At 42.1% G+C, this 72,089-nt stretch overlaps 2 protein-coding genes across 2 annotated transcripts; both read right to left on the minus strand.

Moving 5' to 3' along the window:
* Positions 1-29,505: 29,505 nt before the first annotated feature.
* On the minus strand, positions 29,506-30,096 carry LOC131696030 (uncharacterized). The gene has a single exon (XM_058984560.1). It carries the CDS (start codon positions 30,094-30,096, stop codon positions 29,506-29,508), a length of 591 nt encoding a protein of 196 aa, XP_058840543.1.
* Positions 30,097-31,046: 950 nt separating this feature from the next.
* Positions 31,047-31,478, minus strand: LOC131696031 (uncharacterized). Its single transcript, XM_058984561.1, has one exon. It carries the CDS (start codon positions 31,476-31,478, stop codon positions 31,047-31,049), a length of 432 nt encoding a protein of 143 aa, XP_058840544.1.
* Positions 31,479-72,089: the final 40,611 nt, after the last annotated feature.

The raw sequence follows: 72,089 nt of genomic DNA on the forward strand, positions 1-72,089 counted from the left end.
CATCTCATTGAGTAGGCTAGGTCCACCGCCGGAGACTAGATCGAGTAGATCGGGACAAAGCGGGGAGTCAAATGGCTCATAAAAACAGGCATCGGCTTCGGGATAAATGGCCTGTGTTAAGCCAAAGAGGACCAAGCGCCATTTTGAGATACTTTATCTAAAATCGCTCCAGCATCCAATGTAGCACCAGGAACTCTAATATCTGTTATGTTTTGGGAACCCAAATAGCAAACGAAAGCAAGCCAGTGTTCTTTAACTTTCTATGTAAATGATAAGTTATCGAAAAATTAATTTTGGTACGAAAAATACACGAAAAAAATTATGGCGCTTAGCTCGGTTTGGCTTAACGCAGGCCAAATGCACGACAGAGGAATTCACAATAGAGTTTAATTGGCGGGGAACTAATTAACTCACGAAACAGACATCGGTACGAGAGCAATTCTGCCGCGGAGGAACTCTCAGTCGAAGTAGGGTAGTTTTTTCGCCGGATAATATCCGAGTAGCAAAGTAGTATACTAGTAAAAAAACTTTATTTTTAAAAACGTCAACAAACATGTGACGCTACCAAAACGCGTGAAAGGTTAGCGCTAACAAGAAAAATAATGTGTAAGCAAAAATCACTCAAATGTGACGAAATATTCTTAGTGGTTAACCTATCTCTGTGGTTTATCTATTCTCACCCCCTCCTGTTAAGTTGTAGCAATTATCACTACACTTACATATATTATTTTAATTCGGATTTGTAAGAACATTAGTTATTCCATTTTTAATAAAGGTACAAACACATCATCTCCTATTATACCACAAAGAATTAAGATCAAATGCTATCTTGTAACTATTGATTTACTCGTGACTACAGGTGCATTCATTTTGAATCGCAATTTAGTTTTTAAAATAATTTCATTAGTTTTCTTCGCCTACTACAGAATAATTCCTGCGCAATTGTTACCCTGGTCTGTCATTGCTCGCATTCCTCAGCAAACAAATGTAATACAATCGGCATGCCGCAATCGGGTGCGGAGCTGATAGATGTTCTCAATAACATCAAAGCTACAGTCGGCGAGGTGATGTCTACTCTGCTTCGAATCGCAACCAGCTAGCTTGAGCAAAACTATTTCAATTTCAAAATACTCGAGAACGATGCGTGTTTCATCTTTTCTGAACTGGAGCCCGAAAAAGGAGAATAGAACTGAAAATCACTCTATCGGCTATTGGATTCTCTACTTCAAGGACCAAATCTATGCGTAAGATGGTGCAGTAGGTACTGGAATTTCGTGACCGCAGAGGTTGGTTTTTTGTAACTTACTCCATTGCATAGCTTTCCAGAGTGAAAAAACGTCCATTCTCGTTTGAAAAATGCTGGCACGCAGGATTGAAGGTTATTTCACTTTGATGCTGCCATCAACCACGGGGCATTCCAAGGGAACTTGTTCATTTAGCTCCAGAACAGAACCGAATAATGCAAGGAAGATTTTCTGTTCAGAAGCAAAAAATATACAATTTGATGGGTTGTTTCATTTTAGTGGACTTGGGAAGCGATAACAAGGGCGAACGAAGGCGAACGAGGCAGAAAATTGCCTTTACAGGGATGAAACATTTTTTCACCTCATTGAAAGGCTATCATGAATTGATTTGAATAGTGGTTTCAATGTCGGGTCCTGAATGCGCTGTTCTGAAACCACATACGATGTTTTTGCTGCATTAAAGTTTAGCCGTACAGAACGGTACTTGATTAAACAACCCAATAAATGAATTATAGTAATAAACTTGTTACAAGATTAGACTATAATTAACTGTATTACGAATAATACCATAACTTTATAAAAAACGTTCACTCGTTGATTTTTTTTCTGAATCTACACTGTTACTACCAGAATCTCAAATCACCACGCCGTTTTCCGCAAAAGGCGTCTATATGAAGCCCTTTTGATGTTGAGAGTAGACATGCTCTTCAAATTGCTAAGCATTTCTGCTCAGTGATCACGTGCGGACATCGGCATCATACACGTCACTTTCGTTATCGTCATCATCGGTTGGTTAAGCAGTTCTGCAGCCTGGTTGGTTCCCGAGAACTTCAGCCTAATCCTTGTTTGTTCGGATGAACAACGGAACTGGCAAAGAGGTTGCAAAACAACCAGTAAAGTCGCCTGTCGATGGCACGTACCTGTGCACATTCTCGTAACTGCGTAGGCATGCATCCGTCGGTCAGCGGCGATCGTGGCCAGAGTAAAAATTCCGGCGAATGCTTTTAATTCCAATATTAGACGGATGGATGAAAACCAATTTATTTCCAATTTACTCTCCCGGTTTCGATGGGGGAGGAGGCGAAACGACCACCATGTCATATCAAACAAGGGAGGATTTTTTCTGGCAGGATAACCCACGTTTTTGACGTTCGGCAGAAGCCCGGCCTGATTGGCGTGAACTTCATATTCCTGCTCTCTATGCTGTTGATTCAGGCACAGCGTAGGTCTAGCGCTTCGCACAGCTCGCAGCCTATTATTGTTATTATGAAAGTGATGGCTGAGAGATTTTTTTTGTAGTTTGCTTTGTCGATGTAGTATTTTGGTCGAAAAATGCAGGTAGACATTGATGGAACAGTTATTAATGCGCGGGTTTGGTATAAAGTGCGACAATGTTGACCAAGCTTGTGAGTAGTGTCGTTCAATAGGACAATAGGGTAACTAGAATGTCTACATAAAAAGGATCCGCGAAAGTGGGTATTCTGAATATGATCGGTTCGCTATACATAACGTATTCATTAGGGTTCCAGTTATTTTTGCCATGTTGGAATTTTGTTCGGTATTTAAATCAAGATATAAACTATTTCATCTTGTTCTTGAGCTTTACCAAGATTCAGATTTGTGAAATTCGCTTTGCTGCCATGTTAATGTGGACCAATTTCGCTCAAATTTTGCTCATGTCTTGATTGATTTTATGAATGACAATGGATACAATTTCAACATTACAAAAAAGCCCAAACGTTCATGATCAACTTCTTGTATCCGTGGAGCCAAATCCGAGTTACAACTTTTATAATATTCATAATCTTTTATAATCATATAATAACAGACAACTTTCTTCTTTATCGATTAATGCCAGATAATTAGCAAACTAATTTGGAAACAAATAATAATGGTAACAGTTTTGCTTCGTGGTTGTAATTGTTAGCAAATGATAAATGAAATAAAGGCACTGTCGGTCATTATATTTTGTTTCTTTTTTTCCTTTTTTAATTCAACTAATATGTAGTCACATTTTCTTTTTTATTTTTTAACGACAGTCAATTAGCTAGAGATTACTGGGTATGGAAAGTTATGAAAATTTAGAGCCATAGTACTCAAGTGAGATGTGGAGTATACATATCGGAAAACTAGAAGTGGAAGGGTCATTAGAAACAGGCTTAATATCCTACAGGATAATCTTTTGTCTTTTGTTGGTGGGGATCGGGCTTAGGCAGCATAACTACGAATCACTCAAGTCCACCAACATCCCTCCTGGTAAAAACAGACTTGTCCCTCTTTACCGTGAGAACCGACAAGTCACGTAAGATCACCACTTAACCACGCTGTCTTATGCACTCCTTAACAGTTCTGCTTATGTATTCTATAAGAAAGTCTTATGGGCACGATCCGATATATACAAAGAAGAATTTCATGAGAATTCCTTATGAAGTCCATATGACAAATGGAATGTCATAATTTTATCTTATGGATTCAGTACCAGCGAACGCGGTGTGTTTGGTAGAACTTTTTTTTCGAAAAAAATCGGCATCTGTAAAGCTTCAGTAGGTGCTAGAATGAGCTTTTCCTTTGAATTTGCAACCAAAAGTGAAATATTCGTTCGAAGGATTTTATTTGAAAGTGTTTTGTTTGAAAACTCAGGTTTTGCAAAGAAACAAGGGCACATTTTTGCCATTAGGTGGTACTATAGAAAAATATTACTAAAAGTGAGAATACGATGAACAATTTCGTTGTTTACAACTTTGTAGAAAACTCAAAACGATCTAAAATCGCACAAGAAAGTTTTTAAATTTTTATCTTATTTTTTTGCTTAGCACGGATCCTTCTGATAAGGAAGTCGAGTTCTAAAAACATTGCCATTTAAAATAAAAGGTTAGTAAACAGTGTGTTCAGAATAATCTGAGCGCTGACAAAGTCCCGCCCTTACGCGGACAAAGCATAATTCCAGATCCGGTTCTTGCGCACCAATGGTGTCTTATAAACAAGGACATACAGACAAGAGGAGGTAAAATTCGTACGAAATTGGTACTTTATTTTGTAAAAAAGCTAGTTAGTTTAGCAAAAGTAGACAATTTGTTGTGTCACTTTTCTTTTTTCATTTCTTCGCTCATTCTAAAGGATAGCTGCTGTAATCATGAATTAACCTTCGTTTCCGTCAGCATCTTGTTTGCCTTTGATTTACATATTAATATTTGAACAAACTCGATTAGATATTTAATACTTTTTCTTGATTTCCATTGAGAATGCTGATTGACCGTTTCGAACTTAATATAATGATGATGGATAGAAAAATAATTCTATAAGATTTCGGCTCAAGTTTGTAATCTTTTTGTATAAATTTGAGAACTTCATCGGACGATATAGCTGAAAGGTTTTTCTTGTACTCAAATCACATTTTTATTTCAAAAGAAACAAATTTCACATAATCTAGGGAAAAGGTGTCAAAGTCATAGCCAAGTCATAATATTCTTTGAGAAGAAAAGCCGGAATCGCTATACGCCGAACAGAAATCGCAATAGTCACATTCTTTCGTTGATTGTGGATAAAAGAAGATATATTTTGCATTGAGTTTAGTATTCTGTATTATGACGTGTTGATTTACTAACGCTCGTGCTATAGATACTGCGAAATATCCAGACATTATACAGTATAAAAATGCAGGAAAACAAAAAAACCCGAAAAGTCCGGATTGTTAAACTTCGCTTACATATACTACATAACGTAGCGAATCTAATCATGCCCAGTTTTGTTTCACAAAGTTTCACAATTTTGAGAAATTTTGTAATGAAAAAGAGCATTTTTTAAAGAAAATTCGATTTTTATCCTGATACACATGTCATACATCATTAGAGTCTTCAGAAAAGTGATGTGTTTTGACGATATCTAAAATTTTCTAGTACATACCAATGTAGAAAAAATTAAGTTGTAGAAGAGAAAGTTAAAAAACTGATTTTAAGGTGCAACGTACATATTTCTTAAGAAAAAATATACAGATGGCAGATATGTTCATTAAAGTTGTTCAAAATAAATTGCTCTATAAGGTTCCGCGCAAAACAAAATTTTGTTTGCTGAGCTAAAAAATTAAATGACACTTGCACCTTAAAAAAAATTAAGATGCTTATCCTAAAAGATGTAGAATGTAGTCCTAGGAATCTTTCCTGAAGACATCAATGCATGAAAACATCTGTGAAACTCAAGAAAGACTTTTGACCGTCTTTTTCCAGGTTCGCCCCACTGTGCGTTGCAGCGATTTGACGAATCTTCATTCGGCAAGTGTGTTGTAGCTTTGTGAACTAGTTTCACTGTAAAACCTTAGTTTTCGAACAAAAAACTTTAAAATAAATAAGTTGCTCTAGTCCCCCCGACAGATTATATTGCTTTTGGTTGCAAATGAAAAAGAAAGGTCCATTATTTTATATTCGGAAGTTTTACAGATGGTAATTTTTTTAATAACGTTGTTTCACAAAGACACCGTGGCGAAGACGACAAACCAAGAGTACATCGTTTTGGATGAGCAGCTATTAGTTGATCTCTTGAACAAAGCACCCGAAATTTTGAATTTAAACGCAAATAGTCCAGGAAACAAATCTGGAAATCGAATAGTTATTGTCATGGAAAAAATGGGGGTTTATTACACATCTGTCCACGATTCCATTTCCTGTTGACGTTGATATTATATGGACCTGTGTCATGGATTAGTGACGACGAAATGTGAGTCTATCTATTTCATTTAATAGAAATAAACTGATTGTTTTTTACAGGAAATCGATCAACTAAATTTTGTGGAATAACGGAAATTCAAAAGACAACAAAAATCTAGTCAAAGGCATAGGCTGTGCAGAGTTTAGGAGTTTGGTAGAAAAAAATCTACTCTCTACCGCAAACGCTCAGAAAACGAGCGACCGAAGTATCGAGCTTAAAGTGTACTCCGCCGACAGTGAAAGCGCTGGGGACTTCACGGAAAGGAAGATTTTCCCAACGTGTCCATATCAAATCCGTCCAGTACTTGCGAAGATCAGCTTACCGAAGATCACGGTGAAGACGCTGGCGACTCGACGGGAAAAAAATTACTCCCCATCGTATGCACTCTTGCACCAACCGGCAGTAGTGAAGAACGGTTTAAAGAAAGCCACCAAGTCTGTTCGCTAGACAATTCCCTAGAGAAAACAACGCCCCACATAATTAACACTACGGATCCGACGGACAGATGCGGGGAACTGCAAGACGACAAGGTGTGTTGGAGATATGAAGCCGTCTAAATTTAGTAAAACGTTACGTCATTATTTCGTCCCTTCATAAGAGAAAGATATTTCATTAATGCTACTTTTATATAGGAAACAGGGCAAAATCATTTGGAACATACGATTGACGAAGCAGCTACAAGTCTAACCCCAACACATCTACGAACTTTGTTGAAGGTGTTAGATTACGGGAAAAAGATTCTGCAGTATTAAAAAAAAGAAAAACTACGGTCCAAGCGATTAGCGACCATAGCGACGTAATAATCCGAGTGTTTTCGAAAGAAAGCAACGTGAAAATATTGCAAAAACCTACCAGAAGTTTCTATTACCGTTTTGTTTGCCCCCGAAATTGAATTAGGTACCAACCCTAATTGCTATGCGGAAAGTTTCGAGATCAGTTATGGTTAGCATCTTACTCAGTTTTTCCTCAAGCTAAGCCGTATGCATAAAACCCAGTCGAAATCGAAAGGTGATCTGAATTGGGCTATCCGATGAAAAGACACTGAAATGAGACATTTCCGAAATACGATACTTATAATTTGTGTAGATGCAGTATTTTATGTAGTCCGCCAAACTCGACCGCTTACTACTCGTCCCAGAATATGAGCACATATTTCTTCTACTTGGGGATTGCTGACCCCGTTTTAAGGCTAATTGTTATGAAACACGTTGATGAAATAGGTCAGTGCCGGGTGATGGAAAATTTAATGTTAAAAAAAAGTTTTATTACCATACATCAATTGAATATCGCCGAGGTCAAATGTTTTGTGCATGTGTCAAAAAGTATAACTGATTTCATTGATGTGTGTGTACCTGGTTGGTTAATGTATATTTTCATTTCATAAAAATTCTATTGCTTCGACAATGCCCCTCGAGCTCACTGTTTGTGAGATTAGCTCAATACACGTTCATGTCCTGGCTGATTTCTCTTGCTTACAGTCAACTATGATGCAAGATGGCAAGTAAACGCACGCCGGGAGAAAACTATGTTGTAACTGGTAGCGTAATTCCATTACTACACTCACTTTGCACCAGGTCCAGACTTGGTGACAAGTGTCTGGATCCGAACCGAAGGTTAGGTGCAAACCGTACTTCCCATACATAATGGGAATAACTGCCTATGTTTGTACAATCGCTACCTTGTTGTTGACGTCCGGGATAGAAAAGAAATCTGCTTTTATCACCGACTGAGTGTGAGTCGATCTTCGATTACGAAATGTGTCGTGTAGATCGAAGCCCGTCTTTATCTACATTGTGTTCGTTTTGCTTTATTGCTTTAAGAATTTATGAAAAATGAGTGCTACGCAGAGAGGATTTGAATCAATGAGGTATATATAGGTATGGCAGAACACACGATTTGCTAGTGCTGGCAATCAAAAATATATAAACAATCAAAAAGCACAACGGGTCGACGTCATAGCACAGAGAACAGACATATAAGCTAGAACAAACTTTCCCGAAAAACCTGTGTAAACATTTAAATGAAAATACGTTGAAAATCACCATCGCATACAGGTTCGCATGCGTGAGTCACCATTGTATCCAAGTTTGCATACAAGTCCCGTATATCGATTGCTGGCCGATCGCAGCGCCGGCCAGTGGCAAGTTGCTACTTGGTGTTGTCATTTCAAAGCAACAGTTTAATTTCTTACACAAGATAAAAACTTTACTTGTGTATCAGTTCTCAGTGGTCATAGCGTTCACACGATTCAATGGGAGCGGAACGAACGGTATGACGAAAGCAAGCCGATTTATTCTGAGATCACTCACACCACTCATGTAAGTTTCATCTTACGAATACCAAAGTGCCATCTTCGCCATACCTGTATATAAAACATTGGATTTGAATGTTCTTATGACCGTTTAGTGAATTTTTTAACTGGGACTGTTTTAGTATTAAACGTAAAAGTATTACGTCCTAGTTTTGGGTGCAGAACTTCTCTCGCCGGCGAATTCTCTATCGGAGTGGACTAGGTCAAGGGAGTCGAGTCGTAAGGAAGTCGAAGGGCTCAGTGAATTAGACAGTCTGGAGTTTGCCGCCAAGATTGTTCTCGTAGTGGAAGAGCACTAATTATTTACCCACAGCTAGCTTTATGTCTTGCGACTTAGAAGTAATTGGGTGTTTTTTGGTAAAGTTAGCAAAAGTTTTAAAAGTAATGACTAACTAAGTAAAAACTATTGAATTTCAACAAAATGTTCAATATTTTCGAAAATACCAGTTATGCGTTAATAAATTGTGTATTTTGAGTATTGAAATAACTTCGCAGAATATATGCAAGCATAGGAATGATAATTGTAAATACAGGGTGCTTGGTTCATGATTAAGAATCTCTCGAGGGGTTATTGACTGTCACATTTGGAGAAAAAATCGTTCTACACATACCATCAAATCTCAACCGTTACAGAGTTATTGAACTTTTTGTGTAAAAAACTTATTTATCTTAAAATACCTCTAACTCGAAAAATATACCTCGCATTCTAAATCTTTTAGTACCATTGGAAAGGTGAGAAAATTTTCTATTGAATGGTGTTCTCATATCTTTCAATTACCTTTTAGTTGTAAAGTAGTTCAAAGTTGGTATTTTGATGATGTTTTTGTTATTTTCTCAAAATAATGAATTATGATTATAGCATTATCTATTATCCGAAAGATGGGTTTGAGGACGATTTATAATTTGTTCTTCAACATGATATTTCTATCTCTTCTCGTTTCCTTGTAATTTCATTTTTTCCTTTAATCGACCTGCAAGTACTTAAAAGACTTTAATCTAAAAATATGCTTTATATCGTTATTACCAGGGTTTCATTGGAAAGTTGAGAAAATTTCCTTTCGATGTATGTACAGATATTTATTATTTATTACATCTTCGATATATATCGTACAGATTACACTTAATGCTATTACTAGTGTCAATGTTAAAAATAATATCTTAATATCTTTTAGATAAGTGTACTAAATAACTTTTTACTAGTAAAATAACTCAAAATTAGCGTTTTGGAGAGTTTTGTAATTATTCTAATTATTCTAATTATTAATCAACTAAATTTTATCATCACTATTGTTCATTTGGTGCCCCTTAATATCTATTTTTACCATTTTTTTGTTAACCATTTTTGTTAACGACCTATTGAGTTAATTTGTCAACAGTTTTTTCGGCATTTAATTAGCAAGGGACTGGAAGGTGAAGTATATTTTTCAATATTTAGAGCCATAGTACTCAAGGGAGAGCAAGGTTTTGAAAGGAGAAAGTTTAGAAAAGCGTGGAAGGATCATATATGCAAGCTTAGAGCTCACCGGCGACTTAACCCTTTGTCTGCTGCCGTAGTGGTCAGGGTCTTTTGGCATTAGAAATGCGAATCACCTGAGTCTACGGCATGTCCGAACAAGCGTAAAGTAACTTGTTACTTCATGCTGTCGGAACCGACAAAAAGTTAAGTCACGGTAAACTTCCACACTAAGCATTTGCGACGTTGAAACTCATTGAATGAGCCAGTTTTGTTTGTTCCCTCACCAATTGCCTGCCTGAGTGATTTTATTTTATCGACTATTGTGACTGTCTCAGCGTGTGTGACAATATGGTCACATGTGTTGCTGATTTGCACGGTGTCGGCAGCTTTCACCCAACGCTGCAACGATGAATCCCCATCACGGTAAGTTCTATTTTTACCATTTTTTTGTTAACCATTTTTGTTAACGACCTATTGAGTTAATTTGTCAACAGTTTTTTCGGCATTTAATTAGCAAGGGACTGGAAGGTGAAGTATATTTTTCAATATTTAGAGCCATAGTACTCAAGGGAGAGCAAGGTGTTGAAAGGAGAAAGTTTAGAAAAGCGTGGAAGGATCATATATGCAAGCTTAGAGCTCACCGGCGACTTAACCCTTTGTCTGCTGCCGTAGTGGTCAGGGTCTTTTGGCATTAGAAATGCGAATCACCTGAGTCTACCTGATGGGGATTCATCGTTGCAGCGTTGGGTGAAAGCTGCCGACACCGTGCAAATCAGCAACACATGTGACCATATTGTCACACACGCTGAGACAGTCACAATAGTCGATAAAATAAAATCACTCAGGCAGGCAATTGGTGAGGGAACAAACAAAACTGGCTCATTCAATGAGTTTCAACGTCGCAAATGCTTAGTGTGGAAGTTTACCGTGACTTAACTTTTTGTCGGTTCCGACAGCATGAAGTAACAAGTTACTTTACGCTTGTTCGGACATGCCGTAGACTCAGGTGATTCGCATTTCTAATGCCAAAAGACCCTGACCACTACGGCAGCAGACAAAGGGTTAAGTCGCCGGTGAGCTCTAAGCTTGCATATATGATCCTTCCACGCTTTTCTAAACTTTCTCCTTTCAACACCTTGCTCTCCCTTGAGTACTATGGCTCTAAATATTGAAAAATATACTTCACCTTCCAGTCCCTTGCTAATTAAATGCCGAAAAAACTGTTGACAAATTAACTCAATAGGTCGTTAACAAAAATGGTTAACAAAAAAATGGTAAAAATAGAACTTACCGTGATGGGGATTCATCGTTGCAGCGTTGGGTGAAAGCTGCCGACACCGTGCAAATCAGCAACACATGTGACCATATTGTCACACACGCTGAGACAGTCACAATAGTCGATAAAATAAAATCACTCAGGCAGGCAATTGGTGAGGGAACAAACAAAACTGGCTCATTCAATGAGTTTCAACGTCGCAAATGCTTAGTGTGGAAGTTTACCGTGACTTAACTTTTTGTCGGTTCCGACAGCATGAAGTAACAAGTTACTTTACGCTTGTTCGGACATGCCGTAGACTCAGGTGATTCGCATTTCTAATGCCAAAAGACCCTGACCACTACGGCAGCAGACAAAGGGTTAAGTCGCCGGTGAGCTCTAAGCTTGCATATATGATCCTTCCACGCTTTTCTAAACTTTCTCCTTTCAACACCTTGCTCTCCCTTGAGTACTATGGCTCTAAATATTGAAAAATATACTTCACCTTCCAGTCCCTTGCTAATTAAACCCCTTAATATCCTCTACAACTTGTTATTTGACACTTTATCCCTAGCGCTTTTCATTTCGCTGCAATTTAAGTTAACACAGAACGACCTCGTCACAAATTTAGTGGGTTCGAAATCGTTGTTTTTGCATATGAAACGAAATGATAAAAATGATTTTGCTTCGAAACTAAAAGAGATAATTGAATGGAGCCAAAAAATAATTGTAGAACTTGCTGAGATGCATTAATTCCATGATAATAATGGTCCTGTTTCTTATTTAATGTTTTACGAAAATAACGAAAATGCTAATAATAACACTAACTTTAAACTAATTAACTTCTAAAAGAATACTAAATACACTTAACTGAAAGGAATTTATACCTTTTTCTATGCAAAATTTTCCTGGCTTTCGAATAAAAATAAGAAAAGGTACAATAATTGCCATAGTTTTCAATAAGAGCTAGTATAAGTGAATATGAGATAAAAATATCCAAGTTCAATAACCCAAACAAGGAACGAATTATGCAACTCTTCAAGACTAAAAATTTGAATTATTAAACTGGTGATGTTAACTATTAGGATTTTCGCGAAATGAACGAAAAATCGATCAAAATTGTTAAATTTTAAATAAATTACTGCGAAAAGCTTACTTAACCTCATTAGCTGAAACATTTGAGGACAGTTTACAATGTAAAATTTTCTCACCTATCCAAATCCTATCCTATCCAAATCCAATGGATCCAAAAGATTTGAAATACAAAGTATATTTTTTGAGTTAGAGCTATTTTAAGACAACTAAGTTTTTAACACAAAAAATTGAATAACTTGGTAGCGGTTGAGATTTGAAGGTATGTGTAGAACGATTTTTTTTTCTCCAAATATGATAGTCAATCATCCCTGGAGAGGTTCTTAACCATGAACTAAACACCCTGTATATTTAAAAATTGTTTTTGGAACTCATCCAAATATAACGAGTTATAACTTCTTAGGCATTAAAAGTAGATACTTCATGTATTCAGCAAAGACATTCGTGAAAGCAATCTTCAAAACTTTTTCAAAGGCGTTAGCTCATTTCTTTTAGCAGAAAAAAATTAGTTGGATAATCTCACTTATAGGATGATTAATAACGAAGATCATAGCAGAAAATGACAAACCTTGCCGTTTTTACCTTAATAATCAATCACCATTTGAAACAGTTTATATTTCAAAAATTTCCAAATTACTTTGAAACTACCTCGCGTAGCCATTGTTGTAATATAAAGTTATCCATTTTGGTAATTCAAACCTTTTTACGCAACATACCGAACTTGTCAGAATGCTATTTAAAAGTTATAGCAATGAATTGGCTCTAAAAAGATCATCCACAAACAACCAGCAATAATGCTGAAGATAGTAGAAATAAAGTATTTGTGTTTTCGGCAAAGTTGTTCGCAAAGGCTTGCTCTACAACTTTGCGGAAGACATAATTTTATTATACGCACTATCAAGAAAGTTGATACATATATCTCACTGTTAGGAGCATTAATAATTAAAATAACAACACCATATGAAAGTTCTTGTAATGTCTACAAAATCGTTCGAAGACGTCAATAAATCAAATTTAATGATTTAGGCGTAATTAATTGATCGCACGATTTTGGCAAAAAACACTGTGCTTACACGTCCTTTTTATGAATTGTTCAAAAATATTCAATTCGTGTCAATGTCATATGAATCAGTATTCTCCCCCGAAACTGAAAACAGTTCTGCGAGATTAAGGAATAAATGAGACGTTTTATTTTTTGAGGCTGTAATGTTTTAGAGCAATGTAGCACTTTGACCTTTTCTTAGACGCATGCCGGAGTATTTTAAAACATTCCGCCCGCTTTTGTTGTTATACTGTTTCTTCGGAATGAAGCGAAATGATTGATACAAATTGATTCACATTCCGACGATTTTGGTAATTAACGAAATAGTGTGGCATCATCCCTAATCTCTTCTTCGTTTTCAACTAACACCAAATTTAACTACCCCAGGGCCTTGGCGTAATTGGTCTTTGCTCCTCGTAACACTTACTGATAGTGACAGAGGTTTAATTGATTCATTACCGGCCATTCAGCAAAGCATCTCAGACTTCGATGCCTTCATCATCCGGTACTTCTAACGGCACCTTACCCAAGACTTATCTTGAATCTTTAATCAAAGAAGCAACCAACAACATTGCACTCGTAACTTCCGTAGGAATGTTTCGTGCGCTGCATATGGCCTGAACTGATGTCATACGGAAAGCGTATGGTTTCTTGGTCAGAAGATTGCTTCCTTTTCATTCCCGGTTGCGCAACACATCGCATTCCGGACAGAGTGTCTCGGGTCAAGAACTATGTTGGCATGTAGTAAATCATAATTTCAATTCACCCAGCTTAATAATGAATAATAATAATCTTTGTTGTGAGCCAACAGAAAACCAGCGGCAAGCAGTCAGTGCCTGCCGGCAGGATGCGGACTAGGATTTCAATCGTTTCACCTCTGGTCTGTGGACCAGGAAAGCAGCTGCCAGTTTCGGGCGCGGAAGGATGTAAATTCTTGCTAATATGGCTCTCTTGAGGAGCTTGAGCTTCACGTCTCACAGATTTTACGATGTGCCAAGTTTCTTGCAAGCGAAATTACAAGCCAGCACAGGACATGTTAAAATTCCCCGCTTTGAATGTAACACCCTGCTCCTGCCTTCTTTTGCCTTCATCACCCGTCCAAGCTGATGAAGATGTGTTGAATGTGATTCACGCTCTAGTTCGAAGATTTTGCGTCATTGTCTGTGTTAGAACTGTAGGTTCATACCTCAGATGTAAAAGAGAAGTCACCTAGGAGGGCTTGGCTTTTGAATTCTGTTTGATTGTGTTTGGGGTGAGGACTAGGATGTGCAGTGGCGTAATTGCTTTACCGCATGTAGAAGTTGACAAGCATCGACAGTCGAAGTTAAATTAGACAATTAGTGAGATCGACAGAATGGTTTGAGTACGCTTGTGATTACCGAGTTTCATGGTTTATGGAAAGTTTATATCGACTTACTAGAAGGTGAACCGAAAGAATCACTCAACTATTAAAAGATCCAGGAATCTCACTTTGTTAGTGTGTATATTAAAGAAAATTTGTTTGATGGCATTGACATATTTGAATATGTAATTATTTAATTTATTTTTATATTTCAATTATATTGAATTGAATGGATATTTCAGAAATGGTTTAATGTTATTTTATATATCATATATTTGGAACACGGAGTAGATCAGTAAAAATATTGTGGTGTGGAGAGAAAAGAGCTGCATCGAAAAAGCCGAAAGATTTATGCTAAACGACGGAAGTGCTCGGAAACGACTCCGAGTTCCAGGGAAGATTACCAATTGGAAGACAGTAACACCGAACAGTCGGCTAGGCGAGTCGTAACGCTGCAAAAAGGAGCTTCTGCAGAGGGCCTTATTCTGGAAACTGAATCTTTGTTTCGCAAGCTAATTCGTTGTTTGGAAGCTGATTCTTGTGTGGGAGCGGATAGCTTCTGGGAGGCGCGACGACCTGACCCGGCCGACGGAGCGCGCGGGAAGTGCAAAACCCGAGGGCATAATTAGTGCGAGTGTACGTAAGCTAGTATAAGGAAGAGACGGTTGATTGGGCCTAATAAGTAGCGTTCAGGAAGGAGAAAAGGAAGAGAAAGTGAAGCGGAAGGTAGAAACAGTAATAAAATGTTTGTAGAAACAGATTTGTTGATTTCTAGATTTGGGTAAACATTTCGCGCTACACATGTTCTTATTATAACATCGATCTTAATGAAACAATGAAGAGCTGGTAGAGTTTCATCTCAGCTTAAATCGATAATGGTTGTCATTGGAGATTTCCAGAACCAGAATATTTACTTCTACATCAGGAATAGCTGAGGGAAGCTACCTGGGATCATTGATGTTTCGGTTTTTCATCAATGATGTGTATGCAGTGCTGAGGACTCCTCACCAGTCCTCGTAGAAGACCTCAAAATATTCGGTCTCGTAAGCTCAATTGAGGGATTGCAGATTGCTCCAACATCTTGAAACGTTTGCTGTTTGTGGTTTAGCAAGAACCGCAGTTGTGTAAAGAAGTGATCGGTCATTGAAATCTCACGAAAAATATTCTCGCAGAGCTCGGCCCATTAGACCCCCAGAATTTCTTTAATGACTGCCGAAAAACTGGGGAATATTTTACCATGCACGTTAGAGAGATGAAACGAAAGGGAGTCCTGGTTTTGTACTCGTCTGATATGATGACCCTTCTTACGTCGGATATTCGATATCGTATTTCCTAGGTCAAGTATCCGATTTTTGATGTCAGAATCCAATGTCGGAGTTCCGACACCGAGCTGCCAATGTTGGATTTTCGTCGTCGGATTTCCGATACCCAATTTCCGATGCCTGATTTCAGATATCAGGTTCCTGGCGTCGAATTTCTCACGGAAACCCGTCGACGTTGGATTTCCGGTGTCGAATTTCTGACGGTGAACTAAAACGTTGTATTTCTGATGTCGAATTATAAACGCTGGATTTCCGACGTCGTATTTCCGCTGTTGGATTTCTATTGTCCGATTTCCGATGCAAGACTTCTGTCGAATTTCTGACATCGAGAATTCGATTACATTAGTCGGTTTCCGACTACCCACATCGGATTTCCGACATCGAATTTCCAATGTCATCGTATTTTTTAATATCGAATTCTCATGTCGGAATTCCAATTTCGAATTGCCGATATCGGATTTCCGCCGTATAATTTCCGACGACGGATTTCCGATGTCGGATTTCAGACATCGGATGTCCTACATCGCAATTCGTGGGTCGAACATCCGATTTCCGATGTTGGACTACTGATGTCGGATATCCGTTGTCGGTATTCCGATATCGGATTTCCGACGTCGGACTACCTATGTTGGATTTCCGTCATCGGAGTCCGACGTCGTATATCTAATGTCGAAATTCCGACATTGGATTTCCGATGTCGGGTTTCTGGTGTCAAATTTCCTACGCAAACAGTCGACAATGGATTTCAGATGTCGCATTTTCGATGTTAGATTTCTGACGTCTGATATTTCGGATGTTGGATTTCCGATGTCGAATTTCAGACATCGGATTGCACACATCGCAATTCGTAGGTCGAGCATCCGATTTTCGATGTTGGACTTGTGATGTCGGATATCCGTTGTCGAACTTCCGATGTCAGATTTCCGACGTCGGACTGCCTATGTTGGATTTCCGTCATCGGAGTCCGACGTCGTGTATCTAATGTCGAAATTCCGACATTGGATTTCCGATGTCGGGTTTCTGGTGTCAAATTTCCTACGTCGACGATGGATTTCAGATGTCGCATTTCCGATGTCAGAAATCTGATGTCTGATATTTTGTGTCGAATTTCTGACAGCGAGTATTCGAATTCATGAGTCGATTTCCGACGTTGGACTTCCCACGTCGGATTTCCGACGTCGAATTTCCGAATTCGGATTTCCGAATTTGGATTTCCAATGCCAAAGTATTTCTGACATCGAATTCCCCTGTCGGAATTCCGACATCGAATTTCGGATGTCGGATTTCCGTCGTATAATTCCGACGTCGGATTTCCGTCGTATAATTATCGATGTCGGATTTCCTATGTTGAAGTTCCGATGTCGAACATCCGATGTCTATCGGATTTCTGACGTCGCTTTTCTTTTGTCGGCTATCCGATAACGTATTTCCTAGGTCGAATATCCGGTTTCCGATGTCAGACTTCTGACGTCGGATATCCGTTGTCGGACTTTCGGTGTTAGCTTTCTGGTGTCGAATTTCCTACGGGATTCAGAGGACGAATATTCGATCTTGAATTTGCCATGTCGAATTATAGACGTCAGATTTCCGCCGTCTTATTTCCGATGTTGGATTTCTGACGTCGGATTTCCGACGTCAAATTTAGATATTCAACGCCAAATTTTCAACGTCGAAAATCCGATTTCGGGTGTCGGGTTCCGACGTCGCACCTCCCACGTCAAATTTACGTCGGATTTCCGATGTCAGATTTCTAATGTTGAATTTCTGACGCCAGATTCCCGATGGCGAATTTCCAACGACGGACTTCTGATGTAAAATTTCCAATGCCATATTTCCGACGTCGAGATTCTGACGTGGAATTTCTGAAGTTGTATTTCCGACTTCGAATTTCCGATGTCGGACTTCTGACATCGGATATTCGATGTCGGATTTTCAACGTCGAGTATACGATTTTTGGTGTAGGATTCCGACGTTGAACCTCCCACGTCAAATTTACGACGTCGGATTTCCGATGTCGGATTTCCAACGTCGCATTTCTTATGTCGGATTTCTGATGTCGGATTTCTATTGTCGAATTTCCGTCGTCGAATTTCTGACAACAGATTTCCGATGGCGAATTTTCAACGTCGGATTTCTTAAGAAAAATTTACAACCTCAGATATCCGACGTGGAATTGCTACTGTCGACTTTCTGACGTCGGGTGTTCGATATCGGATTTATGATGTTCCGACGAGGGATTTCCGATGTCGGTTTTTGACGTCGGATTTCCGATTTCGTATGTCCGACGTCGGGTTTCCAACGAAGGATTTCCGACGCCGGGTTTGCCATTTCTGACGTCGGATTTCCAATGTCGGATATCCAATGTCGAATTTCCGACTCGAATTTCTGAAGCCAGACTCCAATGGCGAATTTCTAACGTCGGATATCCGACTTCGAGTTTCCGAAGTTGAATTCCTGGCCTCGAATTTCCTACGGGTTTCCGACGTTGAATATTCGATGTTGGATTTCCGTTATAGAATTATAGCCATGGTATTTTCAATGTCGTATTTTCGATGTTGGATTCCTGAAGTTGAATTTCTGGTGTCGGATTTCCAATGTGATCGTGATGTCGGATAATCGATGTCGGATTTCCAACGTCGAGTATCCGATTGCGGCTGTCGGATTCTAATGTCCAATGTCGGATTTTTAATGAATTTCCAATGTCGTATTTCCGACGTCAGAACTCCGGCGTCGAAATTCCGACGTAAAATTTCCGACGACGCATTTCTGACTTTGAATTTCCGATGTCGGATTTCTAACGCCTCATGATGGATTTCCGGCGTCGAATTTTCTAAGGATTTCCGACGTCAAATTTAAGATGTCGGATTGCTATCGTCGGCTTTACAATGTTGAATTTTAGACGTTAGATTTTCTATGTCGTATTTCCAAAGAAGGCTTTTTGACGCCCGATTAACGACGTCGCAATTCTGTCGCCGTAGTCTGATGTCGTATTTAAGACGTCTGATTTTCCGACATCGGAAATCCATTGTCGAATTTCTGACGCCAGATTCTCGATGGCAAATTTCCAACGTCGGATTTTCGATGCAGAATTTCCGACTCAAAATTTTTGACTACGAATTTCCGTTGTCGAATTTGTGACATTGGATTTCCGGCATCCGTATTTTCGACATCGTATTTCCGGTCGGCTTACGTCGGATTTCCAACGTAAAGCATCCGATTTCGGGTATCGGATTCCGACGTAGGACTTCCTACGTTGAATTTCCGTCGTCGTATTTCCGATGTCGGATTTGCAACGAAAATTTTCTGAAGCCGGATTCCCTGGGTCGATTACCGATGTAGAATGTGGCGGATTTCCGATGTCGAATTTCTGGTGTCGGATTTCTGATAACGGATTTCCCACATCGAATTACCTACGGATCTCCTACGTCGACTTTGTGATGTCGGATTTTCTATGTTGAGTTTCCGATGTCGAATTTCCAACATATTTCACCATTGGGCACTATGATCTCCGCAGCAGCTATATTAATTAAAAAAAATAGTTGCTTCTTAATTTTTTTGTGTTAAAGGCTTGAAAATAAAAATATTTTACACATTTTTTAAAGATGCTCATAATTTAGTTTCTTTGCTCTTTCAAAATGCCCCCAGTTACAGTATGATAATTCCCAAAACAAAACGATAGTATGCCCCATAGCAATCGGTGAGTATTCCCCACAATAATAGGGTTATATGCCTTAATCGAATTATTGAAATTTTTCCCATGCTAGAAAAAGGTCATACATTGTATGAAACCTTGAATTAAAGGCTCAACTGGCTCAATGATTACTTTGTGGTTGTTCTGAAAATGGGGCATACCATACTTAGTGGGGCGTTTTGTTCGATGACGAGCTGTTGTGCAAACATGAATAATTAAAAAAGGCACATAGGTTGAAACCATTTCAAAAACTTGGATACGAATTTAAGTTGCTCGAAAGAGTTCTACCAAATTAGACTCTTCCCAAATGGTTGAAATTCATATAGAGAAATAGTGGGAACTTACGTATATTGTTGTTTTGTGGAATTTAAAAAAAAGTCAAACTAACTTAGTACGTGATTTCAGTCACTTTACATTTCAAATAATTCTGGGGTCCTAGGAATAGAAGTGGGGTGTATTATAGCCTTTTACACTACAGATATATATTTATATTTATTACGTGCTTCTATAAATACTGCTTTTTGTCTGCTGTATGAGTGAAAAAGTTTGAAATGCCTTTATTTTGTGCGTCATAGTTGATACAGCGCTCATACATCTATCGACTAGACACTGTTAAATGAGATAATTGAAGCCGAATAGCACAATAGATTTAATGAAAGTGCGACAGCTTGGATTTCCTAATCGCTACAGAATATGCGAATGGTGCAATCCATTTTCCACCGGTAATGATCAATTAGGTTAAGGGGTTACGTACTTTTTCATTTTTCAAAAAATTGAATAAAAATTTATTACTCTATCTGAATGTACAATTCATTGAGAATATTCTCCCAAATTTTCGAAAAGATCCGAGCAATTGATCGAAAGATACAGCGCTTCGAAGCGCGCTTATCTGCCAAGAGCAGTGGTAGCTTGAAATTTTAAACTCGATTATCTCAAAATGTCGTTATCCCAAAAATAATTTTTCACGATTTCCGAAAAACTGCTTAACCAATTTTCTTGATTTTTTTCAGTTCTTCATAATACATTTTTCTCGTTTTATGCTTAACTTTTTGTTTTATTGATAAGAAATTTTAATACATTTTTAGAGCTTGAAACTTCATTTTTTAGGAGAAACGTTCCCGTAGCAGAAAAAATTGTTATTTAATCAACTAATTGTTAAGGAACGAGGAATATTTCTATTCTAATGGATTTTTTTGAAGTTTCTGGATTTTAGTTGATCTGTTGGACTTTCATCGTAATCACCGTAAGTTTCCTAAAAAAAATAGATTTCGGGGAAAAAGTCATAGCTCCACAAATTCCCAATGTTTTTTAGACTTATACTTGTTTTTTCACTATCAAAATACTATAACTTTGATGTAAAAAATGATTGCTTTATGCCCTTATATAAATGCATTTTTTTCCCACAAAAAGGTATGTGTAACCTCTTAATTCCGTAATAATTGCAATAATTATAATTATCAACAATGCCCCCGTTATGCTGCAAATGATTCATGTTTGACTATGTAAGCTGGTGCTATGAAAAATCATGCATGAGGCTATGGAGAAATGCATGATACAAAGAATCCAAAACAGCTATAGAAGAAGAAGCAATGCATCCCAACGTTGAGTTTCCTACATAAATGAGAACTAGATACCTGACAGGCCCTCTTTGAACTCCGGAAACATTGTTTTTAAACAGGCTTCCAATCATACCATGCTTCCTCCCTGCCAAGCTAACTTGCTCTGAAAGCCACTCTGTCAAATATGAGTTTTTCGGTAATTTTAAGATCCATCAATTGTTCAAGACCAAAATGCTGCTGTTTCCCTAATTGAGCTGTTAAACAGCACTAATGGGAAAAATGAGTACGAATGAAAACTTATATCCTCTTTCACCGTTGCTATTAAAACCCTTCCGGATGAATGGATCATCTGTGAAGGAGAAGTTTCGTTTTCAACAGTTTCTCATATACACACACCTATACACTGGCACTACTTACCGCAGGAAAACTATTTCAGAAAATCTTTACGATGCACTTCAATCATCTGTCACCCAGAAGCATCCCGCCCGACCGTACTCCTCCAACAGGGCAAAAGTTCATACTCAAAGCCGAGCCATTATGTTTATTCAAAGTTTTCCAGATATGAGACCTGATGAGTTCAGCTCAAGGACGACCGGCAGTTATTTTTGCCAACAAACCTCTCACTTCCCCTGGTACCATAACACCCCCCCCCTTCCAGCCGGTAGTTGAACACCTTCGGTGAAAGTTTTCAGCTGTCCGTGTTTGTTATGCTGCAAGTATGATGCACTGGGCGGATCAGGAAAAGTTTTCATACAGGTATTCTAAACGAGGCGACGAAGAAGAAATAAGATTCCAGCTTTTCCTCCCACGTTACTACAACCTGGTTACGGTACGTTTATGCGAATAACTCTTTTCCGCTACCGGAAGCGGATGATGATGTGTGTGAATGTGTTTGTGTTAGTTATTCCAACATTCCCAACTTTCCGGAGTATGTCTATGGGGTATGTATAAAATGGATAGTTTTGAAACTTGGAAGTTTTAAGCTATTCAGCAGAACTGACGTGAAAGAACTCTTTATCAGGTTAGATGATTGGTGATTGGTTTGCATGCTTTTCAGCTTCAATAACTTTTGTAATCTTGCGAAACGCTATCATATCCCAGAAGTTGTTATTTATGTCTATATAATTATGATAGGTTCCAAATTATGCAATGTTTTTTTTATCGAGAGTAATAAGTAAGTTTCACTAGAAAGAGACTCGTAAAATTGGAGTGTTAAATTGACATTTCTGTTCGTATATTTATTCCACATCTAGTTTGGCATTTCAAGAGATGGAAAATAATAATCATGTAATACTATCAAAAACTTCGGAGTACATCGTGATTAAAGGGATTGCCACTCGAGGCTCGAGCACTCGCGCTGTTGTATTTGGTCCAACTCTTTGGGATTTTCCTTTATAATTATATTGCAAATACTTTTATCAATGCCAAACCACTTTGTATTCCTCAGATAATAAGGTGTTCAGGGCAAGATATAATCATTTTTGTACACTGACACACCTTCAAGTGCGACAGTAAAATTTGAGGAGATAAGGCGAATATTTATGAATATTAATGAATACCACCAACAGGTCACGGACCATTTTTTAAAAGCATTAGTTGCATCGATTTTGTTCTTATAGACAAAAATATATAGCGTGGAAAATACGCCAGCTAGCTCGGTCCAGGGGTAAGTTGGCGGTATGTATGGGTACGCCAGAAAATAAGCAATTAAATCACAGTTCGATTATTTCAGGGGTCCTTCTGGAATGTGTTGAATGTCTTTTCAATAAAACCGTATATTTACCGACAGCTGCCATCATATTTTAGTCTCAATACCCCGGCATTTTGACTTCGACGCGTACTTCATATTCAAAAGCAAATTTTCCGAATTGGTGTTACTTTTTTCCAGACATATGTATTCAGCAACTATTGATACAAGCATGGGGTACATTTTGCCCCGAGGGTGCGTTTTATCTCATCTTACCGTTCCTCCGCAATAAAGCACATTGAAGCACTATAGCTATAGGTTCCTCCTTTATTTCAACGCCTCTTCAAACATCGTCAATAGGTTGGCTGACTGGCTTGTCAACTGAAACTTTCGCCGGAAAGGACTTGATTATGACTTTTGAATGCTAGCAAGTGAAGCTCAAAGAGAATAGTGAAAGAGGCGAAGAGTGAAAATCAGTCAAAACGGCAACACTCCCTTTATGATGATTTCAACACTAGAATTTTGGCAACCGCTTCTACAGGCAGCACTTTAAATGACTCCTATTATATTTTGAAAACAAACCGTATGTCGATCGATGGATTTGTTTATCAAACGATGTGCATTTCGAAACAAAGAGATGAAATAATTCTAAAGCTTATTTTTACTCATACATATACTCTAGAATGCACCTTACAATCACGATTGAACTAAATTCTGACGAAAATTCAAATTTCTTTTTTGATAGAAGTACAATACTTATCTCCTCCAACTCAGGCATGAGTAATGTTTATTTACATTGCACGATTGGTCTGCCCAATAAGGTATTTTTGGCTTCACACTATTCGTCTCTTTCCCTATTCTCTTTGGTGAAGCTATTTGTGAGTAATGCCCACGCGAACGCCGATGGGTAGAGTAGCTTTACACAGTGCAAACACGGACCGAAGCCAGTCAACAAATTGGAAAAGTTTTCTGTTTCATTCCCCTCCGAAGACGTTGATTAGTTTGATAATTTTTTGAGACTGCCATCAACCATCAGTGAGTTGAAGTGTGTGGGTGTAGAGGTAAATAGTGGCCGCAAAGGAATAGTTTGCTGGAACAATGGGTGTGTGTGTGGCTGAGTCGTCGCATTATTCCAGGCAACTAAATAACAGCTGCACTAGAAAACGTTAAAAACGCGTTTGGATCAAGACCTTTCACCGACGACGTCGTGCCGGTTGATGATATGTACTGTTGCTTTCGCTCGAGAACGAGAATGAAAGTAACTAGAGTGCTTGCTTACGCATACCCACATCCACACCCATTTACCGACTTCCGACAGGTGGAGGTGGAATATTGAAATTTAAATGGGTGAAATTAAATGGAAATTTTATTGGAAAAGTTTTCTTGTTACTCGGGATATGCGATTCACGGTTCAGACGGTGCCCGAGTTAATTCGTGTTGAGAGGGCCTACACGAATTCAACTGAACACTTCCACTTACCTGGTTGAAGTTTAAATTTTATGAGACAGTGAATGTCAGCGAATAGTTGGTTTGAGCCTAACAGATTGCGTTTGATCAAAAATTAAACCGTTTCTTCGTTTCTCTGCAGTACATAATTTTTAGTTGCTATAAAATCCGATCGTAAAGTTTGCCATTTTCTAATAAAATATCATACCAGACGATCTATACTAGTGAAAGGGACAAGTGGATAGTTTGAGTAGATGAAACGCTCAATATAATTTTTGTAGTACATAGAGCTGGGTACTTGATGCGGCGCTGATACTGGTAGTGTCGGATTATCGCTGCAGTAGTTTATAGTATGCCTACCGACTAAACCTAAACTTCTTGTTCCTCACAATCTTCATTCTTCTGGAATACCGTTAGATATTGCTTTAGGAGGGATTGTGCTTTGTCCTTTTTATTTTGAGTTAATCGTGCGTTTTTCAATTGCTGTTGTTTCTTGCTTAGTGTTCAACCTTCGTGGTATAATTGACCTTTTCAGATCTGCTACATATCTCGTCGCCTGCCGAGACGCGAACCGATCCAGAGGTGCTAACCATAATTACTTACTTTTCTTAACAACTACCTTCGCAGGGTTTATTATTCTTCTTGGCGCTACTCGTTCCTATTTATCGGCCAGCTGGTATTGAGAGTTCCCCCTGTGGCGGAATTTCCGTTGCTACCGATGCCCGTTTTCGTTTTTGCCCGTCGATACAGAAAACGTTAGTCTATTCCGGAAATTTACATAAAATAATGCAACATTTTCCCAAATGTTCATTGTAAAATATAAAACAATTGGGTGAGTGACAGGGAATTTACAGGAGGCATCTCGAAAAAATACGGTGTACACCATAACCCAAAATCTCTTGGACCAATTGTTCTGAAATTTTGCGCAGTTCTTCTTCACATCATTACTCAGATACGAGAGTTTTAAGCATAAGAATGAGCAAGATGACTGTACAATTCGGTCGTTGCTACTCCATAGTTGACCAGAACAAGCGAAATTTCACTGAGGGAGCTTGGGATTCATTACATTCTGAATCTGCACGTTTCGAGATTCTACACTTTAAAATGCCAATAACTGTGTCGGTCAAACCTGTACAATCATCGGGGAACGAAAGGAATGTTAGTGTAACAAACTTTGTAATGGAGATCATGTATACATCTACATCACCACGTTTACCATGGCCAGGTTTTTGTTAGTAGGATGGGGTAAAGAGTTACACAAATCTGGATTCACCTTGATTAGTGATTCGATTAATGCAATTCTCAGAAGTATTATCATGCGTTTTTTGATCTGGGCTGCTGGCTGCCGAGAATTTATGATATAATTTATTGTTTGTGGAAATAATTTGGAAATGCTCGATTTGTAAAAAAGCAACTTAACAACGAGCTGCGGACAGCCAACAGTCGGAAGTATTGCTTATGTTTAAAAGACTGAAACGGCATGTGAACGATTTTATTGTTTCTTTGTGTATTTATTCCGAGGAATACGACATGTCAAGAACAATTCAGTATAATGAGAAGCGATTACCTTTGCTGTCTCAAGACATCTATCGAATAGATATGTTAATGTCCATGTAATTAAAGATTTCGGAGTACGAGTATTATTTATCGTGTATTAACTGTATTATTGTTATAATTAGAAATTAAATGATAATTATTTATTGCTTTCTTTCTCCGCGAAATTTTGAATTTTTACGCCTAATCGTATTTTAACTGGTATAAAGTAAGCACTACTGAAATCCCTGAAACGACTAATTTTGTAAATCGGATATACAATCGATGACATGCGTGGGGGTTTTTCATGCTATTTACTAGAACAAGATTTGGAGACAATAAGAAAGAAAAGAAACTGATTTAATTAAAAATAAAGGTATAGATAGTTTCGTCAAGCATGTGTAGGCTAGATATGTGCTCATACAATGGAGCAAATCCAAGTAATACAGAAGAAAAAAATTTGACATCACAATCAATAATATAGTGCATGTACTACTCCAAAGTACATGAAAGTATTCAATTGTATTGAACGATTGTTTTAATCGATTGATGATTTATTCGACTAAAATAAATCAAAGCATATGACAATAATACATTTGTTCTTCGTGCTGATATGACTACCGCACATTGATAGCTGGTTTTCGATTCTTCTCGCGAATTGTCAATTTTCAACCTTCATACAAGATTAAACAGTCATCATTCCACTCCGACGAAACCGTGCGTATTCCCAACGCACAACAAATATCCAGTGGATTAGTTCCCTAGTTGGTCAGATAAACACAACACAAACAAAGAAATTAGTTTGTTCAATCCAAAGAAACGTCAGACCGATTGGCATCACTCGGCTGACACGTGCTCCCTTACAATGCCATCAAATCAAAGAATATTTAAAATTACATGCGACCAGTGGTGCAAATTTTCATTTTCAAATGCCAACTTTCAGTTCAATCAAACCCAGCCACGATTCAAATTCAAAACCTCCCTCAATCATTCACTTTCAAGTTGGCGGGATTTTCATAACTGAACGTACGTCTTCATTTCAAATTAATGCTTTTTCATTCACCAACCAAAGCTGTCATCTGCTCTGTAGAAACCAGTTTTGGTTAAATGTTGACATGATTAACGTTTTCAAGCTTACATGAACAGTAAGAAGTATGTTCAGAGTACTTTTGCTTGAAAAATCTAGTCAATACCGCAGTAGAGAGATATTCACAGGGTCAGTGAAATTGAAAATGAATGGAAAATGATTGAGCAGGTCGACTGTTTGAATGAATGATTCAAACCAACAACAGCGAATTGAGCATAGTAGGGCATGATTTGAGATTTGTACCTCCTTCAAGTTCAAAATAACCTGTTGAAAATTTGCAGCGCTGCGACAAAATATGGGCAATTTTGAATATAATTAAATGAAGACTACTTAGTTGTTTGCAATAAAATAAGATAGGAAAAAATAGTTGCATAACCAATGTGGTTTATCTTCAAAAATAGCTCTGTTGATGGTGATAAAAGACGCAGACGGTGACAATCGCCTTTACTCAGGTAACTGCGAGAGCTTTTCACAAAAAATAGTATTATTATTTTTACATTAATATGTTAACCCATTTTTTAGTAAAAATCGCAGTTTTGGTTTCAAAAATTTAAAACATGAAAAAAATTAAAAGCTCCCGTAGAAACCTGGGAAGAACTGAGTAAATTTTCAGATGATAATCGATAATCGAGCTTTGCGACAACTTCAATATGACCATTTTGAACATAGGTAAAATGATACAGCTTCCAGTTCTCGTTAGTCCGTCAACGAACCGGTGCCAGTAACTACGTTTCATGGCTTTCAACAAACTTCTCATTCGCGCCTTTAACCGCGATCCATTATTCCGAAAGGTCTTATACGCGGTGGCCTTCTCCGTGTACTCATCTAAGAACTCTATTCCACCACAGGTTGGGAGACCGACCGCGAGAGTTCGCGTCTAGTACGCGCTTGGTCTGAGCTTGAATGGCGGTGTTGAGAATAAAACCAACCAACAATACGTATTCTTCCTCGAGAGGAAGCTCTTGTGTGGACTTGATTTTGTTGGATATCGCGGACGCGTAGCTCTTCCAATCAATTCCAATCAATAGGTTCAAGTGCATCGTATTTCGAATTATTTATTTGAATTTCGATTTTTGGGATGATGTTTCTGTAATTTCACTGTAGAACAGTGACCTCGTTTGATACATTAGACTTCGAATGATACAATCGCTGAAAGCAAGGGGCCATTTTGCATCAAGAATGTTGAACTGCGAGGAAAAAGATCATCAAAATACTATTAAGAGGGTTAGGAATATTTAAAGCTGTAAAAATTTGGTCCACAATGTCAGAGAAATATATTAATTCAGCGCTGGGTTGTTTCTTCGTCTAAGACATTGGAAGTGCTGGGATATCGTTTCCTGAGCTCAGGTTTTGGATACTGAGAGCTTCGAATTTGCACCCGTACGTTCTCGAGCTGTTATTTTTGGAGAACCTTGAAGATACACCTTTTGGCCTTTACAAGGAAGTTTATGAGATTCCTCCTTTTCTATTGCTTCTAGGCACAGCAGAAGATGTTCCCTGCTGGGGTTCATCACAGTCGCTTTCGTCAGTGTACAATATAGTATAGATGGTCGTAGGATTCGATGGCGTAACGCGCTTAGAGAGTCCCGGAAGGGAACTCCTAAGTTTCTCCTCACGCTGTTTGCACGCGGGACATGTTGGGAGATCATATGGATTTACCCCACAGTAGAGCCACTTTTCAATATTATTATATTCCAACTACATTTCCCAATACGAACCTTATTGCTACAATGGGATACTGCGTGTCACAGTTGCTTGTAATTAGTGCAGTTCATGACCCACGGCATAAAAAGGCGAACAGGTAGGTCAACCGATAAGAGTCTGAGTATGTCCTCTTTCCGTCAGCTGCGACTGATGCTTCCGGACGTTTGTAATCCGGTTTTTTCACTGGTTGAAGCATAGTGTCTTTGAAACAGCCATCCCCGTGTTCCAGCAGATCCTCGCAATTCATCCTCGAATCGTTGACCTTTACATGCAACCCGATTAGCTGGTACACATACTCTGCACTCCTTCGCAAAAGTCCCAAGGCCAGCAAATTTCATTTGCCGGCTTTAAGTTGAGACTCAACGTAGGGGTTAGGTATTTTTGCATAGAATGTATATGCAAAGTTTGAAAGAAATCGGTTAAGTAGTTTTTGAATGGCAGGTAACACCGCAAATCTTGTTTTATCAGACATTCCACAAAAAGCTTCGTCATCGCGTCGTTTGTCGATTTTTACATGGAAAAATTACGGCATGTTATTGAAATGATACACTACATACAAAAGTTTTGATTAATTGCGCTTCACGCAAAGTTATTATTATTATTATTATTATTATTATTATTATTATTATTATTATTATTATTATTATTATTATTATTATTATTATTATTATTATTATTATTATTATTATTATTATTATTATTATTATTATTATTATTATTATTATTATTATTATTATTATTATTATTATTATTATTATTATTATTATTATTATTATTATTATTATTATTATTATTATTATTATTATTATTATTATTATTATTATTATTATTATTATTATTATTATTATTATTATTATTATTATTATTATTATTATTATTATTATTATTATTATTATTATTATTATTATTATTATTATTGTTTATTGGGGATTTAACCTATAGGTCATTCGCCCATGAAATAAAGCGGGATTACAATTAATAAATGTTACATTTCATTTTGTTTGCGGAGGGTTTGCGTTATCCAGTTTATTGTTTAAATGCTGTTGTATAGGCCGGCGTCCTCTAGGAAGAGGAGGAGTGCCTCCTCTTGAACCGGGTCGTTGGATAGGGTGTCCCGTATCGGACCAGTCAGGCCGTACTGACGCCGTAGGTCCTCCAGTTCTCGGCAGTTGCACAGCAGGTGTTCGACGGTGAACCGGGTGTTGCAGGAGGCACATTCTGGGACGGGCTCGCTGGAGAGTATTTTTTGTTCCCTCTGGCTATGTCGATCGGTCCAGGTGTCGGCTGAGCCTTTGATTTTTTGGGTGTGATTTCGAGAACTCCGCCAGTGGTTGGTGAATCCGTTCTGCAAGCTGGTGTTGAATTCCCTGATGATGTCAATGGTTGGAGTCTCATTAGGTAGCCGGGTCCGGGCCCGTCTGCCGATGAGGGCTAATCGGTCGGCATCTGTGTTACCCTTGATGCCGCTGTGACCCGGAACCCAGCAGATGGTGACCAGTGGGTCTCGAAGTGTCTCGATGGCCTCAACGAAGGGATGTTTGGAGGTCCCGCTAGCGACGTCCCTCAGGACCGAGAGCGAGTCTGCAAATATGACCGTCGGTGTATCGGTGGGTCTTTTGATCATTCCCACTGCAATGGCGGCCGCTTCCGCCGAGAAAATCGAGCAGGAGGGAGGTAGGCGGAAGGAGAGCCTGTTCCCCAAGCCGCTGATCCCCGCTCCAACACCTTCGTTCGCTTTGGAACCTTCAGTAAAGATTTTAGTGTGATGTGAATATCTTCGGTTAGCTGTCTATATTTAACTAGTATGCTGCTGGGGTGGTCGCCAACTTTTATAGTGCGAGCAAGGCTGTCGTCGGTGTTGGGTCCGGGGTCGTACCAGGCCCGCGGTCTCACCCGGTGTAGACGAGCGATGGGTGGGAGGTCGTTGCTGGTGAACTCCTGGTGCAGGTTGAAGGCGGTGGTGAGAAGGGGGCACTCGTCGCCCGAAGTTTTCTCCAGGAAACTTAGTGCTCTTCTGAAGGCCACCCTGGCTGTTTCCCAGCGGCAGGGTAGTACTCCTGCCTCTACACAGGCAGCTTCGGCCGTGGTACTCGGTAGTAGACCGGAGGCTAGCCGCACCGTTCCGTGGTATAAGGGCCCGAGGATGTCGGAGAGTCCGTCTAGGTTCCGGCAAGTCATCTCGATCCCGTAGAAGATTCTGCTGTGGATAAGAGATCGTCCGACGTTCAGCGCTGCTCGGCGGTTGTTTTCGGGGTGGTGGGGCGCAAATGGTCCGGACTAATCGTTTTCTGCACTGGCAGTCTTTTTCAGTCACCGGAAGTGTGGTATCATTGTCAGTTTCCGGTCGAGGACGACCGGTTCCTTTCGGAACGGAATTACTGTACGGTTGAGGCGGATTGGACGAGCGTTGGCTGGGTGATATGTGCTGCAGCAGTGTGTAATGGCGCACTTGGTGGCGGCGATGTTGAATCCAGTGGCGAGTGCCCATCGGCCGACTGCGTTGACGGCGGCCTGCAGAGATAATCTTGTGCGCGGGATCGTCTTCCCGAGGGCCACCAATATGATGTCGTCCGCTTACACGAAGACATAGACGGCCCCGGGTAGCGCGGTGAAGAGCGAATTCATCCTCACTAAGAAGAGGGTCACGGCTAGTATCGACCCTTGAGGCACTCCGTTGGCCTCGCGGAATTTGTCGGAGAGTGTGCCGCCTATGCATACCCGAAAGCGGCTGTTGGTTAGGAAGTTTTGGATGAAGACGCCTAGGTTCCCTTGTATGTCCCATCGTTGGAGTTGTTGAAAGACGCCTTCCCGCCAGACTGTGTTGTAAGCTTTTGCTATGTCGAGTATAATAATATCGGCGTGGATGCCTTCGGACTTTGCTCTGTCTAATACCTCGCCGAGCGAGCCCAGGTGGGCTCCGGTGCCGAATCCCTTCCGGAAAGCGAATTGGCGTGGGTCGAGTAGATTCTCGTCTTCCAGCCACGTGGTCAGTCGCCGGTTGACCATCCTCTCCTGTGTCTTAGTGGTGCATGATAGCAGGCTGATTGGCCTGAAGTCGCTCGGGGCACGAGTACCCTGGCATTTTTTAGGAATGGGGACTACGTGGGCCAGTTTCCATTCCTCTGGGAAGGACCCGCGTTCCCAGATAGTGTTAAAAGAGTCTAGGAGGGCTTTTTTGCCTCCGGGCGGAAGATGCATAAGCATCGGGTAACCAAGCCTGTCAAGGCCGTCGGACTTTCCTCATGCGTTAGTGAGAGCGACGGCAAGTTCAGCTCCGGTAAAGGGTCTGTTGTAGGTGACTGTGGAGTCTGGTGTGAAGGTCGTAGGGGAGGCTTCGTGTCTGCTTTTTTTCTGAGCGAATGCGACTGGCAGGGCTTTGTCAGCGGACAACGATTCGAAGAGGCAGCCTATCTTATTCGCGATTTCCTCGGGATCAGTAATGGTGGTGTTGTTGACCGCTAAAGAGTAGCCATTTTGTCGACGTTTGCCACTGAGCGCGTTGACCCATCTCCACAGCTCCGTGGTAGAGGAGTCCGTGTGGATATCGTCCACGAAGTTCCTCCAGCTGGTTTCTTTAGCCGTTTGGATTGTTTTCCTCGCAGCGCTTCGGAGTGTTCTAAAATTGTTCGCTCTTTGGTCCCGAAGCGGGTGATTGGGCGGTGTTTTTGTAAGGTGCGGAGAGCTTTCCGGCGAGCATTGACGGCAGCGGCCACTTCTGGATTCCATCAGTGCACGGCACGTTGTGGTGGTACCCCACTTGTTCAGAGGATGGTTTCTTTCGCTGCGTTGACGATAGTTTCTAAGAGTTCGACCAGTAAGTACGTACGGTCTCGATCAAGGTGGGACTGTATGGCAGCGTCTTAGGCATCCCAGTCGACGTTTACGTATAGCCAACGTCTTCGTCGGGTGGTTTTAAGTTGGAGGCGATTTATGCGTAGCACGATGGGGAAGTGGTCACTCCCGGTGGTATCGTTGGACGTGGACCAGCCGCATATCCCAGCGATGGAACTAGAGGCGAAGGTGACGTCGGGGGCGGAGGAGGCGTTGCCACGGATGAACGTGGTACTACCGTCGTTTAGTATCACGGCGTCGATTTCCTCGATGAGTTTGACGATCTCGTTACCTCGATGGCAGCACTTGTTCGAGCCCCAGGCCGTATGGTGTGCGTTGAGATCCCCCATGACGATGAATGGGGCGGGGACCTGGTTGATCAGGCTGGTTAGTTAGATGGATGCAATGGAGCAGCTGATGGGGGTTGATATCCTCCTGGCGACCGCTATTAATTCCGTGTTGAGGGGGAGGTGCACCGACAGGAGTTCCACCTTGATGCCCAATTCGATGGTTTGGTGGTTGTTGTTTCCTCTGACCGTCTCCCATTCGTATCTGTTTCCGAACCATGGGGTGGGGTCAACGCCGGTGTGCGAGTGGGTTTCCTGAATGGCGAGACAAAGTGGTTCGGTGCCGGCGATTATATTCTGTAGGTCCCCTAGGTTGTTCCTTAGGCCGTTGATGTTCCACTGGACGGCTAGCGTGGAATATTCTGAGCCGGTGCTGTTGGTCATCGAGACGCTGTTGAGACTGCGTGGCGGGCTACCTGGAAATGATTCGGAGCCATACGACTGGTCTTGGTGGGAGTAGGGTGTGGTTAGACTTACCCGGTGGTGATCTGGGCCCCCTGCACCAGCAGTCGCCGAAGGCTCGTCAGTAAGGGCCGGTACGTCCGCGGACAGGGCTGGTGCAGGAGAAGAGGCTTTCTCCCTTGATAGAAAGTCATCGGTTTCGTGCGCTTTGTTTGTGTTGAGGGGGTAATTTTTGTTGCAGTTGTTGATGGGTGGTCTGGCGTACGTCTCTTCCAATGACCGCGGGAGGTAGAGCAAGGGGTCCGCAGGCGTTGTGTCGGTAGTTTTTGTGCGTTGCGTTGCGGATAGGTTTTGGTATCGTTTTCTGAAGCGTGTGGTCAGCCAAACGTCGGCAGTTCGATCATTCCTTGAAAAAGAGTTTGTGGCGCTGAATTGTTCTTGTTGGTTGGAATGGTGATATGAACTTACCCGGGATGTGTCCGGGCCTTCCGCACCAGCAGCCGCCGGGGGAGCATCGCTGCAAGGCGGAACGTCCCCGGTCAGGGCCGGCACGGGGAAGTGGGCGTCACGATTGGTGACTACTGGATTCCTGGATGGTCTAAAACGTACCGGATGCCAAGAGCAACCGGGAACCGGGCTGAGGTCTTGTCGTACTCGTTGCTGTTGGTGAGTAGGAGTTTCCCGGCTAAGAATTCTTCCCGGTGATCCGCCAGGTGCGGGGATATCGGGAGACCTGAACCGGTTCTCGTTGCAGTGGAGCTGTTCGCTTAGTTTTCCTGAAACTGGTGTCATTTTTGAGATCAGGCGGGGAGATCGCCTACTCTGGGGCCCGGCAAGATGCGAGGCGGTCGTGGTTCCCATCGTTTGGGATTGCTTTGGTGGTGGATTTTCTGGATTTCTGTCTGGTTGGCCTGAGATGGATGGTGAATGCGCAAATCGAATGCTAATGGGGATGTTAAAGGTACTTCCCTGTTGGTGATGCAATGGTCCTGTGTCGACAGCCGCCGGGGGTGCGTCGGACGTATCCGGAACTTCCCCGGTGAGGGTCGACACAGGCGGGCTTTGTTTTATGTTGCTGTTGAATTCGTTGTTTTTTATTGGCATCCCCAGTTGCTATGATCGTTGTAAGGCTAGTCGGACATTACGAAAGATGCTTGGGGCATGGAGTTTTGCGTCGTTTCGATGTCTGAAATGTTCAAATGTCCGGATAGTGAAGGGTTCTTGTTGCGGGAATTCGCTCGGGTTGTCCGTTATTGTTTCGGTGGTGCTGGCTCTGTTTTGTTTCCGATAGGGCTTTGGGATTTATCTCCATCGCCTGCTCGGCTACGATTTCTTTGCTGCTTTCGTTCGTCACGAAGTCGAGGGTCTCGCTGTTGTTTCGCGGCTACTACGTTACATTCGCTCGATATCGTGGTGGTCGGGTTTAGTTTGTTGACGTTTCCCTGCTCTACTTTCGGTGAAGTGTTAGCTCTGCTTACCTCGGTGAGTTGTTGCTTGGCAATTCTAAGCTGGCGAACAGCCTCCGCCAGGTATTTTTTTAGGTTTAATATCTCATCGTCCCGGTCTTTAATGATGGATACCTCTTCCATGTATTTGGGGCACTCTTTTGCTCTTGTTGAGTGCTCTCCGCTGCAGTTTATACACTTCGAGACTTGGGTGCATGGGTTATCTTTGGCTGATGGGTGGTTCAGGCTGCAGTTCAAGCAAGTTTCCTTGTTGGGGCACACCCTAGTGCCATGCCCAAATTTGCCACAGCGGTAGCACAGCATGGGGGATGGGTAGTATGGCCGGATGCTAGTGCGTACCAATCCGAGGTAAATGTAGTCGGGGAGGGTTGAGCCACTAAAAGATATCACCACCAGAGTAGTATTGCTCACTACTCCTTCGTGCAGCTTGGTGATCATACGCACTGCTGTGACTCCTTGACCTTTCAGCTCGTCAAGAAGTTCTTCGTTGCTCATGTCTTTAGTATCGATATCGTAAACGACACCATGAGTAATGTTGAGCGTGGGGTGAGAAACCACCTCAACTTTTTGCCCGTCGATCAGCTCGTTCAATATGCCTTTTTCGATGTCGTCCTTAAGACATAGCGGGTCCCTCTACCTTCTTTTGTGGCCGAAACCACCATTGTCGGATCGCATCCTAACACACGTTGTACCGATTTCAAAATCGTGAACGGGTTTCGTCAGTCGGGCATTGAAATCACCATCCAATGATTTTGCTCGCAGTAGCAGAGTCTGCTTGTCAATTATATCGCCAGAGTTTAAGTATCCTGGCAAAGTCCGACTCAAAGATGGGCCACTGCTCCCAGGGGGTGGGGAGAGGGGGAGGTTCCCCCATTAGGTGGGTTGTTTATGGGTTGTGGGCGGTGGGCGGAAGTTGGCTCTTTCAAAATGCACCCTCTACACTGCACTACACTACCGCCGGCACCTATGGAGCCGATTACACTATTTCGGTTTGAATTCGCGCGCGCAGTTCAAACAAATGCTCGTGGTGGAGGCGGACGGTTGACCACGGTTTGCACTTTTTGATTTGATGGAGACGCACTATCGCTCAACTCCTTCGGAGTCTGTGCTCCTGGTGTCGGTGGGAAAGTCGAACAACTATCGGCTCCGAGTGAGCTCACGCAAAGTTTAAAAAAATCGCAAAGAAAGTGTTTTTTTCACGCTGAAACCCTCCCCCCCCCCCTTAATGATTTTGTAAAACATTGCATTGACCAACATTCTGAGGATTTTTGGTCGAATTGGCCACAACCCAGGGTATTCCGGACACCTTGTCCCTCCGGCAAAGAAGTCACTTTTCGACCATATTTTTACAAAACAAGCAAGCATTTTGAAGGTTTCTGGTCAAATTGGACATACTTCGGAATATTCCGGAAACCTGGTTCCTCCGGTAAAAAGGGACGCCTTTCGACGGTCGTCTTCCGGTACTACAAACTTCATGAGTTTACAACACAAGCGCACCTCGGGGTATTCCGGGGACCTGAATCCTGCGGCAAAAAGGACATTTTTGTATCATTTCAAAAACCCGTCTTGCGACATGTAAAACTTGATGATTACCCAAGGCAAGCGCACTGGAGCTCATTTCGAGAGTTTTTGGTCGAATTGAGCATAACACGGACTATTCCGGGAACCTGGTTCCTTCGGCGAAGAGGCCATTTTTCGATCGGTTCTAAAACTCGTCTTACGGGGTGTTCACATTTTAGCAAAACAAGCGCACTGGAGAAGATTTTGAGTGCTTTTGGTCAAATTGGACACACTCGGGGATATTCTGGGAACCTGGTTCCTCCGGTAAAAAGCAACGGTTTTCGACTGGTTGCAAAACCCGTCGTACGACGCTTCAAACTTCATTATTTTGCAAAACAAGCACACTGGAGGACATTTTGAGAGTATTTGGACGAACTGGTAGCATTTCGGGGTATTCCGGGAACCTGGTCTTAATGCAAGTGTCTTCTTAGCTGTTGCACCATTTATGCTGTGCTATTTGTAATTAAATATTCCAAAGAAAAAACAAATTTAAATTTGATACTGACTCACACCCGTTTAGCGTTATAGCCAAGCAATGCATACACCAGATTGTAGCATGACATTGACAGCGCTAGTTCAACTTGATATAGTTTGACCAGAAATTCTTCCAGTCAATTATTCATCCCTGTCACTGCGAGCACCCTTAGAGGATGGCCACTTGTACCCAACAACCATCACAGATAAGTGGGGTCAGTGGTGCCTCATAGTTGAGTACTTTTTTCCTCGTCTTCCGCAAAATAATTAACTTTGAACTCAAATGAAAGTGAAGTTGAGCGAAATAGCAGTGCAAACAGAGCGCCCGTATCAATTTCCGGCTTTCGGTGCTGCAACCACTACCAACACTATCAAGCGGTAAGGGAAGGTTCTCTCGTCTTTCCGCCCTACCTTGTTCGTCGGTTGTTGGTTGCTTGCTTGCTTGGTTGGTTGGTTGGTTGGTCAGTTCAGTTGATGAATAGCTTCAAGCGGAAACCCAGCGAAACAGACTCTTAAACAGGATGGAAACAAACTTTGCTAAAGTTCGTTCGGGGCGATGACGTTGTTTGATTGGACCGTTTAGCAAATTTAAAATAGGAAAGCCACCAGTTCACCAGTGGGAAGGCTGGAGGAAGACACGTAGTAGAGCTCATCATTGTGTAGTGTATCTCCCTTCTGTGTGGCACGGCGTTTTTGTTTCTCGCATGAAAAAAGTTTTTTTTTACATCCGACAAGCTTCTTTCTGTGCGCAATGGTACGCTGTATGCGACACAGCCTTTGGGTGTGGACAGTTAGAGGTTTTGCACTTACCGCCCACGACTCGACAGGTCAGCACGATGTCATCGCCTTCCTCTTTGGGGCCCAGTTTCGAACTGTTGAGTTGCTGGCCCCACTGGTTCAGCACTACCGGATGCTCGGGTAGAACTGAAAATAAAAAAATAGAAATAGTATTGTTGAAATAGTTTTTGTAAGATTCGCTGTGTCTTGCTGGAATATGTTCTAGTATTTCTTAAGTGTCAGAATACACTGATAATGTTCCTTATTCCTTAATATATGCAGAGAAAATAACGAAGTGATAAAGTAGTAGCATTCGTGTAACAATTATTTCTAACTTTCCCTACATGATTTTTCTTATCGGAATAGATTCAGCACGTAATTTAAACTGCGCGTTACTTTATAAAGTACACGTTTTTCTCTGTCGCTACCATTCAAGACCACAATCCATCGTGACGCACCTTCAGATTTTCGGTCACACTTAAAGTGGTGAAAGTATTTCCATCACCTCCGGTATAATCTCTGCCTATGCGCTGCTAGAGTTGTAATGTTGATTTATCGTGTATCGTGCGCCCAGAGCGCCCAGAATCCGAACCGGCAAAGTTTGTTCGGGAAAAGAATCACTTAAAGTGTTCCGAAAACTTTTCATGGTCTCGAACCACGCTTACAAGCGACAAGAGACACTGCGAATAATGGAATGCAATTCTGTAATGGCAAACTGGGAAAGCTCCCCGCATAGACCGGAAGGAAACGGAGAGCAAGAAGTGCCGGCATCGTCAGTCTGATGCTAAACTATATCGGTATAGATGTACAATTTTGCTGTAGCGCTGCCTTCCATCAGCGTTGCATATCTGGCACACTGAAGAAGCAGGGCGTTCGTGGTAATTGTAGTTCTTTGAGTTTGACATTGTATTGTTGATGGTTATGAAGCGGAGTTGATGAGTTCAATATCGATTTCTCCGATATTTTGTAGCACCTGTTGCAATATCCAAACTTTAGGGTAACACACTGAAACGTGTAATGACGGTTGAGTGCCAAGTGGAGAGGAAAATACCCAAGGTGTCTTCGTTATTTGCTCAGCTTCGTGGCATTACAGTAATGGAGAAACAGAACTTGAGCTAGTTTCATCTCGGCTTTTATTGGCTATGTGGGATGGTGGCAGGAGTAGGAAAAACTCTGCTCAAGTTGGTTCTACGCACACAAAGAAGTTCGAGAATGCCAATGAATGAAACATTTTGATGAGCGACTTTTGTGTTATTTAAATTCTTTTTTGATATTATTTTTATTCCATTTTTTGCTGGATGGTGTCGTTCGTTGCAGGAAAGCTATAGAAGGGACTAGATTGATTTGTATTCTGTGGAATGGATGAATAATACAGTTTTCATTTACTTTCCAATGCAAATTTTGATGGCAACTGTATAAAACTGATCTTTCTTTCATTAAAATCATTTTATTTTCGTAGCTAAGAGTTATTGAAAACAACCGATACCCTATACAAGCGTTGTATTAAGTCTAGAATCTAGTTCCATGCTATTTCAAATTTTCAGCAAATTTGTGTAGAATTTCCACTTAACGGGCATTTCAACTGATTATCAATCGAAGTTCGTATTCGGACCACCGATAAAACATCGGAAAATCACTTTAATCAATATTTAATTTTCCACCCTAGCAGCGGCGGATGAATCCACTTGAAATATTACCTTGGACGAAGCGAGAAGGAGGTAATTGTAAAACTTTCAATAAAACTCATAAAAGTTGGTTCTCTCCTGTCTCAAGTGCCGACAGCAGAGGCTCACCTGAAGTTCTGTTGTACAAGATTTTCCCAAGTCAGTCACTGGTACGGTTGCTCTCATTCCCACGAGCTGCCACAAAAGTCGTAAACTTTAATTTATCTTCGTAATCATTCATTCATCCCACTTCCGTGTTGGACGCTTCAACCATGTACTAGTTCAACGACAGGAAGAACGAGCATCGACGGATTTCAAGTTGCGTCGCATGTCATATTTTGAACTAGATATTTCAATTAATTAATAAAAACTTATGGTAGAATTATGGTAGTTTCTGGATGAGCAGCAGCGTAGGTAGGCTATATTTTTTGTTATCTGGAATATTTATGTGCAAATTATCAATCATCAACATTAAAACAACAAATCGCAATTGTTGAACACAACACCGAGTTTCGTTTAGTTTTTCCGGCCAAAATGGGCAACGTTATCACGGTGTTCCTAAAACCGTTATTAACAAAAAATGACCATAAATTTGGCATACGGCATTCGAAAGCTACAGTATCCAAGCATCTACTCAGTGAATTTCAAAATGATCCATCGAGAGATTCGAGAGAAATTGCAATTTGAAGTTTTATGACACGTTTCATAAGGCTACCAGCAAACACCTACGGGTTTGGTCCTATCTCTATAAACAAAAAAATATTTGTCTACTTATTTAGTACATGGCATTCGAAAGATACAGTAATCAAGTGTATCCCTTGTAAGTTTGAAAATATTTCATTGACGGAATCGAAATTTATAACGGTTTGGATGTGGTATGCGGTCATAGATGGGTTTTCTACCAGACTTCAAGCGTGAATCTATGTTTGTCCATTGACTATTTAGATCGTTTATCGGGCCTAGGACTCTGGCGGTAATCGGAACCCTTTTCTGACCGGCATCGGTCTTGTATAGCAGTACGCGGTTTTGGAAGTAACTTTCCAGGATCCGGTACAGACCCACCGGTAGGCTAAGCCGGTGTAACGAGAGCGCGATGGCATCCCAGCTTGCGCTGTTGAATGCGTTCTTCACGTCAAGTGTCACTAACGCACAGTATCGAATACCTCGCCTTTTCCGTTGGATCGCTATCTCGGCAGTATTTATCACTGAGTTGAGAGCGTTCACTGTGGACTTACCCTTCCGAAAGCCAAACTGGTTGCTTGACAGACCGTCCGTACCTTCCGCGTACAGGGTTAGCCTGTTGAGGATGATCCTCTCAAGCAGTTTGCCAGTCGTGTCGATCAGACAGATTGGTCTGTACGCCGGTGGGTCGCCTGGCGGCTTCCCGGGCTTCGGCAACAGCATCAATTTCTGCCTTTTCCATCTATCGGGGAAACGGCACTCGTCAAGGCATCTCTGCATAGCTAGCCTGAACATGTTCGGGTTCGCTATGATCGCTGCCTTGGGAGCGTTGTTTGGAACTCCATTCGGCCCTGGAGCTTTGTTCATTGCTAGGGAATTAGCCACTGCGAGTAGTTCTTCATTCGTCACTGGAGCCACCATTTCGGCCGTACCCGCACTGTCTCGTAGTGCAGGTGGCCAGGGGCTTGTGGCTCGAGACGGGAAGAGTACTTCGATAATCGTTGCCAACCGGTCCGGAGACCGTTCTGGGGGTGAAGAGCCCGCTTTGGTCTTGGCCATCACAATCCTGTAGGCGTCACCCCACGGATTCGCGTTGGCACTCTCACACAGGTTGTCGAAACACGCTCTCTTACTGCTTTTAATGGCCTTGTTAAGGGCCAAAATCGCAGCTCGAAACACTTCACGGCGGTTCTCTCTTTCATCTTCGGTGCGAGCTCTTTGCATCCTACGTCTAGCTCTGAGGCAGGCTGACCGTAGAGCTGCAATCTCGGCACTCCACCAGTATACCGGGCATCTGCCGTTTCTTGGCAATGTTTTTCTCGGCATAGTGGCGTCGCACGCGCGTGGTAGAACAGCTATCAGCGCATCCCCGCTTAGACTGTCGGTGTTGGCCTCCAGTCCCAGGGCCGCGGTGAAAGCTTCGCTGTCGAAGTGATTGGGCTTCCACCCGCGTACCTGACAGGGATCTCCCGCCCTCGGATGCTGCACACCATAGTTGATCCTAAAGCGGATTTCTAAATTATCGCTATGGGTGTAGCCTTCGTCTACCCTCCATTCCATGTCTGGAGCCAGACTCGGGCTGGCAAATGTTACGTCAATCCACGCCTCCACTCCGTTTCTGCGGAATGTACTAGCGGAGCCATTATTAGCTAGCACAGTATCGAGTTTCGCAAGCGCCTCCATTAGCGCTTTTTTTTTTTTTTTTTTTTTACAATGGAGAAGACCTTTATGTCCTAGCCCAGTACACGTGCTAACGGTAGGGTCCAATCTACCACACGGGGTGCACTGGGGGCGTGTCGGACTCGAATGGTGACCAGCCATTAATACCGACTAAACTCCATTGGGCTCCGCCATCATTCCTCCCAGGAACTACCTCTCGGTATTACTTCTGGGGGGATGGCTGTACTAAGTGTACTCATTCACTCTCACTCGCGCGATCATACATCCTGTATGAGGCTTACTTGGGTGCTCTCTCAATCACACTTTGATTCGCTCTCAAACACTCCCACATGAGGCTGACTTTTGTGCTCACCTTTTACGTTCCATGCGAGGCTGACTTGTGTGCTCACCTTACTCATTCCTTGCTAGGCTTACTTTTGTGCTCGCCCTACCCATACATGTGAGGCTGAATTGGGTGCTCACCCTATCACCTGGTTCACTCTCAATCGTGCCACTCTATTGTACCTTTGTCACTCCCTCTGGCATCCCATGTGGGACATTTTTCTTAGGCCCCACTTCTGACATACCATGCGAGGCTGACTTTTGTGCTCACCTTTTTCATTCCTTGCTTGCTACCAACCTGTGAGGCTGACTTTTATGCTCACCCTTAACATGCAGTGTGAGACTGACTTGGATGCTCACCCTTTCACTCCTCTGCCACGCCATGAGGCATCGATAGCTTAGTTCCAACATACTACGCTACGACCCTCCCGTCTTGGCATGAGGCAGTCCACTTATACGCCTATACACTCACTCTTCTGTCTTGCTTCGGGGTGGCTGGGTTTACCCCTTACGCGGTTGCCATTCGCTGCGCCAACCTACCTCGGCATGAACAGACCATTCACTCTCTTATTTTGCGCTTGGCCTTTTTCGCTCCAGCTAACCAATCACTAGTTAGCCGTGCCCGCCGTCTGTTGCTCGGTTCGCCAGATTACCTGTAGCCTACTGGCAATCTGGATGGTAGCAGCCGAGACTGCGTTCCACTTCTCCACCGTTTGACACATCCGCTGGATAAGGGTATCCGGGGTTGTGTCCCAGCCACAGACGTCAAGCATTGCTCTTCTTTCGACGTCGAACCGATGACATACGAACAGTATGTGTTCGGCAGTTTCATCTACACCTGGGCAGTCCGGGCAGACTGGGACCTCCGCGTGCCCGAACCTGTGGAGGTACTGACGGAAACAGCCATGGCCTGACAGGAATTGTGTCAGGTGGAAGTGAACTTCCCCATGGGGTCTTCCCACCCAGCTCGATATGCTAGGTATCAGCCGGTGGGTCCACCTACCTTTCGAGGAGTTGTCCCACTCACGCTGCCATCTGGCGACCGAGGTCACCCTGGTGCGCTCGCGGGCTCCCCTATTTCCACGTAGCTCAAAGCACTCCTCATCTTCCCGAATGACCAGCCCGACTGGCATCATGCTCGCTATCACGCAGGATGCATCGTGTGATACCGTGCGGTAGGCAGATATCACTCTGAGGCACATCACGCGGTAGGTGCTCTCCAGTTTCTGTAGGTAACTGGTTACCCTCAGTGCTCTTGACCATGACGGGCCGCCGTACCTGAGGATAGATACGGCAACGCCTGCCAGTAACCTACGTCTACTGGCGCACACCTTTGAGCTGTTGGACATCATTCTCGATAGTGCCGCAACAGCAGTCGACGCTCTCTTGCACGTATAGTCGACATGGCTGCCGAAGGTCAGCTTGTCGTCTATAATGACTCCGAGAGACTTCAGACTTCGCTGTGAAGTGATCGCGACTTCTCCCACATGGATAACTGCATGTTGTGCCGACTTGCGGTTGTTGACGATAACTACCTCCGTCTTATGATGAGCGAGCTCCAGGCCTCTCGCGCTCATCCATTCCTCCACCGTGCTAATCGCGTGTTCTGCGGTTAGTTCTACCTCAGGAATTGACTCCCCGTAGACCTCCAAGGTTACGTCGTCGGCAAAGCCGACGATCTTGACCCCAGGAGGGAACTTCAGTCTCAGAACCCCGTCATACATGAGGTTCCATAGCACCGGGCCTAGGATCGAGCCCTGCGGGACTCCGGCGGTAATCGGAACCCTTTTCTGACCGGCATCGGTCTCGTATAGCAGTACGCGGTTTTGGAAGTAACTTTCCAGGATCCGGTACAGACCCACCGGTAGGCTAAGCCGGTGTAACGAGAGCGCGATGGCATCCCAGCTTGCGCTGTTGAATGCATTCTTCACGTCAAGTGTCACTAACGCACAGTATCGAATACCTCGCCTTTTTCGTTGGATCGCTATCTCGGCAGTATTTATCACTGAGTTGAGAGCGTCCACTGTGGACTTACCCTTCCGAAAGCCAAACTGGTTGCTTGACAGACCGTCCGTACCTTCCGCGTACGGGGTGAGCCTGTTGAGGATGATCCTCTCAAGCAGTTTGCCAGTCGTGTCTATCAGACAGATTGGTCTGTACGCCGATGGGTCGCCTGGCGGCTTCCCGGGCTTCGGCAACAGCACCAGTTTCTGCCTTTTCCATCTATCGGGGAAACGGCACTCGTCAAGGCATCTCTGCATAGCTAGCCTGAACATGTTCGGGTTCGCTATGATCGCTGCCTTGAGAGCGTTGTTCGGGACTCCATCCGGCCCTGGAGCTTTGTTCATTGCTAGGGATTTAGCCACTGCGAGTAGTTCTTCGTTCGTCACTGGATCCACCATTTCGACCGTGCCCGCACTGTCTCGTAGTGCAGGTGGCCAGGGGCTTGTGGCTCGAGACGGGAAGAGTACTTCGATAATCGTTGCCAACCGGTCCGGAGACCGTTCAGGGGGTGAGGAGCCCCCTTTGGTCTTGGCCATCACAATCCGGTAGGCGTCGCCCCACGGATTCGCGTTGGCACTCTCACACAGGTTGTCGAAACACGCTCTCTTGCTGCTTTTAATAGCCTTGTTAAGGGCCAATTTCGCAGCTCGAAACACTTCACGGCGGTTCTCTCTTGCATCCTCGGTGCGAGCTCTTTGCATCCTTCGTCTAGCTCTGAGGCAGGCTGACCGTAGAGCTGCAATCTCGGCACTCCACCAGTATACCGGGCATCTGCCGTTTCTTGGCAGTGTTTTTCTCGGCATAGTGGCGTCGCACGCGCGTGATAGAACAGCTACCAGCGCATCCCCGCTTAGACTGTCGGTGTTGGCCTCCAGTCCCAGGGCCGCGGTGAAAGCTTCGCTGTCGAAGTGATTGGACTTCCACCCGCTTACCTGACAGGGATCTCCCGCCCTCGGATGCTGCACACCATAGTTGATCTTAAAGCGGATTGCTAAATGATCACTATGGGTGTAGCCTTCGTCTACCCTCCATTCCATGCCTGGAGCCAGACTCGGGCTGGCAAAGGTCAAATCAATCCACGCCTCCACTCCGTTTCTACGGAATGTACTAGCGGAGCCATCATTAGCTAGCACAGTATCGAGTTTCGCAAACGCTTCCATTAGCGCTTGACCCCTGCTATTTGTACAGCGGCTGCCCCACTCCACTGCCCAAGCGTTGAAGTCTCCCGCTATTACTACCGGTTTCCGGCCCACGAGGTCCGACGAGAGCCTGTCGATCATCTGGTAGAACTGTTCTATTGGCCACCTTGGTGGGGCGTAGCAGCTGCAATAGAACACACCATTGATCTTGGCAATCGCCACACCCTCGGCGGAGGGGTGTATTACCTCTTGAACCGGGAACCTTCCCGTTGTACAGATTGCCACCATTCCAGACCCGTCCGACACCCAATTGCCGTTGCCGGCAGGGATGCTGTACGGGTCTGATAAGAGGGCGACATCTGTCCTCGACTCCGAGACCGACTGCCACAGCAGCTGTTGGGCTGCTGCACAATGGTTAAGATTTAGCTGTGTGACTCTCACGGCTTCTTCTTATTTAACTCGCCGAAGGGACACGAAGGTCCGCCCATAGCATGTTTATGGGCTTGCTTCTTAGAGGTGCAGATAAGGCACTTATATGCCTTAGTGCACCCCCGCTCTTTATGCCCCTCCTCGCCGCATCTACGACATAGCTTACTCCTGTCTAGGCCTTTGCATTCGTAAGCTTTATGGCCGGATTCTAGGCACCGATAGCACCTGTCCACTGAAGGCGGCTGGGGTATACTGATAGGGCATACCGACCAGCCGATCTTCAGCTTCCCTTTCTCGGTTACCTTTTTGGCATCCGCATTGAGTAGCCTGAGGTAGGCTACTTGGGTGCCAGAGGGTCCGTCCCTCAATCGCACAGAGGCCCGCTCGATTGTGACGCCGCATTGCTCCTTGACGGCTGCGGCGACGTCTTCTGCGGTCGCGAACTCGTCCAAGTGTTTGCACTGGAGAGTTGTTTCCGCACCTAGCGACCTGATTTGGGCGCCCTCACCAAGGACCTCTTGGGCCAAGGCCTTGTATATTGCACTTGATTGTGCGCCTCGCTTCAACACCAGGAGCATCTCTCCCGTGTTGGTGCGTCTTACGCTACGCACATCCTGCCCAAGGGCCGAGAGGCTTTCGGCCGCTTTCATCGATTTAAGGACATCGGCGTATTTGTCCTTGTCGGTTTTTAACCACAAGGCTTCGCCTCTGTCCTTGGCCTTCCTCGCAGGCCGCGGTACCTCCGGTTTCGGTGCCGGCTTTTTCTTGGTAACCAGCGTCCAGGGGTTTGAGCCCCCCTGCCCCGGTCGTGCCGGGTTGCTGGTACCATCGCTCTCAACAGCGAGGTCACTCTCGCCCTCGCTTACCTCACCCAGGCGGCGTTTGACCTTGACGGTTGCACGCCGAGTGGTGTCGGTTTTGGCACCCTCTCCTGGCGACTTCCTAGGGCGCTTCGCATTCGATGCCGTCTTGCGATTGCCCTTTCCCTTTCCCTTCGAGGGGAACTCGGTCGCCGCTCCGATCGACGTGGCTGCTCCATAGAAGGTAAAGGCCACTGTCTGTGAGCCTCTATTAACCTTCTCTCTTTCCTCCCTATTGGAGGCCACTGTCTGGGTTTCTCTGTCGGGCCTCTCCCGACATTCCACCCTCTCAACATATGCCTGCTGTTCCTGTCTTGCGACACGAACAGCTTTCCGGAGCTCCAGAAGGCTCAACTTCAACTCCTTGGCTATGTTCTGCTTTGCGCTAGCGAAGTCGATTATAGCATCGAGTTGCTTCGCTACTTTGCGCATCGCAGCTATTGGCCCCTCCGATGCATTGGTAGGGGTATTGCCTACCGCTGCTGGGGGGTCACTGGTGCTTTCGAGTACAGCACTCATCGTTCCACTACTCTCCCCACGGGGGGGGAGACCTCGCCAAACCACCTCTTGCGAAGGGGTTTGGCACCTCCGTCTGCTTATTTTTATTTTTATTTTGCTCCATGAAAGTTCCCACGAGTAGCGCGAGAAATATATGTCCGCCACGCCAGAGCTCCGCATTAGCGTGGTAAGGGACGCTTACTGTGGGGGTTGCCCAGGTACCCCACAGGCTCCGTTAACGATCGAGCATCTTTTTCACCCCCTCGATCACTCATCCCTCGGCACGGGTCGCTTCACGCCTTGGAATTGGGGTTATGCCCTACCTTGCTTTACGTGGTGATCTCGGCCCGGATCATCACAACCATCCTCCTTTACCAGGGCTTTGGACCTGTAGCTCTGGATCTCAATAGTTCCATGTACGTATGTTATTACAGACATGCTACTATTGGGATCCGTCATTCGCTAGCGGAGTTCCCATTAGCGCTTGACCCCTGCTATTTGTACAGCGGCTGGCCCACTCCACTGCCCAAGCATTAAAGTCTCCCGCTATGACTACCGGTTTCCGGCCCACTAGGTCCGACGAGAGTCTGTCGATCATCTGGTTGAACTGTTCTATTGGCCACCTTGGTGGAGCGTAGCAGCTGCGATAGAACACACCATTGATCTTGGCAATCGCAACACCCTCGGCGGAGGAGTGTATTACCTCTTGAACCGGGAACCGTCCCGTTGTACAGATTGCCACCATTCCAGACCCGTCCGACACCCAATTGCCGTTGCCGGCAGGGATGCGGTACGGGTCTGATAAGAGGGCGACATCTGTCCTCGACTCCGAGACCGACTGCCACAGCAGCTGTTGGGCTGCTGCACAATGGTTAAGATTTAGCTGTGTGACGTTCACGGCTTCTTCTTATTTGCCTGACCGAAGGGACACGAAGGTCCGCCCATAGCATGTTTATGGGCTTGCTTCTTAGTGGTGCAGATAAGGTACTTGTACGCCTTAGTGCAGCCCCGCTCCTTATGCCCCTTCTCGCCGCAGCGACGACATAGTTTGCTCCTGTCTATGTTCTTGCACTCGTAGGCTTTGTGGCCGGACTCAAGGCACCGATAGCACCTATCCACTGAAGGCGGCTGGGGTATGCTAATAGGGTATACCGACCAGCCGATCTTCAGCTTCCCTTTCTCGATTACCTTTTTGGCATCCGCCTTCAGTAGCCTGAGGTAGGCTACTTGGGTGCCAGAGGGTCCATCTCTAATTCGCACAGAGGCCCGCTCGATTGTGACGTCGCATTCTTCCTTAACGGCTGCGACGACATCTTCTGCGGTCGTGAACTCGTCCAGATGCTTGCACTGGAGAGTCATTTCCGCCCCTAGCGACCTGACTTGGGCACCTTCACCAAGGACCTGTATACCGCACTAGATTATGCGCCTGGCTTCAGCACCAGAAGCATTTCTCCCGTGTTGGTGCGTCTCACGCTACGCACATCTTGCCCAAGGGCCGAAAGGCTTTCGGCCGCCTTCATCGACTTTAGGACGTCGGCGTATTTGTCCTTGTCGGTTTTTAACCACAAGGCCTCGCCTCTGTCCTTGGCCTTCTTCGCGGGCCGCGGTACCTCCGGTGTCGGTGCTGGCTTCTTCCTGGTAACCAGCGTCCAGGGGTTAACACCCCCCTGCCCCGGTCGCGCCGGGTTGCTGGTACCAACGCTCTGCTCAGCGAGGTCACTCTCGCCCTCGCTTACCTCGGCCAGACGGCGTTTGGCCTTAACGGTTGCACGCCGTGTGGTGTCGGTTTTTGCACCCTCGCCTGGCGACTTGCTAGGGCGCTTCGCGTTCGACGCCGTCTTACGATTGCCCTTGCCCTTGCCTTTTCCCTTCGAGGGGAACTCGGCCGCCGCTTCGAGCGACGTGGCTGCTCCATAGAAGGTGAAGGCCACTGTCTGAGTGCCTGTATCGACCTTCCCTCTTCCCTCCCTCTTGGAGGCCACTGTCTGGGTTTCTCTGTCGGACTTCTCCCGACATACCACCCTCTTGGCATAAGCCTGCTGTTTCTGTCTTGCGACACGAACAGTCTCATGCTCATGCTCATAAGAGTCTTATATTGAAAAACAGCAAGCCGAGAAAAACGCTGTTCAAGATTTACATGTTCATTGAGCTTTATGGTAAACCTGGTAATATTATTTGTGCATTATGATTCAGTGGTGATATGGAATACAATCCAACAAATAACCCATTTTTGACAAAAATCCATATGGGACTCTTATGCTTTTATGACGATATGCCTAGTATAACGATAGACGAACTGCAACCACTAGCGCCCCATACGTTTAAACATTCGGTCTGGAATCCTGAATGGACTCAGCATGGATTCCGAGTCAATCGATTGATGCATCCGAGCCGTAATCCACACTGGATCTACTCAGAAATCCAAAACAGCTCCGGCATTTTGAAATATCTTTCCAGAGATTATTTCTAAAAACTTTGATTTCATGATATGTAATGTTCAGTGTTATTTTCAGGAAAAATGCAGGCTTGCAAAGGGAGTTCGCGAGTCCGGAGCAGTCACTCCAGCTGACCCCCTCTTCTTTCTTGACAGACCTGATCACTGCAAACGTAACGAAACAGAAATGTCGGGGCAATGGTCGTACCTTTTAGTTTCATTGTTTTACCATAAACTAATCCTCTAAGAGCCGATTTCTTCACCCCGATTCAACATTTAAACCAGATTTAACGCACCGGTAAACCTGGTTTAGAGTTAAGAGAGAGTAAAGAAATCAGCCCTTAGTGAACTTGTTCATAAAAGTGTTACTTCGCACTTTATCATCACCAAATGAATTGAAACCTAAGCTAACCATTCACACGATATTTCAAATCTTCTATTCGTTCTGCTAAGAAGTGCAATCTTTTTCTCTTATGCATCTTCGCAAAGCATTTTCACTTAATACATAGCTACGGGTTGCATTGTTTACATGTAAACATTCACATGAATCATTCTGCCTTGACAGCAACAACAAGCTTACCACCGCGATTACAGAGGTGGAATAAAATTATTCACGCTACCAGTGAATGGAGTCCAGCAGCAGCAGGAAAGTATCGGCAGAATAGGGGACCGCCTATTTCCGCCGCCACTGATTGATCGGAACTATCAGCTCAGCTCATTTGCGGTGTGTTGTGTGTGAAGGGAAGCGAAACCAATTTTGCCTCGCATGCTCATGAGTAGGCCAACGAACGATGGCAAGGCATGAAAAGGCTCTTTTTATTAGCTGCCGTGCATTACATATTCTGCGTGTTTACACCAGGCTTGATATAGTAAAAAAAAGCTATTTGTTATACGTACGAACTTGGCGCATATTCGTGCGGATTGTGTTCAGTTCAAGTGGTGCTCCAATTGCTCCCTGCTGAATGAAATTGAAATCGAGCAAAACATGTTAGTCGAGTGCATTGAACATTCTTGAAACTGACTTTTTGGTTCACCACATGGATTGGCGTTCATTCCACTGCACAGTGGTCCGAATCCAGAATTTAGGATGACAAAAACATTTGTGACTAAACTACTGGCTCTAGAGATTTCATGTCTTCGGAACAAATAATCTGTGTCAATTGAGGCATCTTTTGAGGTGGGTGACATTAGGGTGGTCCTTATTGTTTGTACGATCTGAAAATTATTTTCGAAATAAGAAGAGATAGAACAATGAAGTGTTCCGCAAAATTTTAGTACAACCTTTTTCAAGCAACTTTGCTGAGGACGTCATATTTGTAACTTTAATGGTTTTAATTTTACAGCTATTAAAATGTTGTGTGATAGGGTATCCGTAACAAAATCAGTTTTTTCGTTATAACTTTTTAAATAATTTTTTTTCGTCAATGTCGTCTTCACAAAACTTTTAGAGCTTATTGAGACAAATATTATTTATCTAGACATACTTGAGATAGCTCATTTAGTTCAAAAGTTATGAGCAATTTTAGCAAAAAAACACAACCTTTTCAAATGTTGATATCTTAAAATGGAGCAAGTGAAATTGATTTCTACTTTTTGCATTCGAAAGACCACAATTGATAGTATGTTTTATGAAAAAATCTCAGAGGTCATTTCTGTTTAACTCATTTTATTTTAGTTAGAATATTGAGAATATTACTACTATTTGTAGCATTAAAAGTAAAACGGTCAGTGTAACCTAGCAACTATTTTTAAAATAAAATCAGATAGATAAACAAAATCTCAACTAAAACTGCCCGAGTGTGACAAAGAGTCCACTGAGTTGTTGTTTCTAATGTAGTCGTGTATCAATCCATCTGAACAGCGGAGAACGTAGTGTGATGTTTGGCTAGCCATCCTAGTCACACATATTTCAATTTACAGTATCAACTTTGTTAGCTATTTTCGGAAAATTTATGAATAAGAGAAACGAAAGATGTTAAAATCGAAAAACAGAAAGGTATTCTAAAGTTATTCATTCGTAAACTTAGAACGGAAAGCTAGAGCTAGGCAGGATCATATGGGCATGATCGAAAGGAAATGTTAAGAATCGGTGGTCGATGACGACGTTTTAAGAAGGAAACACCAAAGTGGCGTGTTGGAAAGACGACAAATCGTCAAAGAAAAGATCGAGCCTTCGAATTAATGAGCCATTACCCAGTTGAGGCAATTCCAATGATGGCAACGCGACAAGAAAAGTTTTTGCTGAATGGAGTTTGTGAGATCATGGGTTTGAATGCAGATTTATTGGAACGATTGCGTATCAGTCTCGCCGTTATCAATAGCAAAGCAAAAATAAACGCCCAAGTTTTTGTAGGCTATTTGGAAGCAACGAGAATGATTTAGGATCACGAGTACGGTTGGATCCTCTATCTCCATCTCCATAAACTTTTGGTACTTGGTTTTCTTCCTGTTGGTAGCGTATGTTCAATGTTGATGTCCGAATCTTTTTCAAAAACAAAAATATCAAAAAACCAACACAATACTCTTGTTCAACATTAATTTTTACGTAAGAAACAACTCACTTGATGTTTTTTACGTTGATTAAATGTAATGTACTGAGGACGAAAGACAATTCGTTTCCGCAGAACAACACGCGAAAACATAAACGACGTCGTAACTAATACAGCTGCTTCACGGCAACAGCCGAAATGATAGTCGTCAACGATGCTCTCTACCGTGTATCTAATTTACGCAACACGAGCTACCTCTGCAATAACATTGCAAAGATACTGCCCTATACTTATTGTACACCCGTACCTGTTTGACCCCATTCTACTCTATGTATTTCTATTATTTGACTCTTCGCCACGTAGTGCTGGAAAGGTTTTCCGCGGCTCAGGCGGAACGAAATAAATCGGAAACAACTCAGCGGGCCCTTCGCCACACTCGAGAGGTTTCATTTGAGATGTTGTTTATCTATATGATCTTATTTTAAAAATAGTTGCTAGGTTACACTGACCGTTTTACTTTTAATGCTACAAATAGTAGTAATATTTTCAATATTCAAACTAAAATAAAATGAGTTAAACAAAAATGACCTCTGAGATTTTTTCATAAAACATACTATCAATTGTGGTCTTTCGAATGCAAAAAGAAGAAATCAATTTCATTTGCTCCATTTTAAGATATCAACATTTGAAAAGGTTGTATTTTTTTGCTAAAATTGCTCATAACTTTTGAACTAAAGGAGCTATCTCAAGTATGTCTAGGTAAATAATATTCGTCTCAATAAGCTCTAAAAGTTTTGTGAAGACGACATTGACGAAAAAAATTATTTAAAAAGTTATAACGAAAAAACTGATTTTGTTAGGGATACCCTATCACACAACATTTTAATAGCTGTAAAATTAAAACCATTAAAGTTACAAATATGACGTCCTCAGCAAAGTTGCTTGAAAAAGGTTGTACTAAAATTTGGCGGAACACTTTATTGTTCTATCTCTTCTTATTTCGAAAATAATTTTCAGATCGTACAAAAAATAAGGACCACCCTAATAGCACCCATCTCAAAAGATGCCTCAATTGACACAGATTATTTGTTCTGAAGACATGAAATCTCTAGAACCAGTAGTTTAGTCACAAATGTTTTTGTCATCCTAAATTCGGGATTCGGACCACTGTGCACTGTTAGTAGCGAGTTGAAGGATGGTTAAGTCAGCTTTAGGCACAAAATATTAAATGCTGGTACTGATATTTATTGTTAATGGACTAAATATTCATAATTACATACATACGATTTTTAAGTATGTTCAGCTAAAGAATACAATGTGGTACTTGTCGATGAAATGGATCGAAGGTAGTTTAAATGATTTCGGAACTTGTTAGTAAACTGAGAATAGTTTTCAAAATTTCAATGCAATTTTAAACACCATTCTTCTCTATACATGCATCAATCATTGAAACGATTTTCAAGAAAAGCTTCACTTTAACCTACTACCTTCATCTATCAATATCGATCAAAGAATGGAACCTCCTGTATGTGTGTTGAGAGAAAAATTTTGTATCCCAGTATGAGCATCCTATTAAAACATGGAAACTGTTGAAAGTGCTACACTTGCACATATTGGGTGGTGCGAGGGGGCGTTGAAAAATAATACTTTCTTCGAGGCGTACGACACAACCATGACAATAAAATGGTAGATCAACTAGCAGTGTTGCTAGCTTTAAAGGTATGTACATAATATTTATAGCTTGTTAGGGGGATTGATTTTTATAATTTGTTGAATTATTTTAGAATAAAATACATGAGAAATGAGTTAAAGTGGTTTAGCTAACGCTTGATTAGAAAAAAATTTCACATTGCCAGATAGTATGCCACTGATCTTAAAAGTGAGTCGCAATACTACCCTACAAAATCTTTGACCAATCCTTGCACATAAATTAAACAATCCTGAAGAAAGCCTACTCGAAGCACCATTCTCATGCTTTATTCAATATAAATTCACATTTGGTTTAAATCATTTCCTAGCTAGAAAACAATTAACAACCCCAAGAACATGAACTAATCTGAACAAGTCATCGACATAAGGGTGACGACACTTTTCATTTCTTTTCATTCTACGCGAAACGATTGAGTTCTATTCCAAGAACCTTACTATGCATTGAACCGATTGGTCCATGATTAATGAGGGGTCATCCATATACCACGTCGACAACTCAGGGGAGGAAAAAGGTCACGCGAAAGTCCACGCATGTCCATAAGGGAGGGGGTGGTTATATGGGAAATGTCCACGTGGGCTTTTCAATATATTTTTGTCTTAGTAGGAAAATGAATCAAATATGTATCATCACTCCTCGACACACCACTAGTTCATCACTATCCACACATACCATGGCACTCAGAGAGCTAGCTGTGGGTCGAGACTTAGTGCTCTTCCCCTTCGAAGACTATCTGGGCGGCAACTTCAGATTGTCTAATTTACCAATACCTTCGGCTCCCTTGTGCTATTTAGCACCACAACTACTTTCTCGTACTATACAACACCACTTTCTCGTTACACGATGAACCTACTCCGACGGAGAATATCCCGGTGAGAGAAGTTCTACCGAAACCGAGCCAACCAACCAAGTGTCGCGGTCAATTCGGCGATTCCGGTGGAGCAGGGTGTTCGGTTCGCGGGTGCCTCGACGACCTGCGACTCGTCGCGTATCTCGTCGCGGTCTACTCAGTCTGGTCCCCGGTGGTGAATCTAGCTTACTCCGACGGAGAGATCCCCGGCGAAGGAAGTTCTCCCGATACCTATTCTTCTTTGGTTTAACCACCACAACTTCTTGAGCCCTTTGGCTGTTCTCCGATGAGCCATTCAGCTCCCGCCCTTACATGTCCGCGAACTACTCGATCTAGTCCCCGACGATGGATCTAGCCTACTTCAATGGAGAATTTTACGGCGAGAGAGGTTCTCGCGAAACCGAGCGGTAGATTTCTCCCGATACCGATGGTCATTTCCATGAGCCATTCAGCTGCCCGCTTCGTCCTAATCTACTCGTTCTATTCCCCTGCGGTGGACTTAGTCTACTCAACGGGCCAGGCAGTAGGTGCTGAGGTCCTTCCAGCGATTCCGGGTGGTGCGTAACTTGCAGTTCACTTGTGCCACAACGACCCACTGCTAGCTGTTCGATGCAGTCTACTAAGTCTAATCTGCCACGGTGGGTCTAGCCTACACGGAAAAAAATATTTTGTGATTTTAAGTTTATTTTCATGCACATATTTGGAGCATGAATATAAATGTAAAATTAAGTTCCACCACAAACACACACGACTTGTCGTGCTTTCTTCAACGAATTTTATTATAATTTTAAACGTGGATGGAAAATTACAGTTTCTTTAAACGGAAAACCAATGCGCTTCTTATGTATTTTTACTCGAATACTGCTGTAAAATGAATGACATGTAATGTTACACGAATGAAAGTGTAAAATTGTATGCTGTTTGATGCTCCAATTGATTTTAATGTAATTTTCAATCAAATTTTTGATTCAATCGTTGTATGTTTACATTCGTATTGATTTACATGTCGTTTAAATTTCATTAGTTTTTGGTGTGTACTCACGAGCTACTCAGTAGGGTGTCGAGATCGGTTTGGTGATCCCGGTGAAGTGTCCGGTTCACTGATGTTCCGACGCTCCGGCTATGTCGCGTACTACTCAACTGGTCCCCAGCGGTGCACCTAGTCTACGTCGTCGGAGAATTTCACGGCGGCGGAATTTCTCTCAAAACCCGATTTGCGGCTTCACAGCGACTTTCTATCCAATGGCGCTACTTTGTTGGTCCTTTCACCACCTCCTCTGCAGCTCGGAGAGTATACTCGTAACCACTCTGTCAACAGCGTCCCAGGTATGCTCATCGTGGAATATCTTTTCGACAATATTGTCAACTGTCACACCAGGCATATCCCTACCTAGGGCATTCGAACACCACGTGTTCCGGTGCCTCTTACACGTTCGCATACTCCGGGCAAAGGGGTGACGAAGCAAGTTCAAACCGATGCAAGTACTTCCGGAAGCGTCCGTACCGGAACGTTGATGTGGTTGTTTAAGCTCAACCGGTCGATGATCATCATTCCCAATTGCTTCAGCGCACGCTTCGATGCAATTACGTGCCCTCCGACGACAATCTGCATCCGGTGAACCACCTTGCAGTTGCTGACCAACAACACCTTCGTCTTGTGGTGACCTATTTGCAGCTTAACACCGTTCATTTAGCTCGCGTGTATTGTCTATTGTCCCCCACATCTCCACTTATTCGAGTGTCTCAACCATCGCCGTTAGTTACACGTCGTCCGCGAAACCCACGATTTTCACTTTCCTGAGCAGCCACAGCGTTAAGACCCCATCGTATATCTCGTTCTAAAGAGTTGGACCGAGAACGGAGCCCTGGGGAACGCCCGCTGTGACTCGCATTGTCTTCTGCCCTTCGCTCGTCTTGTACAGAAGCAATCTGCTCTGGAAGTAGCTCTTCAGGATCTGGCATAGATAGTCGGGAATCCTCATTCTGTGCAGCGCTGCTGCGATGGCTTCCCACCTGTCAAATGCATTCTTCACATCTATTGTGGCCACAGCGCAGTATCGATCTCATCTTCGCTTCTGTTTAGATGACTTTTCAGCACTCTCGAACACTGTCCGAATTGCATCCACTGTCGATGTTTCTTTGCGGAATCCGAACTGCATCTTGAACTGTCCGCGCTCACCTTTCGGGAATTTCGTCAACCTGTTAAGGATGTTCCTTTCCAGGAATTTTCCGAGTGTATCCAGCAGACATATCGCTAGGTGGCTTCCATGGCTTTGGCAGCAACACCAGATGCTAGACCTTCTACATTCCGGGGAAGTTGCCTTCATTTAAACACTTCTGCAGCACTATCCTGAACATATCCGGATATGCCAGAAACGCAGCTTTCAGCACCACGTTTGGTATTCCATCCGGGCCTGGCGCTTTCTTTGATTTCATGCGCTTGGATACTTCTGCGAGCTCGTCGTTAGTCACATCCCGATCGTTCGTATTTACTCCTTCATCTTCTCTGAACGGTGTTGGTGGCCAGATAGTTGGATCATGCTTCGGGAAAAGACCCTAGTCAATTATCTTCAGCTTGCTCGGGCACTTCATTTTCGCCATCACGCGTCGGTATGTGTCGCTCCAGAGATTGGCGTCTATTTCTCGACACAACTCCTTGTGGCAATCTGAGTCTCCCGTTTTAGAGTGGCCCTAGCTTCGGCGAAATTCTCGAAATCATTCGCCTCGAAAAACAACTTGAAACACGTCGTCGAATGTAATGACATTTTATACAGCATCCCAACGTATATTGATAATAACAGTGTTGAAATAAAGCTACATGACCTAGCACCACGTACTAGTTCCGCTGCTATCATACAACTCATTTCAAAATACGGAGAGGTGGATAGTATTAAAGAAGATACTTGGGGGAATTTCTTCTCAGGACTTCGCAACGGCGTTCGTTTAGTGAGAATGCGGCCAACAAAACCTATTCCCTCTTACTTGAGCATCTCATGCAAATGCCCTCAAGGTATTACACATTCTCGAACACTAGTCACGTATCCAGGGTAGATTCCTGGGCGTCAATATTGCGATCAGCCGCTACACCACGGAAAACCTTGCGCAGAGGCTGCTAAGGTAATTCTCCTGCTACGACCAAAGCCGGTATGCAGTCGTCATATGCTAAACCACAACCGGTTGGTAAACCAACGACTACGAACCGGGCAGTAACAAACGCCAGCTTAACAACGATCGGGCGCAGTACCACTAAACCAACTGCCATTACCAACATCGAAGTAACAACGATTACACCAAATGTCTCCAAACCAACAACCAATACCATCAATAAGGAATCAAACACCGATGAAGAAGGATCCACAGCAGCGATCCGGAAGTACAAGAAACAAACAAGAACATCCGACCGTGAGTTTCATGAATGCAGTACGGATGACGACATTGGCGTGAACGAAAACGCGAGAGAAGACGGACCGAATGACCCTCAAGGTGCGGCAGACAACGCACCTAATGTTTCACCACCATGGAAGAGGATCTCAACACGCAGCAGCAATCTGCGTCAACAAGACCCTATGGACAGTTGATTGTTATCTTTTAATTATTACCTATTGTAAAAACAACCCACGGCTCAGTTATGCTAACGCATAGAGCCGTGTCAAATAACCAAGAGAAAAAAATCAATCCCTCTTCATATTATCCAAACCGTGTCAATCCCCCTCATGCTTCCGATTCAACTGTATTCTTCGACACATCTATGAGAGACGTGATTCGTAGAATCTCGGATCACATACGTCCGCAAGTGATCCCAAGCATCTTTGATAGTAAATTTCGTGAAGTCGACTGTAACAAAATATTTTACATTGACGGGTCAAGCCTCGACGGCTTCGGTATATTCAATCAAAGCCTCACTGCCTAATTTAAACTCAATGATCCTGCTACAGATTACGTCGCAGAACTTGCTGCTATTCAGTATACCCTTGGAATCATTGATGCTTTGCCCAGCGATCATTACTTTATTGTCTCGGATACCCTCAGCTCAGCTCTTCGTTCAATGAAACTTAGAAAGCACATTCCATATTTTCTGGGAAGAATCTGAGGGCGCCTGCATGCTTTGTCTGTAAGATCGTACAAGATTATCTTCGTTTGGGTTACCTCGCATTCCTCCATCACAGGTAATGAAGAAGCGGACTTTTTAGCTAGGTCCGGAGCTTTAGAAGGGGACATCTACGAAAGATCAATCTGCTTCAATGAATTTTTCAGTATCCCTCGACGGAGGACGCTAGAAAGTTGGCAGACATCTTAAAGCAATGGGGAGTTGGGACGGTGGCTAGATTCCATTATCCCGATGGTGTGAACAAAACCTTGGTTCAGAGGTTTGAGATGTACTAGCAAGCCGCGATCTCCTCTATATGTCGTACACACCTTCCTAGAAAGCATCAATGTGCAGATTTAACTGCTCCATTTATTTTTCTCATCATTCTCAGAAGTGCCCTCTTCCTCGTGTACCCACGATGGTTTAATATAACTTCAAGGAGACACAAAACATCTCTGTTGAATGGGGGACCTACAGCACAAACAGCACATGTGCAACTCGAACTGTTGTCGATTCGCATCTAAGCCGTACTACGAAATCGTCTGGAGCAACTCCTGCCCACTCAAGAAGGACCACCTGTCCGAGTCTGTAACCTACGCCGTTGATCTCCCGATGCCTGAAACTGAGTTAATAATTTTCTCCACCCTGTGTTCTTTGTCCACCCTCTTTCCCCTGACTCTTATAACTATGAATAATAACTCTAAGGAGGAGTCATTAAAAAAATATCAATATGTAGTTCTCTAATTTTAAGACATTTAAAATTTAACAAACGAAACAAAATTGGCACCATTAAGCTAATGAAAACGTGCCTTATGAAATAAACAAAAAGAATAAAACAACGGTCTTTCCAGGTCACGGATAGATTCTACTCTTTCAACAGTTCTTTCTCGTTGGTTATATTTAAGGTATCTTGGAGAATGTAAGCACACGAAACTTTTCACTTTACATTTATTAACATTAACTTTCATTTCGTTAAGCAAGCACCAGCGTTTCTTCTCGCAGTGCTGCAGCATCAAGTCCCGTAGCGATACTTTGAAAGATTTTGTGATCATCTACATATAACAATTTTCCAGACTTGATACTACTACACTGCCATGATACGCATAACAGTCCCATTTGCTATGGATTTCCTATGCAGGTGGGACTGTTATGCTTATCACGGCAGTACAGATATCGTTGATAAATAATATAAAAATAAGTGGGCCAAGGTGACTGCCTTGCAGGACACCGGTGGGCATATTGAATGTACTTGACCGCGTTTTTTTTATACGTACGAAAGCGAAGCAGTGGGAAAGTTTGTACTGCAGCCAAGTAGTCAGCCACGTTTGAAATTCCAAATGCTGTAATTTCAGGATTGCGATGCTATGGGGAACTTTGCCAACGGCTTTTGAGAAGTCTACATAAATTGCGCCCAGCTGCTGACACTGCTCGAAGGCAGGAAACTACACTGACGTGTAAGCTAAACGGTTAGACGTGGAACCAGTATTGATGCTCCGAAATAATGTGGGATGCAGTTTTATAGGTAACGATGTAGACTAGCTTTTTGAGAACTTTAACTAGACAGTTAAATTGGGAGATCCGTCTGTAGCTTTCGACGTTTTGAGTGTTTCCAGTTTTATGAGGAGGAACGATTAAAACCATTGAAAATAAAGCAAACTGAACAACGCTTCGGCACATTTTTTTTACAAACTTTAGAAATAGGTGCTCCGGACCATGTCCTTTCGAAGGATAAACAGTGCTTAGAACTTCCACGATGTCGTTTTCACTTACAACATGGCGGGCAAATTTATGCTATATGACTGCAATGTTGTACTATTCTTCTCAGGGGAGGAGAGTAATTTTTTTTGCAAACAAGAAGACAGCTGTGAAGTCTATCAATTACGATACATTATGAAGTTTTAAGTTTATCAGAAGCACTTATTTCACCATTATTAAATGTTTTATTTCTCATCTTGACAATGACAGGAGTAAAGGTTCATTCTTCCTAAGACAATTCACAGAAATTGCAAAATTAGATAGTAGACTGAAATCGTTGTATTTGGCATCCCCAACTGAGGCGACGATGCACTTCAGTCCCTTTATTTTTCACCATTGCCATCGTCACCAGTAACGTATTGAATACTGCTGACGATGATCGTACTATCATGGCAAAAACAGTTTCCCAAACCCATATACAGCATCGTTTGTGGGCGAGTGAAGATACGCAAACTGATGCTAAGAGACTGCTGCTCTGTACCAACGATACGGTGAAGTAGGATTTTCCCTAATGTAAAAGCGTTGTTGAATACTTTCATGGAAAATTACACTCTCCGGATTGGTGTTTGTTAAGGGATCCATTACCGGAATTTTGGTGCTAATGTGGTGTGGAAAATTTGTTGTTGTTCTCAGGTTTCTTTTTTGAGTTACTGATTTGAATCTATGGACTTGGCTATAGTATACCGGAACGCATAAGCAATCAACTTCATCAAGCAGTAATGGATCGTCTATACTAGGATAACCATTTGGCGATTTGTTATGATATTTACCTACATTGTTCAAGGTGTAGGCATATTAGACAAGATTTTGTTGAATTCCTTAATCATACTCCTGTCATATTGCGGCATAGACGATATGCTGCAAACGACGTGCTCTAAATCTATAACCTGTTTTGTTGATACCATGCACCATTTCATCAATGCCTCATAATACCATCCCCGCATGCCATTTAGTTGGGAACCGAAACGCATGCCCTAACACGGTGGAATCTTTCAAGTATTCCCTGTACTAACGCCGCTCTGGCATTCTTTGCTGCGCGTTCCTCGCTATTTAGTTCGTGTGCATGTACTAGGAGACTTGTACGAGGCGGGAGTGTTGCACCCGGAACCAACAAACAACCATCGCGGATTGCACTGAAGCTGGAGGAACCATATCCGCATATTAGGTGTGTATGTACAATGCAATGTATGCATCCACCGTTTGCCGACCTCTCGCTCACTTCGGTGTTGCAGTTTATATCGCAATATCAGCAGCCGGAATAAAAAAGGGAAAAACAAGAATGCATTATTACAATTTCACCCTGTCGGCGATGTAATATCCAAAAGTATCATACATCACTGAGTACCGTGGGAAGAGATTCGGTTCATCATCCCATCCATGGTGCATGTTTGGGGGGAGTACAGTTTCTTTCTTTCTTTGTACTATGAATTGAAAAAGTAGGTGTGATTTTTCGCAACTCTCCATACTTCCAGTTGGTGGAAACGTAATATTCGTCTCTCTCATGTTGCGAAATTTGTTTTCCAATATTATCGTTTTAGAGGGAGTAACGAGTAGGAAAATCGCTTTGACCGTGCTTCAGGTGACGGAATGTTTACGCTTATATACGGAAGAACAGGACTGTAGGAGTTTTTCATGTAATAATTTTATTTGATTATATTGTTTAGATCACATTTCTTTTCTAATTAATTTTATTTGGTTATATTGGGTGTACTTTTCATCCCTACTGTTGGTATGATTTCGTTATCTGCGTTGAGGAAGCGATAGATGCAAGAAAGTGTTAAACTGCGCCAGCTGGGACACTGTAGCAGCATCGTTGCACAAAATTCAAGTTGTCGATGGTTAAAGCGGAAGTTCTATAAGGTTTTAAATGTGAACCAATGCTTTGCAGCATTATCAGTGGGTGTGGGGGGGGGGGGGGGGGATTCACGGACCACGTCGTTCTAACTATAACTATAACATTTTTGGTGATATTTGTTTATTTGCGAACTTCATTCACGGTTTCCGTTACGTCTCTTATTACAAATCGATTTTTTGCCCGTGAACTAATTCACAACTTTATGGCCAATGTTCATAAACCAAAGGTTGACTTGTGATTTTATTAATTAATTTAGGAACATCGATTACGGTTCGACTATACGACGTGAAACATTGTTTATTACAACTCGATCATGATCTGGTTTTCGTGGTCGTCAATTTGTTCACAAAATCAAAACATTTATGATATTTTCATAGCTGTTCATGACTCCTCCAGGCATTGCATTTAGCGACCATTCTTAAATTACGTAACTATATAGACGTTTTGACATATGGGTGAGGGAGAGTAAGCCAGAACATTACGTAACATGTTTTCAACGAAGAAACATATTTGGAGGTATTTGTTATGTATTAAGGGAGATGAAAATAAAGAAATTTGTGGTAATTTGTTTCATAGATGGAGGAGGAGTCAATTTCAGCCAATTTTTACATTACGTAATATATGATTGGTCCCTTATCACTCACATGAGTAAATGAGTCCGGATAAATACAACGCATTGTTTATCCTGATAAATCCGTCGGAGAATGAGCGAATGAGTTTATCATGGTATCCTTTTTATTCTCGCTGGCTTGCTGGCGCTATTCCAAAACACTACAAAACAAGTCTATAGTATTTCCTTATCGCTTTTCTTGGCAATGAAGTGTATATTTTGATACTTTGATTGATTTGCACGAAAATAACCTTCCGGAAGTCGCGCTAGTGCACTGAGTGCACGCTGTTCTGAAAATCTAGCGAAATCGTCTTAGCGCACCAGCGGCTGCTCGTTCAGTGAGCCATTTGCGCGACTTCCGGAGGGATAAAATATTATCACCTTATGCGGTGAGAAGGAAAAAACCAAACTAAATTATTTTCACGCTACTTGAGGAGACGAATTTTTCGACTAATCTCATCTCGGCAAAGTTGAATATCGGATAAGCTTCTTCTAGCGTGAGTGAGTGAGAATTTCATCGTCTGCTCTTAGTATATTAGTCACCATTCACCATTCGTATTCGTAAAATAGTAACGATTGAATTCGTTTCCACTTTCAAGATGTCGTTCATAAAATATGCAATTTTGATAATGATCTTTCATAGTCTAGATCAGTGTTACGAAATTTCAAAATCAGTTACCTATTTCTGCTTGCGTTTACCGAATCCGCCATTCAGATTCAACGCCTACCTCATTCATTCACTTTCCAGCTGACTGAAATTTCATGCAGAATCGAATGCTTGAGTGCAGACGAAATATAAATTCATTCACCAACCAAAGCATTAATTTGTTATTATGTGGACAGTTTCAAGGCAGAAGTTAGCATCTTCTACATTTTCGAGCATAAGGGAACTGCGTAATCTATATTTGGTGCACTTTTGATCAATAATCCCTCTCAGAGCTAGAATAGAAATAACATTCACTTTGCTTCTGAAACCGAACATGTCCGTACCTGAAAGCGCTGCGTCGTCCGAACGAATGACGATTGAAACGAACCAAAAATTTCATTCATCGCTGCGGGCGTGAATTGAATTTTGTTTTCTTTCAAGTTCAGGCAACGATGTCAATTTTTTTAAGCTCTGGTCTAGATAAACAATTTTATACTACTAAGAAAATTATTTATGGATTCGTGTACTGGTTCATGATTCCTTGTATTTGATTCACGATTCATTGTGCTCGTGAAAAGGTTCACAAAACCATAAAATATGTTACCAGTTTCAGCATACCGTTCTTAAAAGATGTAACTTTGTGCATAATCTAAATATTTTCACATGAACAATTTCACAGAACTCAGAATATTATTCATGGATTTGTGAACTGGCTCTTTCGTAATTGTGAACACGTTCGCAAATTCAGAAGATATCCCTAATCACTTAAATTTCCATGTCACTTTGCGCATGGTTCTGAAATTCACATAATTTGGAATAGAATACAGGGTGCGCCAGCTGGATGTATCCTTTTGCAACATTGAACAACTCCACCATTTTTCAGCAAATTTTTAAAGTTTTTTTGGAATGTTTTATGCTATTTATTATAAACCAGGTTTAGAATACAACGACGATTAAATGACCACCTCCAATTTGATACACAAAAAGCAGGTCTTTTGCGGGCATTTTTCATGACATTGGACAACATTTCGGGCTTAATCGCAGCAATTGTAGCTCGAATATTAGCTTTGAGTTCGTCAAGGTTCTTAGATTTGATAGAATAAACTTTTTATTGATACGAGCAGTAGACAGAAGAAAACTATTAGGACCTCGACCTTCATTATTTATTGGATAAGCTTCTACATAGAGCACCTAGAATATTTTTCGTGTTTCTGGAATAAGCCATGAATGAAAAAAGAGACAAAGTTCACCAATTTTCTATGAGATCATTTTGTAACCTGATGGTGAGATCACCGGTGAGTAGTCAATAAAGAAAATTGTATTGTATTGTATTGTCTTCGATTTAAAAAAGTTACATCGCACAGACTTTGACTAAACACTAACTTAATCCTATTTTTAAATTAAACGATTCTCTACTAATATTAAAATCAAACAAATGATAGACACTATTGAAGAGTTGACAGCAAACATCCAAAGGATTATTCTGACCGTACTGCGTGCGATGTGTTGAGCGTCGGAAAAAATCAATTCTCCGGAAAGATCTTCCCGAAACGTTAAGGTCGAGTTTTGCTAGAAGCGCAGGGGAGTCTACGTTGTCCGTCAGAAGGTCGAAAATGAAAAGTCGTTGCAGAAAGATCCGTCTGTTTCGCAGTGTAGGGAGATTGATGAGGATACAGCGATCTTCATATGGAGGAAGCTGGAAACGGTTTTGCCAGGGTAACCGACGAAATGCAAACTTGATAAAGTTCTTCTGTACCCGTTCGATACGATCAATGTGTATGGTGTGATACGGAGCCCAAATAGTAATGCCATATTCTAGAATACTGCGTACCAGTGTTATGTATAGTGTTTTTAGACAATACACATCATTGAAATCACGAGTGATGCGTTTGATGAGTCCAAGTACAGCGTAGGCTTTAGCTATAACGGAAGAGTAATGTGCGGTAAAGCGTAGCTTACAGTCGAGAATGACACCAAGGTCCTTGACGGATACAACTCGGTCTACGGGAGCAGAACACATTGAGTATTCGAACTTAATTGGAGTATGTACTCGTGTAAAAATGATTGTCCTGCATTTTTGAATATTCACACTCATTCCGTTTCTGTCGCTCCAGTCAATGATCCTATCGACGTCCATTTGCAATGCACAACAGTCTACCATAGTTGTTATGACACTGTAAATTTTAAGATCATCAGCATACATGACTTTAGAAGACGATAATTCAATGCAGAGGTTGTTCACAAAGAGTACAAATAGAAGAGGTCCGAGATGACTCCCTTGAGGAACGCCCGATGAAATATGGAAAGGATCCGAGAGTGTAGTTCCAAGTCGCACCGAGGTGCTACGGTTCGTAAGATACGAGGAGATCCAATTAGTCAGCCAGTCCGGCAGTCCAGTCCGTCTTAGCTTTTCCACAGCAAGCTGATGAGGAACACGGTCGAAAGCTTTCGAGAAGTCGATGTACACCGCATTGATCTGCTGTCGTTTTTCCAATTTATCAATTAGCGATGACACGTAGCTCATCAGATTTGTAGTTGTCGAGCGCTTTTTTACAAAACCATGCTGGTCCAAAGTGATGATGTGTTTTAACGCGGGGTAGATAACATCTAACAACATACTCTCGAAGATTTTAGGGAGGCAGCTTAAGATTGAAATTCCTCTATAATTGGTGACATCATGTACATTGCCTGTTTTGTGGATTGGAGTTAACAAAGCTTCCTTCCACTTCGTGGGGAAAACATTTTCAGCAAGAGAGCGATTGAATAATAGAGATGCTGGTAGCGCCAAAGATGAAGACCAATTCTTGTTGAACGATGGTTGTAGCCCGTCGAACCCCGGGCCCTTGGAACTGTCAATCCCCCGAAGATTAATATGTACCTGATGTTTGGTGAATGATGTTGCAGGCAAATTCAGAGTGAACATTGGCAAACTAGTCAAGTACGATTCAGACAAAGGTGGTGAGTTATTACTTAGCACGTCTTGAAAGAATGACGAGAATAGATTTGCTGACTCCGCTGGTGACGTTGATGTCCTGTCTCGATAGTTGACGCATTCCGGAATTCCACTGGATCACGTTTTGTTCCGGTAAGACCAAAACTGCTTTGGATTGTCCTTCATGCTGCATCGCGGCGCGTTTCCTCCTAGGCACAAGTTGTTGAAATATTGATTCCCGTTCGTAATAAAATCTATTCACTGATTCATCCAGAGTAGCCTGCGTTAATATATCAACCCAATTTATTCGTGAAATTTCTGTGTTTAATTCATCATAATCGGACTGATTAAAATCGTAGAATAAATCAACATCGTCATTCATAGACACGGGAAACACAGCGTCAACTTTCAACACAAACGGATTGTGGTGACGATCTAATTTCATTAACGGTACGGGTGGCTCCAATACTCCGCATCCGCCAGTGTTACTAACTAACAAATCAAGCAACCTGCCATTCTCGTTCGTCAAATAGTTCACTTATTGTAGGCCAGAAGCGATCATGGTTTCGACTAACAAAATTTCATGTTCCGAGGAGTCATTTATTGGAATAAAACAACTTCGTCATCGAAACTCCAACGTAACTGAGGTAAATTATAGTCGCCTAAAACCACCACCCCACAGAGGAGTAACTAGAACAAATTCTTGGCCAAAAACCAAAATATTTTTTTTCGATTTTTTTGTTTCGTTATATTTTTTTTACATAACTAAGAACCTACTGTATAACGTGGCAAAATTAGGAGTATATCAAAAATTGTTAAAGAATTTTTGCATGTATGCCCATTTGTGATATTTTAAGGGATATTTTAATCGTTTTCGTTATATATTCAGCAAAATCGCTTTTTAGTGATGATGACTGTATTAAATAATACAATATTATTACAAACGTAGTTCAACACAACCGTTTGTTTAACTTCAGCTTAAAACTAACTAAAAAAGTAGACTTGCTGTGTATTGCACCAACTTTAAAAAATACCTTTTTTAAACATTTTATTTCAAATTTGAATAATAAAAAAGTTACATTATACGGCTAGATCCGGCAAAGTTGCTGAAGCAGTATTACAAAACAAGATTTCAGTTATACAAAAAATATTCGAACTCTTCCGATCTTGTCCGATCCACCAATCCCAAGCGATTTGAAAATATTGAAATTTTTACTAATTTGAGGTACACCGAAATGCTGTAGGGTCAAATATTATGTTTGCCAAAATGTATCTCTATGAAAATATGCACAGGCGTCGCTTTTCTTCTCCCTTTCCCACTGATCAAATATTTATGCAACTGGAAAAACAAATGTATTCACAAAGATCACCTAGAAATTACTACTATTCGAAAGGATATAGAAAATTGGCCTCTGCACTGGTAGGTGGGTAGATGCCAAATTGTTCCAAAAACTAGTAATTGTTTATTTTTAGTTCATATTAAGGCATAATAACAACAATTGCAGCAGCAAATAGTTTTGGCCAGGATTCGACCCCAATTACTCCTCTGTGCACCCTATCGTTGGTACCAATTTGATCGTACAGTCGATTGACACAGGTAGCATGCTGTTCATACAAAGCGAGATCAGAATTCGGTGGTAGGTGAATCGCACATACAACGAGAGACACTGCCCCGTAATATATACGAGCTGCTACTTGTTCTAGACGGACGGCTCCATCGACGGTCACAATATTGCTTCGATTTCCCTTTTTGATGCCTATCAATACACCACCACCACGAAGGGCACGGCTGGTAGAGCAATTTCGATCGCATCGATATATTTCATACTCGTCGGTCAGTTCAGCATTGAGGATATCATCGTTAAGCCATGTTTCTGTTAATACTACTACGTCATAGTCAGATACAGATAAGGCTCTAAAGATCTCTTGAGTCTTCGTACGTAATCCGCGGACATTCTGATAGCAAATCGTGAATGAGCGCTTCGAATAATTAATCACATTATCGGTAGTTGGGTCGGCTTCAGAGCTCTGTGATTTTAATTGCGAGTGTACCGTCTGATTAGTGTAGTGCTGATTGTTGTTGTTATTTCATATCTGCTGTTGTGATTGATATCGAAACGTAGATCGCGTGTGAAAACCAAACTCACGGAAGATTATTCCCTTCTGCAAGGAGGATTTTAACAGGGAGACCGTTTTCAGCTGTAATCCAACTCCGACTTTGAACGACACGAAGGAAAGTTCTTCAAGATTTTTCCCCTTGGGAACTAACTTACGGACGTCAACAGTCTCGCTGGTGTTGAGGTTTTGCTGCACTAAATTTCGTATGTCTTCCTCTGCAGCCTTCGGGTCAAAACCAGACAGGTAAAGCCAAAACAATTCTTCGCCTGATTTTTTTTACTGCCAGTGGAATTTTCACGTTGGAATCGATGTCTTTGGTGCCTTCATTAACGTTAGGAGAGGACTGATCACAATCGCCGTCCAAGCGGGACGTTTTTGGGAGCTGCTGCAGCTACCCTTACGGCCGGCCTGCAAAATTTTATTTATTTTTGCGCTATTCTGCTTCATCTCATTCCTAAGTAAAGTGAGGAATAAAAGGTTTTGTACAAGAGACGACTGCGATTATATTGAAAATGCAGTATGTATAGCGAAGACCATGTTCTACACTATTATTTGCACAGATTGTTTAGGGTTGTGGTACCGGTAATACCGGTACCGAAAATCCCGGGAATACCGACCCATTTTTGGTACCGTAATACCGGTACTGAACAAAAGCCAGTATCGGTATTTTCGGTACTATACAATTTTTTTTATGAAAAAATGTGGACTCTCTAGGGGGACTCTGTTTCAAAATATCGGTCTGCAAGATGACGTTTAATTATATTAATTACCTTCTAGATTAATCGTTGAGCTAACATCTTTGTGGGGCAATGAGGTGGGGCCATCATCATAACAATTCTAGAAGTTAAACATTACTAGCTCCCGTTGTACTGAGCGGTATGTTTAAATTCCTGCACTATTTTGTCGAAATTAAATTTTAACGATCTTGTACTAAATTTCAAAATATTCACATCTAGCGTAAGAGACGTAAAAATTTGCTATGGATTTTTTATTAGCGACATACTGATTGCTTTCCATTATTCACAATTTAGTAACTAACAACTTTAGACTTGGTGAACTGCTTTAAATGGGGCGATTTGTAATTATTGGTGATGGGAAAATTCAGCAAAACTCCATAGTTTACAGGAAAGCAAGGAGCCTTGGTATGCACTAGAGGAAAGGGCGACACCAGTTTAGCGAAAAACAAAAGAGGAAATACGAGCAACCTGCTCGGATTTACTGCCATTCCTGCTTTGATTTACTGTTGTTAATAGGGTTTTTTGTATTTACCATCTGTTAAAGTCGACAAAAGTTATTGATTTCAAACTGGCCTAGATTTCGAAATAAAAAAAGGTGCCGCATACGAAAAATATCTTCTACTGAAATGAGCCATGCTTTTCCGGAGCAATTAAAAACAATAAACATGTTTTTTGATCAGCACAAATCAACCATCTGAGAATAAGGTCATCAGTTTGAGCATTCAATTTCACTTTGAAGCTTTTTTCGAATTTTCTAAAAAAATATTCGAGTACCGGTACTTTACCGGTACTACCGGTACTGAGGGCTTCAGTACCGTAGTACCGGTTCTCGTCAAAAAGGGTCCGTACTGCGAACCCTAAGATTGTTGTTTGTTTTACCACCACAAATTAAATTTGTAAAATTGTTTGACCTGAAACACCTTACAGTATGACAAACTGTATGGTGGATGGAACAAATGAATAGAAAATATTGATATACAAATGTTTTTATTCTTTGGTAAAGAACAGAACTGATAAAGTGCAAAAGTAAATCAACTCCATAAAATGATTTTTCTAATTCAATTCTTTATCCATTTTGTATTCTACCGTATAAGGACGGTTTGCTGGTGTTGCGATTTGGATGGAGAATGCTGTGAACGATTCCGGCACGGCTCGTACGCACGGTATAAACTAATAATTCGGTGTTATGCTATCTGTTGTGGTATCCTCGCTTGGGCAAACGAATAGCGAAATCCTTCGAGCAGGCATCAACAATCGTTGCTCTTCCGCAGTCCATATTAAATGAAGATGTTTGAAACACGGCAACCTCTTTTATCAACTTTGCAATGCCGGTGGAAAAATTGGGGGTAGGAAATCCAAAAAAAAAATTGGTTAGGACTGTGCTAAGAAAAGTCTTGCGCAAGTTTGCGAAAATTGTATTTGTTTTGCCTATTTTTTAAGATAATATAATATAATATAATATAATATAATATAATATAATATAATATAATATAATATAATATAATATAATATAATATAATATAATATAATATAATATAATATAATATAATATAATATAATATAATATAATATAATATAATATAATATAATATAATATAATATAATATAATATAATATAATATAATATAATATAATATAATATAATATAATATAATATAATATTATATTATATAATATAATACAATAATATGGATTTTTTCATAGTGCATGGTTGAAATACAAAAATAAAGTTGCGAGAAAATTTTAAGTTGGACTTTTCACGATTGGTAATTAAATGACAGACACTCATCAACAATTAACAGCGCTACAGTCGTTTAAAATTAGGACGTGGACGTTTTTGGGACGTGGATCGAATTTCAAATGTTAATTTTAAGCCCCATATAGTCCTGTAAAGCATTTTCAATGCCACACATTTGACAGCTCTATTTGCTTGTTTACGTCGGCCATGACGAAAACAGTGCAGCAATTGCTTTCGATGGTTTGTAATTAACGGCGACTCCACTCCGGGGCGAAGCAGTTTGTCATTGTGGCCAGTGGCGGATCCAGAAAATAATGGGGGGGGCTAAAGTTTCGATTTTAAAATGAACATTGTGCAATTCGTAATATGTAATAACCTTATTTAAAGAGTATCAGTTTCGTTGGTCATATTTTGCTTGGAATTATCAAAATAAATAAAGTTTGAAACTAATATAAAATTGAAAACGATTTAAACTTTCTCGACAAAGAAAAAAATCGGAGGGGGTGCGAACCCTCAAGATCCTCCCAGGATCCGCCACTAATTGTGACACACTTTGTGTCGGCCGGGTACAGCCGATCGCCCTTATGCAAAGTCCTATGTCTTTTTCCATTGAAAAGCACCGGGGTAGTGGAATGTACTGATTTTGAATTATTTTTTTTTTCTAGTAGAAGTGGGAATAAAACACGTCCAGTGGCTAGCTCTTCTGCTAGAAAGCAGAGCTCCACTTGTGGGTCAAACTCTGAGTGCTATCGATGTCAATGCAACGATGATTACCAGAGCTTCCTCTCGACTTAAGTCATCCTTCAATCCGGGACCCGACGCGTTCCCCTCCGCTTTTCTGATAAGGCACATTGAAGTTTTGGTTAATCCGCTTCTTCACATCTTTCGAACATCTATTGACAGAGGTATTTTTCCATCTTGCTGGAAATCAGCGAACGTGTTCCCAGTACATAAAAAGGGAAATAAGCGAGACGTCAATAACTACCGTGGAATAAATTCATTGAGTGCTGTCTCGAAGTTGTTCGAGCTTGTGATTATGGTACCTTTTCAGGCTCGCTGTAAGCAGTATCTAAGTGACGATCAACACGGCTTCACGTCTGGACGGTCAACTGCGTCTAACCCATTATGTTTAACATCCTTCATAATAGAGAGTATGGAACATCGCGCTCAAACCAACGTTGTTAACACCGACTTATCTGCCGCTTTTGACAATATAAACCACGATATCGCAATAGCAAAAATGGAGAGATTTGGAATTAATGGTAGTATTTTGCAATGGTTTCGATCCTACCTCACTGACCGAGAGATAGCGGTTGTCATAGGAGAATGCCAGACCCCTTCCATTCTCTTCTACATCTGGAATACCTCAAGGAAGCCACTTGGGACTGTTGATGTTTCTGATATACTTCAATGATGTACATCTAATTTTGAAGACTCCACGTTTATCCTTCGCAGATGACCTCAAGATTTTTTGCCTAATTCGTTCAATTGAAGATTGCAGAGTTCTCCAACAGCAGCTTCTAGT

Source organism: Topomyia yanbarensis, unplaced genomic scaffold (assembly GCF_030247195.1).
Source record: "Topomyia yanbarensis strain Yona2022 unplaced genomic scaffold, ASM3024719v1 HiC_scaffold_61, whole genome shotgun sequence".
Classification (NCBI taxonomy): domain Eukaryota; kingdom Metazoa; phylum Arthropoda; class Insecta; order Diptera; family Culicidae; genus Topomyia; species Topomyia yanbarensis.

Coding starts and splice junctions, on each gene's coding strand:
- LOC131696031 (XM_058984561.1), bottom strand. CDS start 31,478: ATGGTCAACCGGCGACTGACCACGTGGCTGGAAGACGAGAATCTACTC.
- LOC131696030 (XM_058984560.1), bottom strand. CDS start 30,096: ATGATCAAAAGACCCACCGATACACCGACGGTCATATTTGCAGACTCG.